This window comes from Planococcus citri, chromosome 1 (genome assembly GCF_950023065.1).
Source record: "Planococcus citri chromosome 1, ihPlaCitr1.1, whole genome shotgun sequence".
NCBI lineage: Eukaryota > Metazoa > Arthropoda > Insecta > Hemiptera > Pseudococcidae > Planococcus > Planococcus citri.
In genome coordinates, this window is record NC_088677.1 from 48,020,383 (window position 1) to 48,072,950 (window position 52,568).

A 52,568-nucleotide genomic window follows, 5' to 3' on the forward strand; every position below is an offset into this window, starting at 1 on the left:
TGAGCGACTAATACATTAAAAATGTTGATGAGCAAAAAAATGAAGTAAAATAAATAAAATGTACGCATTCGTTAAAAATTAAACTAAACGTTGAACGCTCGTGATTAAAAGTATACATACTCGTACCTATGTATCACTTTCATCAATTGAGAAACTACACGATTTAACTATTACAGTAGCCTACAATATTTCACTAGAAGATTTTTCTTGAGACAAATTATTGATCGAGTGGTCAAATTTTCAATTCTTAATTATTTTGAAAGAAACAATTGTCACAATTTTGTATCCGAAGGAAAATTTGACGTGAAAACAACACTAAGAATAGCGGTTTTAGAGCAACTTAAAGTTGTTATTCGGTTTTTATCGTGATTTCGTTATTTTGTGTTTCATTATGTATTTAGTATTTCAGTTGAATTGTAACGAAAAAAACATTTTACAACATTAAAAGTGAAAAAATTGTTGAAACTTGCTCTGGAGATTTCACATAACAGTTCTATAAAATTGATGAAGGTAAAGTAAAAAGATGTACTTAGCATCTAAGTATGTAGGTATTATGTGGAATTTCTCAGAATTAAAGTATTACACTGAATGTTTAAAAATGAAAATCAAACTGTTTTTAATACTAATTTTATTCCAAAATAATGGTATAAGTAATACATTGAGTGAATTTTGATATAATTTTATACTACTCAAGTATTCTATTATTATGTAATAGTGAATTTGTTTTTAAAAAATATCATTCTTAAAAAATAAATACGGAAACAAACAAGAAGAAAAACAAAATGACAAAAAACTCTTTTTAAGAAATAGTTTAGAATTATTTCTCGATTGATGTATCAAATTTCTTACTCACTATATGGTAAATAAGTGATATAAATACTTAGACTTTAAAATTCAAATGCGAAAATTATTACATTTATTCTCTATACAGTCTAGTCACACTTAAACATTATTAAATAATTGAAATCGACGAACGCTCATCGCTCTAAAAATCAAATAACGATTAAATATATTAATATAAATAATTAAATTAACATAATAGAAATGCTTTGTTAAAAAAGAACCAATATTTTCTTGTAATAAATTAGTTACTCAATAAGGTATAAAAAACAAAGTAAAAACATATATCACTTATCATATGGTAGATATAGGTACCTAATAATTTTATTTAATAAATGCATCAAAAAAAATTGAGTACCTATATTAAGTTGTGTTGAAAATAAATTGCACTTAAAAATTTGAAAAAGGTGATTAAACATCTAACTAAAAAGGTAAATAGGTGTTTTTATGTGATTAATTGAAATCGGAATAGAGCACACAGCAATAAAATTCTCTCCTTTTCTCCTTTTTGTTTTGTTTTTGGATTTAACTGAGTTGAATAAGCACCATGAAGTAAGTGACGACAGCTCCCAAGACCTTTAATAAAAATTATTATCAAATTTTCAATAAGTTTTAATAGTTTAATAATATTCCTGTAAAATGTAATGATGATCCAGAAAAATTCTTACCGAAGCGAATAAATCCAGCGATACAGTGAAAAATTTCGCTCCGGTCACCGATAAAGCTTTCTGACATTGCTGACAAACAATCTGCACAAAGGTTTTGGCTTCTTCAGATCCATCGTACCAAGAGCAACTATAAGCTGCTTCCATGACCGAGGAACTCTGTTTTTAAAAATGAAAATAATCGTTTAGTTTACAATTTTCTGCTCATGTTTTATTTTTATTTTATTGTTTTAGAAATGTAAATTTTTACCTCGTCAATGAGCTCGTTACCATAAATGCAGAATGTATAGATTTGTCCCAGAGTGTAAACCAAATATCCGATGGTACTAAAGGCGTAAACATTTACTCCATTTATCTGTGGAATAATTTTGTAGAAAAAAATGCATATTCAATCAAATGCCTAATTACCTATTTAAGGTGATGGTACACAAACTCAGGATGTTATAGAATAGAATACCTAATACAATAACAATAATAAATGTCTAAACTGACAATGAGAAAAATTGACCAGCCACTTATTTATACCTACACTGAAAGGGAACGTCATTAATATAAATTATTGTCAATCGGGGGTAAAATAAAAAAGCTAACAACAATGATAATATGTACATAGATTTTCAACTCCATTAGCAAGTTATAGTTTCAAAAATGGACTGCTAATGTTATGATTATGATAGACAGATATTTTTGTTTTTAATTGGTACTTACTTTCGTTGCCTGATAAGCCAAGAGGGTGAGGGTGAACGTGGTGACCAACATGTGGAATAGCAAAGCCATACCGTACATTTCACTGATAGAGGCCACGTATCTGAAAGTAATTATACTCGTAATTATGTATTACCTGAATCAGTGAATGCATTGCAACGAAATCACATTATATTCGTATCTAAATTTTATACCCTTAAGCCTGAGCTCGCTCATTGAAGACATCATTTTCATCAAAATCAAGAAGAAATCGCTGAGCAAGGAAAAATGGGATAAAATATATTTAAAAAAAAAAAATTTGATAATCTTTCGGATACATTCAAGATTATAAGACAGGCTCATGGCTCATGCTCATGCGATATATGTTCTGGTTTTGTTTTTGGCTGTCACACTGTTCGATTAGGTGTTTTTGTTTAGCACAAGTAGGTACTGCTGATTCGCATTAAGGCAAGATTGTTTTAATTAAAATTTGGTGTTTAGTTTAGGTATATAAAATTATGGTGGAAACTTTCGAACTGTAATTTAACATGGTGCTAAATGAAGACACTTAAAATAGCTAGAATAACAATAGTTGGTACATTATTTGGATTAGTCCTAATGTTATATTTCACTTTAACGTGTGAACAGTTGAAAGCGAAATTTGTCATTAATTTATCTTTAGAGAATATTTAATGTTTATTAAGGTATCTTTACATTTGTGTTACCTACGTTCGCGTTCATTGTTTTCGATGTTTAATCGAAACGATTTGATCTTTTTTTTCCTTATCTAAAGAAATGCGAATAAATGTTTCTGTGGATTTTTTTTCTTTTAAAAGTAGGTAGGTAGGTACAAAATTTGTAAATTCGAAAAATTATTTTTTTTGTGTCTCCTCTCGTGTCTCCTCTCTTGCTTCATCTCTATTCATTTGGAAATTTGATCACGGAAAGAAAATGCAATTTTAATGTTATTGTCGAGTTAAGTGTACGAAAGTGAATGTTTTTTATAGGTAGGTAGGTAGGTATGTAGGTACATACATGAATTATGTTTTTAGACTGAAGCATTTTTTAGTTTTTTGGTGAAAAGAGAGGAACAGGAGAAAAAGTCGAAGAGTCAGTAACTCGAGGAGGAAAAGTCGAATTGAATTAATGATGATGAATGATTCACATACCTACATATGAGGTACTTATGTATAGTTGTTTAGTAATTTATTTTATCGAAACGCCGATTTTTGAAAGACATAGCTTAGGTACGTATATGGGTTTCAGTTGTAATTTTATGAACAAGCTTTCGCCGAGTCATGTTAGGTAGGAGAATTTGACTTCTGCCAGTGGGATACTTCAGCAGCGTTTTTTTCCTTAGCAAATATTATCCGTACAGCTGACCTGGAATTGGTACTTTACCTTATGTCGCGGCACCTATTTTTCGGCCATTATTGAAAATTTCAAAAGATTTAGAAAAATAGTCAAAACCAAGAACTTAGGTACCTGCCTGTATCTACTAATCAAATTTTTTCAAGTTTGGTTCGACTGTATTCCAAAATATTCCACCAGTTTCAAAAATGATATCTTTCCATATATTGGGTGAATTAGTTAGTAAGTTAATGTTCGAGGAGAAAATATTTTCAAAACTCGAATTTATCCAAAAATAAGCGATTTGAAAGTTTTCAACCGCTGAAAACGCCTTCAAGTGGTCTTGCATTTTGATAGCAATGATCTATCTACAGGTAGGTACCTATTTGAACGCTAAATTTCAAATACTATCCTTTGGAACTGGGCCATTCTTTTCGAAACAGGTTTTGTAGGAGCTAAAGCGAATAACCACCATTTTTTCAAAAATATCTCCTTTTGGAGAATCGAATATATATTCTCCTTGAAAGCGCCTCCGGAGATGAAAATTTTTTCGAATGACTTTAAACTCAAAATGAAGGTCTTCACTGAATTTGGTTTCAATCTTTCAATATTCTTTTTTGCAATCCATCCTTATACTCGTGTAAATCTTTTTGCGGGGCATCTACTGACCAGGCTTTACTGTACTTGTGTGAAAATTAGTTAAATTTGCTTAACGTGTAAAATGTACCACATACATACCGTACAATGTGCTTATGACGTTCAACCCAGTACTTGATCGCCGAACGAACCAAAATCTCTTGCTTTTTCGATAGACCATTGGGACCTGTACCTCCACCTCCAGTAATGGTGTTTGAAATCATGTTGTTTCTGTAGTTGTTGTAGTTCGTGGAGTAGTCCTCGTTTTCCTCTGAAATCACGCATACAAAGGGTATAAAAAGAATATAACTTAGATACGAGTAGGTAAATATGCATTCACCGTGAAAGCTGGGCCAAATTTTTCTATGAATTCCAAAAAAAAGGAAGGATGGCAAAATAAATGAAAATTTCATGACGAAAAAAATGAAAACTTTTGATTTTACTGACATTCAAACTATTTCTCAGTAAATTATACCTATACTATATAAGGATTAACGGTAATAAAATTCTTGCAAAGTAGATGAAAAATAATCCCCAACGTTTTACCGATGAAGGAAAAATTGCTAAAAAATAATATTTATATTGTTACGTATTCAAAAGTTGAAGGAAACGGTTGACCTAGTTGTTGAAAAATCAAAAAGTTTCGCCCTACGTTGTAAATTAGATTTTTTCCTCTGGCGTTAAACACAACAGTGAACCGTTCAACTCGTATTTACATAATTTTACTCTTTTCTCGCCACATCAGATGCTGATGCGGAAAAAAAAATTCATAATACTGTGCGTATTACCGTTTTCCACTAACGGCGCTTTAGATCCGGACGAAGGTACTCGGAATAAAGCTTCGGCATTTGGTACTTGTGTATCCAACGCAGCGCTCAATTCGATTAACGGGCCCATAATTTCTTTCAGATGTTTCAACTGTTCGCAAGAATGTATCACCAACGAGCAGAACAACATGTCGCATAAGTTCGCGTGGGCCATTGTGTAGAAGATCCAGAAAAACTGTAATCAATAATTATACAAATTGCAAACACAGTAATGGACTTGCATCGAGTTATGAAGACTTTTTATTTTTCATCATACGCATGTGATCTCGGTAAGTTTAATCTCTTCAGGAGGTTTAATACATATTTAGATAGGTAGGTACATCTTTTAAACTTAATACCTGCATTAAAAATTTAACAACACCATCACACTTGTCAATATTTGACGAAGTCATCTGTGTTGATTAAATTCGTCCATGCAGGTGTGTTTTTATAAGACCATAGAATAAAGGAAAAACGAAGGAAAAGTAGAAAAAGAAAAAAAAACAAGGCGATACTCGTATCTCGCAACGACATATAAACGCGGCTTATTTTTAAAATGCCGAGAAAATGTTAGATGATAAATTTACATGATAGGCTTGTCGTAAATTTATGAAAAATGTCAACTAAATCACGTTTTACAAAAGATATATCGCGTGTACGGAATGCTTTTCATCGACCGTGGCAAGGCTTATAGTCGAAAGAAGTATTTCCACAAGCAGACCGATTCTACCTCCAAGTTTTCTTGGTAATCGTTTATTCTGAGCTTTTCTCCGACGCTAATGGATATGCTACCGTCGAACGAGATTATAAACAATTATTTCTTTCTCAAGTACAAAAATAATATGTAGATATGTAAGTGTTTACGCCGCGCCGGCGCGGTTGGGGGGAAAAATTGTCAAGAAGATTTTTTTCATTATCATGAATCAGCATTTTTTTCTTACCGAAAATTTCCTGACATTTCAACTGTAAATACTAATTAGATATTTAGGTACCAATTGAACAAATCGCATTTTTTGAACTTTTCAACTTACGTTGGGTGTTTCAGGGTAGAAGAAAGACTTTTCAACCAGAAACTGTATACCTACCTACCGCCTACGTACGAGTTCAGTTACCCAACCTGCATGAGGCTCTTTCAAATTTTTATTTTTGGTATCAGGAAAATTTTCAAGATTAGTCTCAATAGTTTTTTTTTTTTTTTTTTTTTTTTTTTTGAAAAAGAGAAAAAGACAATGATTAAAGTTTAGATTCTTTTCGAGCACCCGCTTTTCCAAAAAACAAAAAAACAAAAAAAAATGATTGATTTTTCCCTCGATGATCTGGATATGAAAAATCGAACATGCATTATGTTTGATATGTGTTGCCTGGTTTCTGATTATAAGTCTCGCTACCAACAAACTGTCGTCATAAGAATTTTTCAAATTTTTCAATTTTTTCAGGGTAAACACTATGGAGATGAGAAGGATTGGAGAAAAACTTCAATTCGGAATCGGAAATCAACTCTTCTGAAAATCAAACGCAATGTTGGTCAAATAACTTTATGATACATAGTTAATATTCAATTTTTTTTTCTCCAAAAGTTGGCCGAAATTGAAGAGTGGAGCATACCGCTTCAGAATCCGACATCCTGAAAATATAACGTCAATCCAACCCAATTTAACGTGAAATATGTAGTTTGCATCTCATACTGAATTTCTTCCAAACTTTCAAATTACAACCCTCGGATTTGATATACCTAGGTACCTACTTTTTAAAATTGAACTTTTCCAAAAAAATTTACTTTCAATTTTCAAAACTTTTAGAGAATGATTTTTTAATCGCCTTTGAATTCTTTTTAAAATAGCGCAAATTGATCTCCTCCAGCTTGAAGCGAATTATTTCATTTTATAGGAATAATTCGAAATTGAATACGGTACCTACTTATATACGTATATGTAAACAATTTGAAGCTGTAAATCAAAAATATTTAAGCTCCTTACCCCAATCCGTGAAAAGAGTTCGAGTATAAAATGATGAGGTTTTCTTTTCCTATCTAGCAGAACTGTAGATAACATAAAGAAAATGTGGAGCAAAATTGAATAACTCAAGACCAAAAACGGATTGTCTTGGAGTATGAAATGACCCCTCAATGATGTACGTCTATGTACCAACCTACTTATTTAAAATCAAAATTCCGTTGTTTTCAAGAGCCTTCCTTCTAACTTCGTAAGAGTCAGCGTAGAAACATGGGCCATATTACTATAATCAAATTGAATAACCGTGCTCTGTTTTTAGTTCAAGACACAAAATAAGTAAAAGTAACGATGTATTCTTTTGCTGTATTTACGGCGAACTGATTATGCAAATCTATTAACATAAGTACCTATTTTAACATGACTGGTGCAAAACCTGAATTGATCATTTAAAGAGGGCATTTGTCTGTTTGAAAAAAAGGTAATTCGCATTGATATTTTACGATAATGAATTGAGATAATTCTTCCCTTTCCCACCTCCAACGCATTTCTATCCCCATCACTTTAAATAAGAGTTTTTTTTTGACGAGTTGCTCGTCACAAAAGTATTCTCACGATACTCCTACTCTATCTTCTACTCGAGCTTTTCATTTAGAAAAAGCTGAACGATTGTTTTCTTCACCCTTTTTTTCATTCTTCATTTTTTCTCGAGTCAACTTTTCCATATTTTTCTCACTTCTGACGACGAAAAATTTAACGAAAAAACATCTGACCATGTTTGTCGTAAATCACATATAAATAAAATATAAAACGACGAGGGCATAAAGCGAGAAAAAATCATTCATGTAGAAGACGCACAAAAAGCCATGTAAGTTATTTTCATTTTAGTTCGCCAGCTCGCAAATGTTATAGGTTGAGTGGGGCCAAACGTTTTGTTTTTTTCGTCGATAGTCCCAAAATATTTTCGAGCGTTAGTTATCGCCTGAAACAATTTAATTTTGTCACTCTTGTTCCATGTGTACGAGCAACGAATACGACTTCGCACGTTCAGGTACCCAGATCATTTTTTATCCGAGGATGAAACAGCTCTGGTGAAATTTTTTGCCGGTGCTTCTACACTTTAGCCTTTCGAAAGCCTCAGGCTCGTAGTGTTTTGCGAAATGTGTATATTAAAGCAAATTCACGTGTATCTTTTTCACGTAGGTATTTAACGTGTCGTCAGAAAGATATTCTTTGTTTTATATGTAGTCGAGTATATTTTAGTCGCGTGTACCGTGTAGGTATGGTATATGTATGTGTAGCTTATAGGAAATTGAATTTCAAAAACCCTTCAAAAAATTAGTTCGGTAAACAAAACGTGACGTAATCGTTTCAAAATAACTAAATTGATAATTTAGTAGGTAGGTACCTATAAATAAATTCTAAAATCGCGATCATTATAATATGGCTCTATTCACAACAATGCTTATAACGCGCAAGAATATAGTGCTCGATGTAACCTATCATCTATTTAACATTCTCGCCGTCATAGAATATTAATCAGCCACGTTTTAAGGATTTATGATGCAGGAAAAATATGGCATGGCGTTTGGGTCTTCAAGGTCGTGAAGTTCACTTCGAGTAAAATCAATAAACAGGACATCACGATGACGAAAGCGTATAATTTTTGAATTCAAATGAAGAACTTTTATCTATTTGGGATAACAACGAAGTATTCGATTTTATTTTTGCCTTTTGTATATATACCTACCTCGAATATATAAAGGCACGCAGTGATCTCTCCTTTTGAAACTTGTGTTGGTGAAGAGCGCAGAAATTGTTACTTATCTAATGTTTAAACAAACTAAAAATCTGACCCTTCTCCAAAAAAATCAGACCTTTGATCGAAAATTGTGGAAAAATTGAAAAAAAAATAGTAGGTATGTAGTAGGTATTTACCAAGAATGGTTTTCGTGGAGATTTTCTCACATAAAAGTGGGTAATTTACCTATAAATTTTAGCATCATGCGCAGGACTTATTGGCGTCGAACCGTGATCCTTGCTCAAAAGACGTGTAAAAATTTTCATTTCTTCGTGATTTTTTGACTTTTTTGAAATATGTACCTACGTATTTACCCATTGATAGAAAAATTATTTTCATAAGCCCTAAAAATGGGAGTAGAGGTGAAGATCTTACATCCATGGTCTTGAGATCGGTAACAGTATTTATTCTACTGTCATTTCCAGACATCTTTTGTCAAAAGTAATCGAGTAAGTTAGTCTAGGGAAAGAAGCTGTTTTCATAGCTGTAGGCGCAGCTTTTGTGCTATTCTTTTTGTTTTACATGTTTCAAAAAAATAAAAAATAACTATACTCTTTACTGAAAAGGTATTCCATTCCGTGAGAAAATATTTTGATTGGACGAGGAAAAATTACCAGTGCATCCAAATCTACACTATCAAAAAAAAAAATCAGAAAATGAATTAAGGTAGGTAGGTAATATTAATTTTTGAAAATTTTCTGACACATTTTCTTTGAAAGAATCAAAAATTGATCAAGTTACAATGGGGCGAAGCTAAAATTTGATTTTTACTCTACTTTTGACCTCTCAAATCAATCCATGATCTTTAATTCCTTCTTAGAAATTCGGGTTTCCCACGGAACTAATTATAGTTCCATGGTTTTTCCCAGTTGAAGTTCATCTTGAAATCCGTCGTCTGAGGCTTCACGTGATAAATCGAGTTTGAAAGTACGTGAATTCCAGCTCTCTATCAACAAATTTTGATCCGTTCTTAAAAAATGAACTGAACATTTAATCCAGGTTTATTGGTGGTGCTGAATTTCATTTAGATACCTTTGAATTTTGATATGGAATTTTTCAAAAACTAAGGAATCTAAAATTCTTCTGGAAGCTTTACAAGGCCTTGACGTTTTCACACATCAACTTATGAAATCAAAAATAGGGTTTGGACCAAATTTTCATCCTTACATCTCAGTTACGAGTCGAATTCTGATTTTTCAATAAAAAATCAAGCCTTCAAATTTAAAAAAAAATTGTCTAAAAATTGAAAAATAATCAAATTCAGATTTTGTAAATTTTAATACATATATGTACCTAGGTAAGTAATGATATATTTTTTAACGCTTTTCGATTTGGTTCTTTTTTCACAGTGTTGGGAAACGTAAGTTTCAGGTTAGAACATTTATCTAAACCTACGCACTTGAGTGGTTTGTCATTATCATTATTCTTAGAAACGAAAGATTAATAGTCATAGGTATGAATTGGTAATTTTTCAAGATAATATAGGTGGGTAACTGGGTACACAAAATCATTGGTAGGTAAGAAACATGGAATAAGATTGGATTTCGAGATACCGCACGATAATACAGTAGGTAGTAGGTAGAGGTACCTGCGGAATTCTATTGTGGAAGACAACGACAATGACGTTTCACATTTTGTTAAGCTTTTACGTTTCTCATCGTTAAGGGTTAATTTCCATCAAATTGTAAGAAAACTCGTGTCGGATAAAGAGGAAAATGCGAATAAAATGAAATACGCTGAGGGATTCAAATACAATTAGATAAAATTGAGGAAACTGGGAAAAGTTTTAAGTAAATTAAAGAAACGTGAAAGAAATGGCGGAATAAAGCGAGAAAAATCGCGAATTTTTATTCGCTTGATTACTGAAATTGGTTTTAAATTCGCGTACCGCGACCGTCCGCCCCCCCCCCCATGTGATAATTCTAATAGACTCGCCGAGTAATTCGCCTTAAAATGATCAATGATCATTTTACCTGATAGACGAGCGTGCCAAGGTGTCCGATTCCGTGAGCTGCATCGTAAGGGTACCAAGCCGGCAACATGAGACGAGGGGCTTCGATAATCATGGTTCCATTTTCCGTCTCCGGATCGGGTACTTCGCGTACACTCTCTCCTATGAAAGTAATCACGGTCCAGGATACTGCGGCGAAAATCGTAATCGATCCGATCACCATCAAAAGTTTACGCATTCGTCCCAATGAAGCGGCTCGATGACGGGCGTTTGATTCGGCGAATAAAGGATGAGAGTTGGCATTATTCCAGGAGGCCAGAGCGCGATAGAATCTTTCGGTTTTGGTACTGAAGTAAATGAATTTAATCACGGCATGGGTGAAGAATAAAATGGTCACGGAATGCGTGGCTCTCTGATCAGCATCGTATGATTCGGTAAATGCCCACAGTAGCATGAAGACGTAATTCATCATAACCAACATGAATATGATCCACGAGTACAATTTTCGAATTAAACGCATCAAAGCGCTGTTGTCTTCGTAATATTCCGTGATGAACAGCCCGGAAAGCTGCATTAGCCGGATGTTTGGCCATAAGTCGGCCACCAATCCCTGTTTTCGTATTTTTTGCATCGTGATCTATGGTGATTTGCCTGTAACAAGAAAAAAAATTGTTAAATCATCCATGAATCATCAAATGCCTAGGTGTGGCAATTAATGAATAGGGAAAAAAGTACGTAGTTCGAAAGATTAAAAAATATGCACAGGTAGGTACAGTGGCGTAGCCAAGGGGGGGCGAAGGGGGCCATGTCCCCACTTGCGAGCGAAAATTTGAAAGAAAACATGCAAAAATGGACGTTTTTTCGTTGTTTGGACCCATTTTTTCTAAAAATTTTCGCTCTCGCTTCGCTCGAGCAGTAATTTTGCCTTCATTTTCACGAAATCACCACACATTACAATAGATTTCCAGAAAATTACCCCTCATTTCGATTTTTCATGCCTAAAAATCTGGTTTTGCCCCCTCCTTGAGAAAATCCTGGCTACGCCACTGGGTAGGTAGTCGAGAAATTGAATAATATAGGTACGTTTATTTATGATTTATCACTGAAGTGTATCGACTAGCAATTCCGATTGCTGTTTCCCCATTGAACAATTTGTTTGAGGGGTTTTAAAACGAAAAAATGAGGAATTCAAAATCAGTGATTAAAGTTTGAAAACCTCAAAAGCAACTATATACTATCTAAAGTCAAAGCTCAACTTCTCATGATGAGTGCAAAAGTTGAAAGCTGTCGATTGAAAATGTGAAAAAATTACAATCAAGACTCTTTTTATACTCTCTTTTCAACAAACTGCATGATTTTTGAAAGGTGTTTTTCAACGCCCTAAGAAGTAAGTACATATGTGACCCCGCCTGACAAAATCGACCATTTCGACAAACAAAGTGCCCAAAATAATGACGTTTAAAATGAATCTTATGGGTTGAAAGATCAGATTTTTGAAAAAAAAACAATGGTTGATTTTGTCAGGAGGGGTCACATATGTCTTACAATGTTCATAATTTTGGTCTAAATTTTTAAAAACAATCATTTTCATCAAATTTTTCGAATTTAATGTTTGTTTGTTTTTTTACCGATTTGAGTCGACAGTGCTGGAAAAAATTCAATCAAAAAAATTCAATTTAGACAGTTTGTTGTAAATGATCGTGAAAAGTACTTACGAGTATAACCAAATAATTTTTTGCATACAAGTAAACCTTTACAATCCATCCGCTCTGATTTAGCTGAAATTGGCTCACTGAAAGAAGTGATCCAAACTTCGAAATAAAATTTTGAGCCGCCTAGGTAGGTAGGTAAGTATATTGATTTTTCAATTTTTGGTAACTTTTTGAAAATGCGGCGGAAATATGCCATTGGAACCTTTATACATAAATTAGTTTTCTATAAAAATAGTAAAAACCTGAAAATCAGTTGACAATGTTGACATACTTACTATAAAATTGGCCTTTCTGAAACGATTGTCACAATTTTCAAGCCGGTCTGAAGGTCAACTTTAAGGAGTAGAATAAATTTTGAGTACCTAATTTGTTGCGTAAATTGCAGACGATTTTGAAATTTTTTTCGAGTTTAAAATTTTCAAGATGTAAACTTTTTAACCTGTCATCTCGGATTTGTAAATACGTAATTACCTGCTCTAACAGATTTAGAATGTTTTGCTTATGATGGGATTAAATTTTCCACAGCGAAAGTTATGTACTACGCCTTCTGGAACGATTGTTGCTGGAAAAAAGTCAACGTTTTCTAGAGGTTTCAGATCAGCTTGAAAATGATGGCAATCGATTAAAAGGATGCATTTCAGTTTAGAACATAATATAGGCCACCAATTGGTACCTAGTCTATTTTCGCAATTTTCAAAAATCCCCCCCCCCAGAAATGTAGTGACTCAAAATTTGGCTCTGAAGTCTGAGTTATCACTTACCTATCAGATCTTTCAATGAGCCGAATTTCAGTTCGATTTAGCACCTATGCAAAAGTGTGATGCAAAGCCTAGGTAACATGAAAAATTCAAATTTCACTATTGAGATTTCCCACGTTTATTGCCCCTTTGTCATATGAAATTTTCATAAGAAAATTGTTTTGTGGTATTTTATGAGCACTAGACACTTGTGAGCCACGCTCGCGTAGAAGTCACTGGCGGCTATTCTCGTTAAAACGTTGAAAAGGATGATAATTCAACCGTATGCGAAATAAGGGTGTTGACAGTTTTTAATCATTTGCCGTTGGCCTGCTGTGGTATTTTTTTCGAACGCCGAAATCGTGTCTGAGATGTCGTAAAATGAGCAAATAGCACGTTTCCTCGTTCCTGTGGGTAATTTTGTATACTCATATTCTTCGTGTTTACAACGAACGTGTCTCTTTACGGAACATGTCTAGAAGAAATAGCCATTTGGAACCTAATGAAAGGAAAAGAGATTTTCCAGCTTCGAAGAAACTATTCCTGCATCTTTTTCCTTCATAGCTTTGAAATATCTCTAATAGGTACCTAACTTACTAGTAAATACGCGCATACTCTTAGATGAAAAAATTAATCGCTAAAAACTAAGAAAATGTTCACTTTTAATTGGGTTAATCACCTTATACTCTCATTTTTGGGATTTTTTCGCTACATGGAATATTTAATACCTAGGTAACTATTATAAAGATGGTTCATGAAAAGGCAGAAAGATTTCTCGTCGGCAAGGATTAAAATGCAGTTTTTTTTTAGCATCTTTACAAAATCCTCGATTGTGGGTTTTCTGCTTCTTTTCGAGGAACATCGAGGTACATATATTATTCTGCAGTACATTAAGTATGGTATAGCTCGAAAGAAGTTTCATGTCAGTCAAGATAACGGGGAAAAAAAGTTAAAATCTATATATTTATGCTTCAAGTATTTTTTTCCTCTTATGTATAATATCGTATAGGTAGGTACTTAATAAACTACTTGGGAACTGCTTTGTAGCAAAAATAAAAATAGAAATAGGTAAGTACCTATGTGCAACAGGATGAATTCTCGCAGATTACGTTGCTTTTTTCGAAACGAAGGATTTTTCTGCGTTTCTTGTCTTTTTTCTTTCCATCCTTTCTTTATTTTTCATTTTTTTTTTTTTTTTTTTTTTTTTTTTGGTAACCGAATAAGAAATATACGACAACGACGAACGTGTACTTGAATATCATATGCTGACGTACAAAATAAATACTTATTTAAAACGTTTTTCAATAGGTAAGGTATGGTATGCGTAGATAGAGATACCTGAATTATGAATAGGTAACCTACAAAAGCTGGAACGTTTTCTGGACGTATTAATATTCAATCATTCGGTAATTATGTCAAGGGTAGAATTTTTGTTGAACTAATTTGTCGTCTTGTTTGAAATGTAAAACATAACTAGTCTGATATTGATTACGAGTTGAAATTAAACGTGTAAATGGTGCTTTTACTTTCCGTCATAGAGTATAATTTAATTTTCAACTATTTAAAGTATCTGTTGACAACATTTCGGCCTCACTAATTAGTAATGAAATTAAACACGCTTTGCCTCAGCTACGTAAAATGCCTCTGAAAAGGTACTCGTAGCAAATACGAAAACCAATTTAGTTTTATTTGTTTTGTAGGTAGCAAATAACGAAATTACGAGCAAAGTGCAACTAGATGCCGACCTACTACATTTTCTTTATGACTAGGTAAGTACACCAGCTAATTCTCTTCGTTGTCTGACTTGACCACAGATCATTTAGTATGAAAGGGTATTATGGAAGCAGGGAGCTTATTCGTCATTTGATGAAATATCTCCAGAAGCACCCCAGTCGAGTACTTCGTATTTTATCCCCCTTGCGAATGTTGATGTCAAATTGTTCGTAACTTTTCCCTCCATTTTCTGTCTCATTTCCTCTTCTAAAATACTCACGATATGTTCTATTAACTCAAAATTTTAGGAAAAAAATTCAAATCTTCAAAATGATGAACGCGTACGTTATGTACATATATCTATACTTCTGCCCTTCCATTCTATGTAGTTCCCTAACATGAACCGTAATTTTCGTTGTTGTAGGTTTAAAGGTTGTTAAAACTTGAAGCAGATTATATACCTTCTATGAATAATGCATTCTGCACCTAGAGGTACCCATCTGTGAGCTTTGAATTTTGGTTATTAAGTTTCTTTATGACTGAAATGAAATGAACAAGTTTAATCTTTCCTTCTTCCCTTCAAAGCAAGTCTACTAATTGCTAATCAAGATTTGGTTGGCCTAAGTTGGGTAGTTATCTACTTACTCGAAAGCAAGCTCACATGTACGAATTAGAAGCCTACATACATTTTGTGCGGTTAATTAAAACAAAAGAAATTTTTTTTCTCGAACGAAGTAGACACTCAATTCTAAAGTTTTTGAAAGCCGAAAAGTGTCTCATCGGGAAACTGAAAAAAAGATGGTACCTACTTCTCTAAAATATTATGAACAGGACATTTGTGGTGAGAATTTCAACATGGAATTTCTTGGACTTTCAATAGCTTAGTCAATTTTATGTTGAAATAAAAAAGAAAAGGGTCAATTAAAAATCGACAATAAATTTGCATCGATTCGACTGCATTTTTTGTCAAAACGTTGTCGAAGTGGTTTTTCAGTTGATAAGCACGCTTCAAGAACTACAATTAATTAATAATCAAAATTCTCTGTTTTTTTTAAATGCGAATTTGCCTTGTGCATTATTAGGTATCTATCTATACCTATAGTCCAGTCATTAAAGAAATTTTTACAGGAAAAATGAATATCAAACAGATCTTTCGCAGATATTGTTCACAGTGGTCCCCTCAACAACATACTAAAAGTCCTCGCCCCTACAGGGTCCGGAACCCCCTTAAAGGGGGGTGGGACCTCCCCCAATTTCAGTTTTTCGCCATTTTCTCCCCCGCATTGCATTTTAGCGAAAAATATGTAATACATAAAAGAATCTACGTCAAATTTCCGATCTAATGACATATCAACTTTCCTCGTAGGTTCAAGGGGGGTGGAACCACAACCATTTAAAAAAGGGGGGTTTCCTGAAAAATACATAAAGGATATAGGCGCCTATGGGGGGTGAAATGGCCCCCGAAAGCGTTCGAGTTGATATTAGCATGGAAGGTGGATACCATTGAGAAACTTCCGTGTGAAAAATTTCAGATTCACACCCCCTCCCCTTTTTGGGGGACTCCCCTTTTTTGACACTTCAATAACACTTTTCTCAGCCCCATTTTAACCGATTTTGAAAATTTTTCAGTATGTTATGTACATCCTTATTAGGTATCCCCACAAAAATTTTCAACCCCTTCCCCTCATATTTACCCCTCAAAATGGCGTTTTTTTCATTTTTTCATGCCTATTAAGAATCAAGATTGCAAGGTACAATTTTAGAAACACGTTTTTTGGATGTATTTTTGACCCCCAAACATCATGTACTTTTTTCAAAATTTTTGCTTTGGTGCGCCGCGCTGAAAAGTTGAAAAAATGTGTCTTAACTGGTTGGGGGGGGGGTGTGAAATGAGAATTTTGGGAAACATGAATATCAATGAGTAGGGTGTCGTTTTCTTATGATTCGATAGCGCTGATCACGAATATGACGTCAGATTTTGTTTAACACTCACACAGCCCCTCCGGAGCCCTCAGCCCCCACCTCAATTTTTGATATTTTAAAAATAAACTTACTTTGATGATTTTGGTGTCGTTTTCTTACGATTCGATACTGCTGAGTACGAATATGACGTCAGATTTTCTGCTACACCCACACAGCCCCTCCGAAGCCCTCAGCCCCCTCCTGAATTTCCACTATTTTTGAAGTTAAGCTATACTTTAACAACATATGGAATATGACGTACTGTCTAAAAAAAACTTGATGGAATTGGTTGTACCTATGTAGTTTATAAATAAATGGGTAATTCCCAAGAAAAGGTCAGTTTTGATATGCATAATTTTGAAAAACAAAAATCAATTTTTTCAAATGGGAATCATTTGCATAAGTGTCCCACATCCCTTTTCTAGTGTTGGCCTCAATTCAATCCCCCGCACTGTTGAAGCCGAAGGACAATCACGCTAGTCGACATATCACACAATAATACAAGCAAAATTTAACATTTTCCCCCTCCCCACGCCTCACCTTCCACCTCTACAGAAAAAATACCTCCGGATTCGAATAATGTACTACAACCTCGAAAACATATCAACCGACGTATTACACATCGATGAGGGTCGAATCCTAATTATTGCTATTTTGGGGGTGGGGTGTGGGGGGAGGGGGTCAGGGGCAACAGTGCGGGGGATTGAATTGAGGCCAACACTAGAAAAGGGATGTGGGACACTTATTCGTACTCAGCAGTATCGAATCGTAAGAAAACGACACCAAAATCATCAAAGTAAGTTTATTTTTAAAATATCAAAAATTGAGGTGGGGGCTGAGGGCTCCGGAGGGGCTGTGTGAGTGTTAAACAAAATCTGACGTCATATTCGTGATCAGCGCTATCGAATCATAAGAAAACGACCGACACCCTACTCATTGATATTCATGTTTCCCAAAATTCTCATTTCACACCCCCCCCCCCCAACCAGTTAAGACACATTTTTTCAACTTTTCAGCGCGGCGCACCAAAGCAAAAATTTTGAAAAAAGTACATGATGTTTGGGGGTCAAAAATACATCCAAAAAACGTGTTTCTAAAATTGTACCTTGCAATCTTGATTCTTAATAGGCATGAAAAAATGAAAAAAACGCCATTTTGAGGGGTAAATATGAGGGGAAGGGGTTGAAAATTTTTGTGGGGATACCTAATAAGGATATACATAACATACTGAAAAATTTTCAAAATCGGTTAAAATGGGGCTGAGAAAAGTGTTATTGAAGTGTCAAAAAAGGGGAGTCCCCCAAAAAGGGGAGGGGGTGTGAATCTGAAATTTTTCACACGGAAGTTTCTCAATGGTATCCACCTTCCATGCTAATATCAACTCGAACGCTTTCGGGGGCCATTTCACCCCCCATAGGCGCCTATATCCTTTATGTATTTTTCAGGAAACCCCCCTTTTTTAAATGGTTGTGGTTCCACCCCCCTTGAACCTACGAGGAAAGTTGATATGTCATTAGATCGGAAATTTGACGTAGATTCTTTTATGTATTACATATTTTTCGCTAAAATGCAATGCGGGGGAGAAAATGGCGAAAAACTGAAATTGGGGGAGGTCCCACCCCCCTTTAAGGGGGTTCCGGACCCTGTAGGGGCGAGGACTTTTAGTATGTTGTTGAGGGGACCACTGTGAACAATATCTGCGAAAGATCTGTTTGATATTCATTTTTCCCGTAGATGGGACAAAATTGGTCTTTAATGACTGGACTACTACAAATATGTAGATATCTAATTTTGCTTCTGAATGTTAGTAGAACCAAACTTTAATTTGTTTGTTTCAATATTGAGATACATAGGTATTAGGTAGGTGCCAGGTGAGTATACATTTTTGTTCATTATAGTTTTTTCGCGCTTTTTCATGCTAGTAGTTTCAACTTATAGCCAATCAGCGAGCAGTATTTCAATAAATAGCCAATCAGTGAATAGAATTTCAGCGAAGCCAATTGGAGATTAAGATTTTATTTAATGCTTAGCAATATTTTGGCGCCAAATTCGAAGAAGTAACCAGCAGTTGTTTGCATCAGTGATGATTAGAAATTTTAGCTCTGTATCTATCAGACATTTCTACGCAATTTTTAAATGACAATAAAATTTACGAATTTTCAGTTCATTACTTATAGCCAATCAACAAATGGTATTTCGACATAAAGGCAATCAGCAAATTACTGTTTATCAAAACCAAATTTGGGACTGATTTGGAATTTAATTTTTAATATTTTTAAATTCATGTACAATTGATTTTATTTACTTAGTTGAATGTTTTAATTTATGAGTTTATTTAACTTCATTTTTAACACCTAAAAGTAGTAGGTCTAAGTACACTGCTTCAAGTTGATATTTAAAAGCAAACTTCGCAACCAATGCAACCATCAACCAATATGGTGAGAGCAAATGCAAAAACTGTCTTGCAATCAGCGAGTAGCTTGTTGGCTTGTTTTCATAATATTCCTTTCAATTGAAGATGTTTACAAGAAAATTTGGTTTTTCTATCTCTGTGTATATCTAATATGATGAACTTGGTGATATTACTCAGGGGTTTGAGAACTGCTGACCTCCCTTATTTTAGTTTTCTTTGAACGATATTTGTCGTAATTATAGATAAATTAAGCGAGTTGTGAGAGGAAAATTTTAATTTTCAGTCTGAAATTAAAAGGTTAAAAGTGGGAATTAAAAATTATTCAAATGGAATAAATTGCGTCACTAGGTAAAAGTTATTGGCGCGTGAAAAATCCTTTTCCGTGTTATGACGTGAAAGAGAATATTTTTCGGCAACATTAGTTAGGTGAATGACTTCTTGTTTCGCCATCGATGCAAATTCAACTCCGAGTCGGTATAAAGCTTTGAAAACTTTTTTAATTTAACTTCGAACCAGAAGGATGCAAAAATGTTGAGTGCATAGGTAGGTACGTCAAATTGAAATTGAACCACATTAATACTCAGAAGTAGATAATCCTTTTAATCCTCTACTTCCGATTTCAACGAAAATTGAATTTCCAAAAGAAGTGCGCTAGAAAAATTCTAAAACTAGTTTTCAGCCGCGAAGCTGATTTTTTCAATGTGAATTTTTGAAGTACGATCTTTCCAACAAAAAGGGTTAAAAATTCTGTTCATTCTTCGCACATTGACTTCTTAAATTTACTTTTTGAATTTACCAACTTTCCTAGAGTCTCCTCCGAGGTAAAATTAATTTTCTCCGGCGTTTTCAAATATCCGTTAAATGAGTAAAATTAACTCGTGTCTAAGTTTTGGCTGAGACATTTACATTATTAAAAAAAAAAAAAAAAAATAGCTACCTATTCAGCTGGTCAAATAGGAAAAATACTTTAAGACCGGGAAAATTCGCTTCGAGGAGTTTTTTGCCATAAATGGAAGCTAGAGGATTGAATAAGTTCTCACGTTGGAGGAGAATAAATATATGGTACCTTATAAATAGGTAGCCAAATCTTTGTATGAATGATACAGAATAATGATTCACGTTTTCAGACTTTTAAACAGCAGGAAAGAAAATTTACTGGAAAAAAGAGTTCACGATTACCTTTGGCAGTTTTTTAAAAATTTTTTGTTGCTACGGTGGCTGCGACTGGTGTTATTGGTTGGAAACGGCGGAGGTGAAATTAAATTCCATCGTAAATTGGCGAACGTAATAAAATTTGCGCACTCGAAAGCAAAAATTATAAAAGTCGACGATTTATCAGTTTTCCCGTCGCGACGTCTACGGTATTTTTCGACAAAGGTAAATGAAATATTATTCTACTTACTTTCAACAGGTCATGGAATATTAGGTGTGGTGTAAAAATACATCAGCCGAAAAAACAGTTACATGATTACTGCGTTATAAAGAAGACCAATCGGTAAAAAACAAACGTATAAGGGACAATGAAGGACACGTTTTGTGAAAATAAGAAAATACCATTGCTACAGACACGTACGTCCCTTATTTTATGACGCAGTTTAACCCTGAATACCCGAAGCTCCGAAAAAATATTGAAATATTTATGAAGCATCATAACGTTGGATGGTCTGTTCGTGTATTTAATGATAGGGAATGTTATTCTTCTTATTAAACATTTACGACTTAGGTATATTTACTTTGAACCGTAATGAATATGGCTAAAAACTAATTTCATTCTTCGACGACAAACTGTTTTCAACTTTTGTCCAATGCTCAGTTTTTCTTCTAGCAAGAATATCGATCATAGCCCTAATTTCATAAGTCGATGAAATAATTGACCATTTTTTGACCATGTGGCTGCAGACCTGAAATGTTTACGCTTTGGCGTTTTGCTATGTACGTGATTCAGCGTGCATTGCAAATTGGCCAACTTCTTGATATTGAGAGGGTTTTGCGTAGAATTAACAACCTACGCGCAACTTGCTCTTTCCGGATTCGTTCACACAGCCCAATGATTTGTGTAAAGAACCAAAACTTTAAAACCCTCTCCAATGTACCTTATTATGGTTATTTGAATAGTTTTAAATCAGACTTAAGCTTGATTTTGTTTAAATAACGAGATGAATTTAATGTAAATAGAAATACCCACACGTTAAAAATACACTACGCCAAATCATCAGCTTATTAATTGCTGTGCCTTTGCCTACCTGCTGATGGGTAGGTATACGATTTCGTTTACGTTTGATTTTTTCCATCGTGTCTACCTCCTCTCTGCCCTTCCACAGCTTTCCTTTCATCGCGCGAATTGAGCTTTGTAAATACTCGATACCCACACGTATGTACATGTATTCGTGTCTTTTTATTTAATCATTTGACGTTGCCTTTTATTCTTGGAATGCGTGTAATAATCCTATACTGATGTTAGTTGTTGATAACTGCCAAATCATGTCGAAATTTTCTATTTTTCTCAGCTTATTTAGAACGATTAGCTTTGTATACGAATTCAGTACCTACCTAGCTGTTTCCTGAAATCGGAATAAGGCTACATATGTTTCGTTTGGAAATTTCGGTACCCTAAAGGAATATGCTCCCCTCAATTTCAGTCAGAAAGGAGAATACTCATTTACGAAGCAACGGCACACTGACTTACTCAGTTACCAACTCTGCAATTTTTTGTCAAGGGAAATGAGTTTTAAGGGTATAGGTACATACCCAGCTTTTCCAAAAGGTATGATGAAAATTGAATAGCCAATTGGTACCGTCAAAAACAGAATTTTAAGAAACATTTCAAAATGAGAATAGAATTTAGAGGCCTAATTTTGACATACCTGTGTGGAAAAAGTTTTTTTGTACCCTAATTTTTTTTACAAAACGTCGTTGTAAACTGTTGAAAAGTAGGCACCTAGGTATACGACGTAGATACTTTTTTGTTTTCTCTCACTCGTGTCAAAAGTTATTTTCTATAGTGCCATATTAACGAAATATAAGGTAGCCTATCTGAAATATTCACGAAGTGTTGGCGGCCCAAAATCGTACATTTGAAGATTTCAAGGTATATTTTTTGAAAAAAAATGGAGCCAAAAATACATTTTTTCTCGCTCATATCTAAAATGACCTACAAAACACGTTAGAAGTTAGATTTAAGTACTTTTTTTTTTTTTTGAGAAAAATCGAACCTTGAAAACGTTTTTTTCCCACTCATGTCAGCAATGGTCCTTGAAACGCATTGTTAGATAGATGAAATAAGACGCAGAAAAAATATTTTTGAAATTTAGCTGTTTAATCGCTCATTTCGGATTTCGAGATTTTTTTGATAAAATTGGATTCCCAAAAAATTCCAGATACTCGCCACGTATATGTAAGTACTATAAAAGTTCGTTGTCAAGTGTTATTCAAATTTTACCAGAAATGTGTTTTCCTGAATGATAATTATCTTATTGTAATATTTTTATTAATTTATGCAATTATTGGACAGTTTTGAGAAATTCAAATCTCGTAATTTTGTTTAACAGTTGCTTTGAAGATTTCCGTGTTGTAATAGGTATAAAAAATGACCTAAATCAAGTTCGAGTCACTGGATAGTTCCTTTGTTGGGCATATCTAAATTCAATTAAGCACAGCCTGCTGAGAAAAAAGGCTGAAAAAAAATTTCAGAAATTTTTTTGTTTTTATGAATGTAAAAAATAAAACTTTTGAAAAAAAAGTTGAGAAATTGATTTTTTTCTCAATTTTGAAGTGAACTTGTAATTTTGTACTAGGTAATTTTTGCTGATAAAATGTTCAATTTGTAGGGACCACAAAATGAAGTTTAGTAGGTAAATGTAAGAATTTTAATTTGAAAGCATACTTTTTTTATTAAGTAGGTACCTACTCGTATTAGGTATTACGTTTTAATCTACATATCACTGAAATACTGCTTTCTTTTTTCCTTTACGTGGGAAAAATTCAATATTTCTCCCAAACAGATTTATTAAAAACTATATAACCTTCTTGTAATACTCATCACGTTTATAAAAAGGCGTTCAGCTATCGTGTACCGACATTTTTTTTGCATCATCATACTATACACAGGCTATAAGAAGAACAAATTCTTTAGAAATACTAAAGCAGCGAGAACATTTCATATGTAGAAAAGCAGGAAAGTAGCTTTGTAAACGGAATTTATTCGATATTTTTTAAAGGAAGGAAATGTCAGATCTTTGTACCGGAAAACGTTGTTTAGCGCTTTTTTTTACTTATATTTTTACGGTTAAATTGTTGAATAGGTATATTATATAGTTTAAAATGATACACATTTTAGTATAAAGTAGATATTATTTCAAATAAACTCGGTGAAAACAGATGGGTTATAAAACGTGCAATTAAATTCGACCGAAAGAAAACTCAATTTTTCTTTTGTGTACAAGCGAGCTGAATTTTAGAATAAAGGATGCCTCCGGTACTCTTCGGGTTCTTTTTCGCAATTACAATTCGGTTGAGAGATTTAATTTCAAACTCAAAGATAACGAATAAATTTTCTTCGGTAAATCAGCGCACGTTTACAAGCCAAGATTTCACCCGCTTTTGATGTTTTCATAACAAAAATGACGCTTTTGGTTTAATAAATTCGAGAGTCGATGGTAAAATATTATCGCGTATTATTTCGAAACCTATTTAAATACGTATAGGTAGAATTTATGAAAGAGTTTGTACTCACGTGAGTTCCAATTCCAACGTATAAATACAACGCTCATTTTATCAAATAAACACGGCCACCTTTCGAATCCGAAAACTCACAAGAGTAATAATTTTGGAGGAAATCGCCGGTATTTATAGATTTTTACGTAAATTTTACTTCCCATTCGAGTAAAAAAATTGTTAATAACCTTGAATGTTTTGGTAATGAAATTTTTACCAGGAAAATGGTAGATTTTCCCAAATGATGCTAAGTATAATTTGTATGCCGAGGTGACGTAGTTTAGTCTTCGACAATATGGCTATTTAAAATACGTTTTACTTACGTATTTACTGAAATTATGTGTCATGTCTGGCGATGCGATATGAAAAAGTAATTTTTCTCGATGCATATTTTATGCAGGTAAAAAGAATGTGGAACGAATAGTAGTATGTACATCGAATATTAACGATTGAAAAACTTATTTCACGGTAGCGGTAAATGAGATAATTAGGTTAGGTGTGTTGTCAAAAGATAAGTACTCACAGGGTGATATGGCAACCGGTAGAGAAATTTTCTCAAAACAAAAAAATTAAAAAAGCATAATTCCTCCTTTATAAGTATACCTATGCAAAATTTCAGATGAAGAATTTCATTAGATAGTTGGCGAATTTTCCAAAATTCAAATTAGGTTTGTAAATAATTTTCCCTAAATTAAGATGGAAAGCCGAAATTTGGTAATAATATTCTGAAGCTTCCTGTGAATTTTCATCTTCAGCATGGTTACAATCTATTCGAAAATTATCTACGAATAAATGTGAACCAAGCTGGAAAATGTTGAGAAATAGGTACCTACTTTAGGTATTCGATTTCATAGCTACTCAAAATTACTGGAAGTACCTATTCACGTATCGCTTGGAGTGATTTAGATTTGACTTTTGAACAAGAGCTCATCTGTTTCTGTCTCATAAAGTAAACTTGATGTTTATTGATATTTATGCGGCGTAGTTTCATAGGCACCCACTCGAGTGCTCCTGATTTATGTAATACATAGTACGTACGTACCTATACCTAAGCTCTATAAGTAAGAAAAAGTTGAAAACGAATTTATTTTATGGTGCATAAAGTGCAAATAGAAAAACTCTACTGAAATAAAGGGACGATGTTGACAATTTTGTAAAGGTAAATGTGCAGAAATTGGAGTACACGTGTAGCCACAAGCACACCACATTCAGTGTCACAGCAGGAACTGCGAGCAATCTTCCCTACCATCTCATAAGGATAGAAAATAGAAAATTCTATACTTTTTGTAATATCCTCTGTAACCTGTAATAAGAAACACAAGTCATTTTTTATTAATCAAATGAAAAAACGGAATGAGAAAGTTTTTTAGCGATAGGTCTAGGAGCGCAGCGTTTAAATTTTTTGCTCAACGTTTTACTTGAATTAACTTAACTTGGCCACAATGTAGTATGAAAACTAGGCTACTTCTGGATTGAAAATTCCGGATAACCTTACCACGTAATTTATCCTCCATTGTATACCTCGTAAACTCTTCGTTACGCTTCTGTGAATTTAGTGTACACTTATCTTGAAACCTCCTGGTCCTGGTACTAAATAAAGGTAAGATTTATTCGGTAAATTTGTAACATTCGTTGCACATTTTAATACGTGTACGATTAAGTGAGAAATCTTGAATGTTTTAGTGGGTATTTTTAATCAACATTTTTAACTTTTTTGTTCAGATGATATGAACTTGCAGATTTGAAAATTTTAAAATGATTTGCCGTGTGTAACGAAACGTTTTCCTTCATGAATTAAAGCACCTGTATTCAAAACCAAAAGATTGCTAAAAGCGAAAATTTTCTTATTCAACAGACCTCCGTTTTGGTTGTTTTATGCATTTGATATGAATACCTATTACCTACCTACTCGTATTTACTTGCGGTAGGTACTCGTATCACGTTAAATATATGGTTATGTTAATAAATTTGCATCACCAGTTTGCCGTAACAAAAAATGAAGCAGGTATATGGGCTTATTTTATGCAATTTCATTTCTATCGAGATCAACAAAATCAATTATATTTTTCTTGTTCATGTCGCAAGTAGACCTAAAAACTCGATGATAGTTACGTAGTAGTTGGATTTTTCTGTCTCTCTCTGATGAATTTCGATTTTTGGAGTTGAAATTATGATTTTTCTCAAGATGCAAACAAAAACATCGTTTCCGGTATGTAATTACGAGTAGGTACTTGGCCATTTAATATTTTCATCTATTGATGCAATTTTTGGGTTATTTTGGAAACACGTGAAAACTGACATCTCTTGTGCCTCAAGAGGGGTTGGGATCTCATTTTAAAAATTATTTCATTTGAAAAAGGTGAAAAAGAATCTTCAAAATGGTAACTTTTAACTTTTAATTGTTTTACTGATCGTGAAAAGTCGAGCTTTGACTGTTTTAAGAAATTACAAATGCTGAAAAATGTCGAGCCTCCTTCCCCCACTCCCGAAAGTTAATTCAGAAACAGTGGTCATTTTATCGGATCATCGAGAAAAACTCGTGAAAAATTGAGCTGAATCAGAACACTCCACCACTTCATTTTTGGTTCTTTTTAATGAAAGTAGGTCTCATCGTGAATCTTACTCTGTATTAACGGCGAACTGGTTATGCAAATTTATCAACTTCCCCGTATGTTTAACGCGGCTTGTGTAAGTGCCTATGTACCTATAGGTAACTCCTGACAATATTATTTGAAGGGGTGTAGGATCGGATTTTTGAAGTCAGTTTGTGTTAGTGCTTTACGAATGAATTGTAATAATAATCTTCACCCCTCCTTTCCGCAGTATTTTTCTCAATTCTCCCCGCGCGTCGAAAGATTTTCTGACGAGTTTCTCATTGTATACGAGTAGAAGTACTTTTACAGGCGCGGTATTTCTGCTGTCGCATAGATCCTCGTGCTGCTCTCGTGCTGCAGTAAAAGTATGCGTGAAATCGATGATTTAATGATTATTCTTGACGAGAGCGGTTTTTAAAACTGCTCGAATTTTTTATTGATTTGAAAACTTGAGTAATTCAGGATCTTCGGGAGTAGTGTTATGATGATTGGAATATTCGGGTTGGTGTATTTTTTTTCTTTTTTCCTTTTTTTCGAGTCTCCTTATTATAGCATTTAAACGTTCTGTGAATTCGTATCCTTTTCATTATTATTTCTTATATTTAAATTTAATATAGAGGTAATTATTTAAAATGAAATTGTTTTCAGCGAAGACGAGCTGTATGATGAAATTGACGCCGTTTTGCTGGACGCAGCCTTTTCATTTTGTCGTAATTTCAGAATTTATGATTTTCATTCGTAATTGGGTACAAAATAATAATAAGAATACGAATCAGAATTTCATTATTTTGTTGAAACAAACGCGAGTAATTTTTACGGCCACCTTGAGAATGATGAAAAAAATTATAGCGGCAAAGTTATTAAAAAATATTCAAGGGGTATATTAATAGATGAAAGAAACAAAATTTAAAAAATAGTTAACAATGGTATTCTAAAACCGAATTAGAGAAATAGGTACTAGGTATCAGTGTACGTTTTCACCATTTTGGCGAAGCATACTTACTTACATTCGTCTTGAATTAAGAATTCATTAAAATTTTAATATAGGCGCAGCAGTTACTTTAAAAAAAAAACCTGCCCATTCGAAGATGAAATATTTAACGCACAAAATGCAACCTTGACAAAACGCCTTGTCAGAAAGGAACCTACCTCTGCGAAACGTTGAAAAGGGAATATTTTAAAAATTTAAACGGTTTTCGAGTAGTATTATTAGACAATGTGAAATGAAAGCATCCTAGTAAGTATGATTTTTGATTGTTAATAAATTCTCGAATGGTCGAATTTTATTTCGTAAAATGCTATCGAAATCATAAAAAGTATAAAGAAACTCCTAAACGATTCGCGCGACCAAACCAAAGAATAAGAGATCGTTAAAAATTTAAGCTTTTAAAAGCTTTTTATAACGCAAATAAAATTTCTAATGTTGAACTTTTAGAGGTCTGTTCATTTTTTTGTGAGGAAAAAAAAGTAAAAAGTGAAAAGTGAAAAAAAACTTCAAATAAACGCGTTTGAATATAAAACATGAGGAAATTCGAATCGATATAAGTATGAAACAATGATCATTTCGTATGTAAACTTTCATTTTATTTAAAACAAAAGGCTACGAAAATATACGGTATAAAAATTTTCGTTGAGTTACGTTTTTACAAAAAATATAACACTATCGATTGGTAGTTAAGCTGGGAATCTTGAGAATGATAGTCAAATAACGGGTGGTTACCAAGGGATTTGGAGATGGTGTGTATGTGACTATGTGTGTGCATCCGGGAAACTGTGACTGAGACTCGCAGACACCACCCCCTTCGTACGGACTTTCTATCTGTTTGACCTAGTTTTTATCTGGCCGTAACCTACAATTTTTTCAATAATGCCAGAACCAGCACGCAGCTCGACAGCCCTTTAAAATTCTCAACCTGAAAACTTTCTTCCAAGATTATTACGAAATCCCTTATAGCGAATGCCCCGCGACTAAAACTACATTATTTTCCCAGCTACCTATATTGTATACGTATGCTGTGCCGTGTGTCTTATTTCCCCTTTATTTCTTTATTTTTCCTTCACTCGAACTTACGCTTCATCCGGTAAGTATTCGTAGCGGCATTTTTATGAGTTACTATGTGGGTAGGTACCACGTTAATGTACACGGTTAATTGTGTAAAAAGCTTTTAAAACGTGTTTCATCTTGACGACGAAAAAAATCTTGCAAGTGAAAAGAACGAGAGATCGAATTTACGAGTATCACACCTGTTGTTTTTTCGCACCTGAAATTTCATAATGGAAGATTTTTAAACTTCGGTGTGTAATTACAATATTTCAATGTGTAAGTGAAGTATAGTATACTTACGCTATTCGAGGCAAAAATATGATTAATGATTATCGGTAAGGTAGCATGTTCTAGATTACTCTATCAATTCGCAATGAAATATAAGTTTTGGCGGTGTAAAAAAAGGGGAAAGAATATCAAACGGTAAAAAATGGTTACTTTTTTAACGCGGTTTTCTTGTCAATTTTGATCAACGCTGACGCTGTTCAGCTCCTGGAACGTGAAAAAAAAGTAAGAAAGCTGAATAGAACGAAAGAGAAAAGGTACAAGGTATAGCTGGTATATGGTTGTTAAATAACCCGATGTTCGTATATACGAGTAGGTACATAAGCACGAGTATTAACACGAAGAAGGCCAAAATCTTGTAACATTTAAAATACTCGTAGCTCTATAGCAGTGTGAGCCAAAGCAGATTGAATGCTGAATGGGAAGGAGTATTGGCAGAATGCCATCCTTTGATGAAGGAGTTTTACTTGTTGGTAAAAGGACGAGGCCAGGAGAAAAGTCGACGTTAGGTGCCAATTTAACGAATGCAATAAATACTTGAAGTGTTGTCGTTTATAGTTTTATCGAGAAAACGCCTCTATAAATATCGAATGATTAATTAGAAACAATTTCCTGAAAAAGAACAAAACTTCAACAATGGATGAAGCTCGCGTAACGATGTACTCGTATTCCATTACCTACCTATCGAATGTTTTCAATTTTCACGTGAATATTGGAAAATCACGCGTGGCTCGATTGTTCGCTGAATTATTGTTAACCGAGTCAAACGAAGCAGAAAATTTCTACTTTTACATCGACATTAAAAAATAAATTTTCTAACCGCGTTTAACAATTGATATTTGAAATGACATTTCCCAAAGTCACATATATTGGTTTCCTTTTGAAAGTTTTCTATTTTCTATATTTTTTTATTGGGCGTTTGTGCATAAATAACGTGGGGAGCCCTGCAATTGCGCCAAATGGTTAAAATCATGTACCCGGAATTGCGCCGGGTTTTAAAAAAGGTATACTGGCAATTGCGCCGAGTTGAGAAAAATGTGATATGAACAAAATATGAACGAATCGTTCATCGTTCAGTCGCAGTTATCTGAATTGATAATGAATCACCAACGTATAGAGGTGCATTTTACTATATTCATACATAAAGTACCTACGTATGCACATATTATTTTGTAATTATCTGGTAGAGTACATAAGTACTATGTATGTACATATCCGAAGACTCAGATTTTCCTCTTCACCTATGAGCGTCAATAGACATACGGGAAGGACAAGGAATGTGTGTGAGGCTTTTCATTCGACCTTAAAAACTTACTTCTCACATGCTCATCCAGATATATGTGAGGGGTGAGGGCGCATACAAAAAGGTACCTTATGGCCAAAAAAATTTTTGCCTATGGAGGGTTCTACTTGATTTTTGAAGAATCCCTAGGAAAATTGGGCGAAGAAGAAAAAAATTAATTTTGTGGCCATAAGGTACCTTTTCGTATGCGCCCTCGGTGTATTAGAAATGTGGATTATTTTTTTTTGACAATCTGTATCTATTGCTGGAGCTGGACTGAATACTTAAAAGTTAGGTACCTAATCATAAGAACGAATTTTTTAACCACACCAGAAAAATTATAAATCTGACAATCCGAAGTCTGAGTATAAGTGTGATGGGAGGATTCGTTCTTTTGACTGGCGCAATTCCCCATACACATATTTTTTTATGTGGCGCAATTCCGGGTATGCCTAATTTATTTACTCGGCGCAATTCCGGGTACTTTTGGCGCAATTGCATGGCAGCCATAACGTGTACGAAAAGTAGACCAATCGATAAGCTTTTCCTTCCACAAATTATTGAAACTTTGAATTTTGCTCGTCACCATGTCTTATTATTGTTGTTAGTGTTGTTGGTGTATATTTTCAAACGATAATAGACGGTTTTTAGAGTCAGAAATAAAAATTTCATTTAGGTAGGTACTGAAGAAAAAGGAAGGCGAGTTTTTTGATGTTTTGTTAGTGTTATTGAAATTCGCTCCGAAGAACGAACAAAAGGTATTTCATTACATACTCATTTGATATGGGAACTTTCACAATAAAAAATAATATTCAATTTTTAGAATATTTAGTGATTGTTTTATAGTGAAAAAGAAGTTTTGAGCATTTAGTTTCAGAAACTGTATTAGAAGTTTTGATTCAAATTTCTCGAACTTTTAAATCTTAAGAGAAAAATCGTATTGGAAAAATTATCTTCAAACCTCCATTTTCAAAGTTTCACCCAAGTTATTTGTATTTATCATTGCTTTAAAACTTATTAAATGAAGCCAATAGGGCTGAAATTCTTGGAAAGGAGGTAATTTTAAAACACTTAGGTACTCTATAGGTGGGTACCTGAGTAAGATTTTAAAATTTTCATTCGATGACCGTTTTTCATTTTTTTTTTCTCTAAATTGTGAGTTTGGTAGTTTAAATAAATATAAGTAGGTCTTGAATGGTGGAAGTGAAAGAAATCTACAGAAAATAAAAATACGAATTTCTGGGTTCAGCTGATGAATAATTGAATAGGTAGGTAATATTGTAAATATCAGCAGAAAAAAGTTCAAATTTCTGCTGCTGGCATTTTTTTTTTTTTTAAATGATTCCTAACCAATTAATCCCAAATTTTCAACACGTCGATACTTATATTTGTAAGAATCAAAACCTAACTATTTTGGTCGATAGCGTTCTTTTTTCTCAAAATATGGATGTATCAACATTTATAATGAAATCCGTCCAAAAGTTCTTATTTTTCCGTGTAGTTTTCGAAGCGATGATAATTTTCAGCTCGTCTCCCTCTTACCCCTCCTCTCACCCTTTTTAAGGCACGTGAAGAAGATTACCTTTGTAATTTTCATGCTCAGCACCTGGATATTAGGGTGAACGGGGAAGAGCGAAACTGTTGTCTTTATTCTAACATGATTGTAGGTACAAGAACAAATCTCTTCAATCCCTATTTTGAAAAGTAATTTTTAAAAAAATTTCCAGTTAGAACTTTGTTTTCTTAGAGATCAGTTAGGTGAACATTTGAAATGTGAGATGCGCTGCCTCTTCCTTCTGCGTAGTCTGATTTTGAGTATTTGTAGGTTGGATACATTTTCCAAAGACTCTCTCTTTTTTCTGTACATATTTTTTTGTTTTGCATACCTAGGCCTAAATTGAACGGAAGTATATTTTTCAAGATGCCTCGCGTATTTTCTGGGGGGGGGCGACATCCATCCACGATGAATTTTTTAGGTGTAAGTACCTACATAATATTCTTTACGTAATACGAGCATGTTGAAATGGTAATCGAGAAGGAAAAATCGAAGAAAAAATTAACAGAAATTGAAAAACTCGGCAGAAGTTTCGGGGGTACCTAAGTAAGTGAAAACTGAAAAGGAGGAACTAGCCGAGTAAAAGTTTTTCCAAATGGTCATCATTTTATCGACTGATTTAGCAAATACCGAATTTCATGGTGGATTTTTCTATAAGTAAGGCCGAATAGGTTATACATTTTTCAGGCACTTATTATTTTTCCAAATCACCCCTTTTCTGCCGTATAAGTTCACAAACGTGGGTAACATTTTTAAATACGGGTACCGGCATAGTAAGCCTACAGTTCTCTCAAAAATTTATGTCGGTTGTTCCAAAAAATAACTTTCCAACTAACTTTTTTTTTTTTATCAAATACTAAAATCGATGTACATACGAACCTCGTATAGTACGTTACGTATATTGTCAACTTTTAGGGCGTATTTTTCATAACATGTTACAAAGCAGTAAAATTTATCTCGACCATGAACAAATTTATGCGATAATTATGACCGAAAAAATTTTCAAAAACTTATAAATTTGTATTTATATTGAATTTTTTTCTCATTCTATAAATAGTTTACGAGTATACCATGACGACCGAGCTAAATATATGAAACAAAACAAACGACAGAGTTATTAAAGTTTGAAAAAATTATTTAGTCAACATCGTCATGGCAGGACCTTATATGAAAAATGATTACGATGAGAAAAAAGGCAAAACGTTTTAAAAATAACTCTCATGTAATTGAAAATTCACGATTGCGATAGAATTGGATGGAGTGTAGCGGTACTGCTCCATTTACCTACGAATTTATCTACGTTTACCACCCTTTTCCCCCTGTCCATATGTATTGCACTGTACTCGATGTAATGATACATTGTTGCTTAGTTCATGTATGTTCGTTATGTAATAAACGTCTTATCATTGTGCGTACTCTCGTGTATACATTATTTATCACAAGTGGCAACCGTGACAGTGATTTTTTTTTTTTTTCGTGTAATTTTCGAGAATATTTTTTTCCAAAATGACTGGTGAAGCTCAAGCGATCGTAGTTCCGAAAGTGGTTCGATTTACCTTGCCTAGTTTTACCCCCAGTGACCCTAAAACGTGGTTCGCAGCGGTTGAGCATATTTTCACCGCAAACGAGATCGAAGATGAAGCAGCAAAATTTTCGAACCTGCTCCAGCACCTCGAGTCAGACCAACTTTCCTACATCTGCGATGTGATCAGCAGTAAAACTGATAAAAAAAAGTTCTCTTCAGCTCGTGATAAGTTAACTTCCGTCTATGGTCAATCCAGGTCTCAAGAAATCTCGAAACTTTTACAAGATACACACGTCGAAGAAGGTCTAAAACCGAGTATCGTCCTTGGCAAGCTTCGTACCTTGGCAGGTGAGAATTTCGATAAAGACTTATTGAAGAGTATTTGGTTAAAAAAGTTGCCAAAACGTACTCGCGAGTTTTTGGCTGTAAGTGAGGCAGGTATTGACGAGCAAGCCAAGCTCGCCGATCGTTTATTCGAGACATACGAATCCAACGGGTTTTCCACTGCCTCGGTTCAATCTGCGAACGTACTTGCTACGCAACAAGCATCGAGTGCCGCCCCTCCCCCCGCCAATACGACAGCTTCTAATGCTACGAACGAGTTGCTGTTATCTATGCTACAAAACTTGCAGGCGCAAGTGAATGAAATTGCAAAAGAAACGCGTGATAGCCGCTCGCGTCATCGTGAACGTAATCGTTCTCACAGCCGCAGCCCCACACCTCATCGTCCGCGTGCCCGTTCGTATGATAGGGGCAGGTCAGCATCGCGAAATCGCTCTTCTGGTCCAGAGATGATTGATGGAATTTGTTGGTATCATACCACGTTTGGTGAAGGGGCGCGAAAGTGCGCACCTCGTTGTAAATACCAGTATGAAAAAAACGAATAGACCCTGCTGCCGGGGTGACGAGCCGGACAGCGAAGGTGCCTCGATCGTCGCGACTATTTATATACGATCGTAATACTCACCTGTATTTTTTAGTCGATTCAGGCTCCGATGTCACCGTGATACCAAAAAAATACGCAAAAACAGTGGTACCTGCCGATTATACCCTACGAGCCGCCAACAACACTCCCATCCAAACCTATGGGTTATCGGCACTGCAAATCGACATAGGTTTGCCAAAAAAATTTCTCTGGAATGCGGTGGTTGCCGACGTGGATGTACCTATACTCGGTGCCGATTTTTTGGACCACTATCACCTTCTTATCGATCTCAACAAGCAACGCATTTATGATGGTTCGACGCTGTGTAGTGCAATTTGTGCAAAACGATTTTCTACTTCCTCTTCAATCAATCTTGTACACACAGCAGATGACGATCCGCGTGTCCAGGAGCTACTCAACGAATTCCCAGCACTCCTGAGACCACCTACATATCACGAGAAACCCAGTCACGATGTTGTCCATTACATTTATACCAATGGTCCTCCAGTGCATGACAAAGTGCGGCGTCTGCGGCCTGACATCGAGGCCGAGGTCCGGCAAGAATTTGATAAAATGGTGGAGAATGGCACTTGCTCTCCGTCCTCAAGTGATTGGGCCTCACCCCTTGTGGTTATCAAAAAGAAGGCAATTCGTATTGCTGGTGACTATCGCCGATTAAATGAGAGAACAGTTCCAGATAGGTACCCACTGCCTGACTTACGTGATGTTACGAATCGGTTGTCCGGAAAAACTGTCTTTTCATGTGTTGATTTGGTCCGAGCATTCTACAATATACCCATTTACCACAAGCACGTGAAAAAGACAGCTGTCATCACACCCTTCGGCCTGTTCGAGTATAAACAAATGCCATTCGGCTTGAAAAACGCTCCAGCTACATTTCAGCGTTTCATTAATTCTGTTCTCTCTGGTCTCGATTTCGTCTTCTGCTATATGGACGATATCCTTATTTTTTCTTCTTCCGAGGCCGAACACCAACAACATTTGCGCATCCTTTTCGAGCGCCTGAATAAGTTTGGCTTGACCATCAACCACAAAAAGTGCAAGTTTTTTTGCGAACAGGTCAACTTCTTGGGTCACCTGATTGGAAATGGTGTTTTTCAACCTACCGAAGAGCGAGTCCAGTTCATTAAACAGTTGAAAAAGCCCCGAACAATTACTGGGCTGAGGCGCGTCATTGGCATATTGGGCTTTTACCGGCGATTTTGCAAAAATGCTGCTCAGCATTTAGCTCCGTTCAACGACATACTGAAGGGCCACACCAAAAAGAACGACCAAACACCTGTGAAATGGTCCCCTCAGCTAGAAGCAGATTTCGAGCGACTCAAGGAAATTTTCGTTAATTTTACCTTACTGCATTTTCCCTGCAATGATGCAGAACTTTCGTTGAGCACTGACGCTTCTGGCATTGCAGTAGGTGGAGTCCTTGAGCAAATTTTGAAGGGCGAACGACAGCCTCTTGGTTATTTTTCGGCGAAACTAGATGAGAGTCAGCAGCGTTGGAGCACTTATGATAGAGAAATGTATGCAATTTATGCAGCAGTTGACCATTTCTCCAATTTGATCGAAGGTCGTCATTTCACCATTGTAACAGACCATAGACCTCTATGCCATCTCTTCACTACAAAAAAACCTATCAAAATCGAACGTAGGTCACGTTGGGCTGAATTTATTTCGCAATATAGCACGGATATTATTCATACCAGTGGCATTGATAACGTCGTCGCTGATGCGCTCAGTAGGCCTGAACCTGAGCTCTGCGAACTCTCAGCCATCTCCCTGCCAGCCAAATTGGCCAATTTCCAGCAGGCAGATGACGAGGTGAAAAATATGCGCCAAAAGGGTTACCGGCAACACGTTTTGAAGGAAATTTTTGTCGAAGACTCGAGTTCAACCCTTTTATGTAGCGAATACCTCGGACACTGCAGGCCTATTGTTCCAAAAAAGATGCGTCGCGAAATTTTTGCCAAATTGCACGATCTGGACCATTCTGGTAGGAGAGCCACCCTTCGAAAAATTTCTATTCGTTACTATTGGCCTGGCATGAATCGTGATGTCAAGTTATGGGTGAAAACTTGCCACCAGTGCCAAAGGGTAAAAACTCATCGCCACACAGTCTCCGAATTTGGCAAATTTCCCCCGAGCAGTCGATTTGAACACGTTCACCTAGATATTGTTGTGCTCTCAGAATGGCGTTATCATCGATACTTACTTACTTTGATCGACCGTAGTACCAAATGGATTGAGGTAATACCTATCCAAAGTATGGACGCCATTACTGTTGCTACTGCGTTTGTTGAAAATTGGATCTCGAGGTATGGTGTGCCATTGCGGATCACTACTGATCGAGGCAGGCAGTTTCTTTCTGATCTGATGAGCGAATTATGTAAATTTTTGGGGTCCGATCAAATTTCGACCACAGCCTATAACCCCAAGGCTAATGGCATGGTGGAACGAATCCACCGGAGGCTGAAGGAGGCACTTCGAGCTCTAGGCAGTAAAAACTGGCTAACTGGACTGCCTATGGTCCTACTCGGTCTCCGAGCAGCCCCTAGGGACGATACAGGCGTGAGCTGCGCGGAGATGGCATTTGGTAGGCCTTTGGTACTCCCAGGCGAATTTATTTCCCCAGGTCCGGTGGCGATTAGCAACAATTACGAATATGTACAAAAGTTGAGAGATTCCATTCGCAAAATCAGCCCTGCAGCCTCGAAGCAGTTTCAAAATCGCAAAATATTCGTAAGTGAGGACCTGGGGAAGTGCAAAAAGGTCTACGTTAGAGTGGACCGCGTCCGAGCTCCTCTGGAGGCTCCATATGATGGACCTTTCACAGTCCTCCGTCGAAAAAAGAAATATTTTCTTATTGACATCAACGGAAAGGAGGATGCTGTTTCTATTGACAGACTGAAGCCTGCTTATGTCCTATCAGATGAAGAGGCAGAAAATGAAAAAAAAATTACGCCAATTCTCAAGAAAAAATCCCATCATTATGCAACCATTTTGCCTCAAGAGCCTGATATCGTCCCTCCACCACCGCCTGCCCAAACACCTTCATCCTCTACCCAAAGAAGAGTCTCATTTGATCTTCCGAGCACCGTTACTTCAAGGGGCAGAGTGATAAAAAAACCAGCCCGATTCGCGGACTATGTTCTGTAGTATACCTTTTTTAATTTTTAATTTACGTGTATATTGGTCCTAATTTTGAAAAATGTGGAAAAAAAAAAAAACGAAAAAATTTTGAAAAAAAAAATTGTATTTTTTTAATGTGTGATAAGTTACCATTAGTTTAAGATTTTAACTTTTAAATATTATTATGTAATTTATACTTTTTTAGTTGAAAAGCGATAAAAAAATTTTAAAATGTTTTAGAAAAAAAAAAAAAAAATCCTATTTTTCAATCTACTGGCAATTTTACTTATATTTTTAATTATCGATCTCATGTTTTTGTCTATTTTTAATTCGGTGATGATTTTTTTTTCAAAGGGGGGGAAGATTTGTAGCGGTACTGCTCCATTTACCTACGAATTTATCTACGTTTACCACCCTTTTCCCCCTGTCCATATGTATTGCACTGTACTCGATGTAATGATACATTGTTGCTTAGTTCATGTATGTTCGTTATGTAATAAACGTCTTATCATTGTGCGTACTCTCGTGTATACATTATTTATCACAGGAGAAAGAGGCAAGCTGCTAAAAAAAGATTTCCTCTCATTGCTGTTTTTTTTTGCGAAAGATTAATGATGTTTTAATCAGCTGTTGAGATTTTTTTTCTAGTTCATTTGGTAAATATGGTATTCGAGTAATTTTTTTTTTCGCAAACTAGAAGGGTATACTGTACATTTTTTATGGTCGTTTTCAACTGTGTCGACTGAATTCTTATTAGTTTAATGTTTCGATAATTAAACGGTTGATTGAGTAACTGAACATTGACTCAGTTCGAAATTAAACGTCGAAATTCTCGCGGAGCTAATTTATTTTTATAATTAAGATTGCCGCTTTTTTGCAAGCTTTAAAAAAATCATCTCAACATTGTGTTGCGAAATAATGTGCGATTTTCTGCAGTTGAATGAGCGTTGCTTCTGCTGATGAGCTCATTTTCAAGAACTGTGGTAAAGGTGAAATGATAAGGCACGATTCGAGTGTATAGTTAAGATATTATAGCGAAATAATGCTCGTGTAAATTATGTGAAGTATACCTACGGTTTTGAAAAAAATGCCTAGCTTTTATTAGCGTTTGTGAGATATCCATTATAAAAAGAGACATTTGGCTTTGAAAATACTAAAGAAAAGGAATCTCGGGATGTTAATAGGTAGTGCGCGCGGATATAAGAACGTCGAGCACTAAAACAAATTGAAAGCTTGGGGGATTTTTGTTAACATGGGCTTCAAATCATCTTACTACACGAAACCTAATAACTATCCGTCTATTTCTTAAAAGACATTGCTTATCACGTTCCTTAAACGCGATATTTTTCGTCAACGCCACACCGAGCTGAGCCGAGCCGAGTTCTCGCATCTAAAATGCATGCCTCTTTTAATCGAATTTTCTCGCCACAAAAACATTTTATAATTGAGTTTAAGTCAGCCTCGATGTATAAACGTATAATCGTAATTTATCTATATTATTTTTTTATCCGTTCGTCGCGCACCAGATACCTTCTCTTCTATCGATAGCTTTCATTTTGCCAAACGTTGTGTCTGTGTGTGAAATTCTCGTACCCTATTAATGGGGCTTTCCCGCCGCCGAACTGACTAAAACTAGGTCAAACTTTGCCAATATCATTTTCACGGGTTAATTAGAAATTTTCACGTTTTTTGACCCACTTTTGTTTGCACGAATATTGTCGAAATTCCGATTTTTTGGAGCTGAAAAACTGAAAAAGTTTTGAAGAAAAAATTCGACGAATCAGCTTTTAGCTCAGATTCTAAAACCAAGTGCATACTATAAGCTGGTTGAAAGAAATATCGTTTCTGAAAATTGAATGTAAATTTGAACTCAACATTGTCGGTGGTATGAAACACATACCTACCTATCTGAGAATACATCACATAATTTTTTTGAATTTTTTTAATGTTCATCAAATTTGGAAGGGAGGTATGGGCTTACCAATGAGCTCTCTGGGGTACTAGAGATTTTTTTAATAAAAAATAAGTTAATATTTTGAAGCCGGTACCATCTTTAAAAACATTAAAAATGATACGTTTTAAAAATTGTTGAATTTTCATGGTACATAGTTCATGGAATCATAAGGAAACTTGCAGGAGTTGTATCTCAAAAATTAGTCGATATTCAAAATTTGCTTTGACGAGTACATTCCAAACAATGAATCTATTCTTCGAGTCATTTGTTTTTCTTCAAAGCTCAATTCTAAACTTTTGAACATTTTCAAAAAAATATTTTGAATGTCTGTTGAATTTTCTTTCTAATAGTAAAAACCAATTTAAGCCAATTGTACATAGTACCGTTCAGGAACTACAGGCTCTCAAAGTTCGATGTTTTCTCTAAAAATTGGCGATGTGAAAAAACAAACCTCTCCCCGTACTCTCTTTATGAATGCAAAATCCTTTTTAATAAAATGATGTTGAATAAGTTGCCTACCCAGTTTGCCGTAAATAATTACCTATAGGCTATACTATTTTAACAGAGAATAATCTTGAAAGGAAAAGAAAATGTACTTGCACAGCAACATTTTGAGTCTGTGATACATTTTTGTTCTCTCGCCATTCTTGCCTCCCTCCGTTTCATACAACCCTCCTTCCTCTTCTTTCTTTTGTTCTTTTCCTCAGAAAAAATTAATGAAAATAATTTTTAAAAAATGTTTTTAAACTCTCTCAATTAGATATATGTAAATAAATAATCAAAATTGGAATAATATCCTCTAAGGTTTATTAACACCTCAGGAACACACGAGTAAAATGTTTAAAAGTATAATCTATCAATCTATCTATCTATCTATATTCTATACATATTTGAAAGAATCCTGATAACAGCGAGTATAGTTGGTACATATGAAAAGAGAAAACTCTGTCTCGCCAGCTCTGGATTTTCTAACAATTCACTCGGGCGCGAGCTGCGATGGCTTGTAAACGTGTCATGTTGACCAAGGCGAGCAGCCCAAGAAACGGTGCTCCCTAGTTTTTTATGAAATGAAACAAATTAATGGATAGAATGTTATAAGCTCAGCTTCTAGCAAAAATTCCAAAATAAATATTCGATTGTGAAGTTATTTTTTTTGGAGAATTTTCAGTTGTATGAGTAATAATCCAAAACTATACATCAATTATCTATTACCCTTCCTGGATCCTAAATACCTACAAAATCAATCCATCGGGCGTGCCATTTAAATAATTCGATACGACATACCGATCAATTCAGCCAAAAGAGAAGAGGAGGAAGAAGAAAAAAAGGAACTTCATCGCACACAAAAATACCCAAAACTTCACAAGCGTAAAAGATCAAAAGGTAGCCCGCTGAAACTTTCAATGAACTGGAAATGAAAATGAAAAGAGTGTTATATGGTATGTTTAAATATTAAAGCACTCTTTTTCATTTGAGTTCTTTCAGTATCGAGCATTCTATCATATATGGGTTGTAAAATATTTAGGTATGTGTGAATAAAACCAACCGTACCTACCCCGACGAACGAGCAGCGCAAAAATATGATATAAAATCCGTAGCTTTTCGTTTTCCAGTTGATTTTTAAATAATAATCTAAGTACATAGATGGAAAAAATAGTCAAGGTAACAATTTCATCATAACTATAGCGGTGATTTACAGTTCACAGATAGTTCTTGCGCTTCTATACTTTCTACCGAAGGAAAACTAATTTCAAAAATGTCATATTTCTGCAACAGTTATACCAAATCAGCTTTTGATTTTATGACTTACACACGCGAGCTAGAAAATGTTGACGGAGTATATCGTCATTCAAGTTGATTCTCTCTTTTTTTTTTTAGCGTTTCCTAGCTCTAATACTAGAAGATACCATACCTTCACTACTTTTTTCCTATGATGTACCTATTTGTACCTACCTAGTACCTACCTATATATGTTAGTTATTCACTTACCTAATATTTGAAAGTTAAATTATTAAATTACCTCTTAAGTTACCTACGAGTTGTTTTTTTTTTTCATTTACCTAATTTGTATGGAAAGTTGAATGTGGATGTCCGTCATTTCTCTTTACTCTTGAAAAAAATATTTTAAATTTTACACTCAAGATAAATTTTGTTGACTAAATGTAGTGTTGTGATTTGGAACAACTCTAGAGCCCTAAACAGTTTTTTTAATCAAGTGTTCATTTTTCGAAAAATTATAATTTTAAAATTTCCGAATTTTCAAAAATTGCAATAAAAACAGTTCAAACGAGGTGGTTCTGAACCGACTGAAACCAATTTTCGAAGAACTGTACATAATTAGTCGAGCGACTGACTAACAAGCACCAATTGCGTGTATGCGAGCTTAAGTGCATTCGAACTGCATTTAGTTTTTGAAAATCTGTATATTTTAAGAAGTTTCTGGAGAGTCTAGAACGGTTTGAAACCACCTCTTATCGACTCAGTATGGTAAAATTAGACATAACTGCTGGAGGCTCCAGTACAGCTTAAAACGTCTGGAACCCATTTTCAATCAATTTGAGTGGTCAAAAATATTGCGTATACCATATTTTATCATTCTAGGTCACTAGGGTAAAATTTTGACTTTTTTTTTGTTTTTTCGTCCAAATTTCAAAAATTTACCAAAAATTGAATTTTAAGATTTGGAATTTTGACTGGTAATGTACTTTACTTACATATTTGCATGGTCTTTCGATTGCGATTTGTCTGGTTCAAAAATTTTCTGCCAATTGCGGTCCCTTCCTTGTACATAATATAGAGTTACTCGTACATTCCAAGATTCTAGATTTTTTTTACTAATCACCCACCTAAGTTACTTTTTATGAATTTGTTTCAAATCATTATTTTTCTTTAAAATGAAAACTCCGAAAAACTGCATTCTCAAACATTTTGCTGTATTTGGATAATCGTGCAGTTTTTCCCCGAGTTTTCGTACTTTGAAGAGTGCACTTTATTCATTTTCAACTCAAATATAATTTTATAAACAAACGAAAAAAATAAAATATAATAGGTGCTTATCAAAAATGACAAATTTTTCGAACTTTTTAAGCCGCTAATATGGAAATTTTCTGATCGTTTATTCAGTTCATTTGACTAACACTTTTTAAATTTAAAAAAAATGCAGAAAAACAAATTCATCCAATTTTTTAAATTTAAATGTGCACATAGCACAATGTTGTAAAAAATTTATGCAACCTTTATACAAAACAAACGTACAATTTTCAATTAGATATCTATCGTATAGGTAGTTACTCTACCGATTTATTCCCCAGAGACGAGCTTTCAAAACGATGTAACGTATTTTTTATTCGAAAATTAAGCTCGAATGATAAATAAATTAAAAAAACAGTTGTAGATATACGCTTTTGCGTTGAATTACATCGCAAAAGTAGGTGTGTTCGCTGGTCGATTTTACCGCAGAACGAGGCTGAAAAAAGTGATAACTGCGAGGAATTAGGTATACTAGAGTGCAGGTGCAAATGCTAAGCTTGATAAAAATTAAAGAATGTTTTTGAAAAATGATTGCGTAGGTTAAGTTGTACAAAAGGCGCGGGTGGCCAAAAGTTTAACTATTAAAAATTAAATATCGTCGGAGAAGCAGCAGGCTACACTCCTCCGTGTACTCTCTCCTTATGGTATACCTACGAGCATTTTCCGTTCCTGTTGTGCGATGCGATGGTAAAAACTTGATGGCACGCCACTAATTCCTGCGTAGAGTAAAGAGTAGATTCTGGGAGACATACTATACCTACATTTGAAATCATTATCCGCTTTTGCATTTACCATTCTGTGTAACGCTTTGATTTTCTAACTTCTCTCAGCGTTCTGCAGTGTAGTTAACCCTTTTCACAAAGATGTCCCAATTTTATAGCAAAATTAACATTACAAACAAACAAAGGTTAAATTGTAAAAAATTATAGTGTTTTCGGGGTTCAAAACACGAGCCAGTGATTAAAAAGTAAAAAAAAAAAAAATGGGAGGAAAGAAAAAGCACACAATCACTACTTTGAAGTAGGGTATTTTTCCCCATCGAAAAAAAAATTAGAAACAGGGAACGAAGATGGGTAGGTCAGGTAGATGGGTTGGTTGGTACGTACGTATTAAAGAGTTTAATCATCGAGAATTATTGTCGTTGAGCTACGAGTACCAGTACCTAGCTTCGAATAGTAGGTACGTACACGTAGGTACGAGGCCTAGGTAGTTAAAAGGGCGGTTTACATTACGTGTATAAGAATATTATTTTGCAGAGTGTACCTACTACCTACTACCTACACCATACACCTTTTGTGAAGAGATATTTTGATTAATATTAACACAATATTGTATAATGTTTGTCGCGCTTACATAAAAGCTACGGAATAAATCTCTTTGCATATGTCATTTACAGACACCGGGTAAAATGTACCAGTGATTCCCCAATACACTATTGAAATATTAATTTATCACTTATCCGAGTAATAATTGTTTAGGAACTGTGTGGTTGGAAATTGTGCCCCAATTACCAAGCGAGAAGGGAAAAGGAAGAGTGTACGAGAGAGCGAAGGCGTTATGCATGCGTAGTGAAAGCCGTAGCTTCGGGCTAAAATAAGGCGCCAAAACAGGGGCAGCGAATCAGTGCTAACGACATTACGGAGCTGTACCCCAGCATCTTTAGATGCTGATGTACCATTTCGAACGACGACGAATTTATCGCGATACTTATGGCCTTCCTTTCGTATCGTCTCGTGTATTTTTATTTTGAAAAAATTTCTCAAAATGTGAACGCAACCGTTTTAAATTTTATTTCATAGGTAGAAGTGCTCGCGTGTGTCTGTGTGTGTTTGTGTGTGGTTTTGTTTTTTTGAAATAATAAAACACGGCCTCGATAAAGGAGTATCGATTGTTTTGTTCATGTTCTGTTGATATTGCCATGAGATCAGCTTATCATGAATTTATAACGCCTATACAAGTTGGTAAGTATTTTTTATTATCGATTAATCATTATCACTTACTGTTAGACGGTTCCATGTTGCATGATACGTATAAATTTTTTTTCAGTGAGCGAAAAAAAATTTAACTTTTCGTAAAAAATCGAGAGAACCTTGAATTCAATTTTTAAGGTTAAAATGGAAAGTAAAGTTGTACTTTTCAATTTCAGAATATGACATCAGTCTATCGGAAGAATCGTCTTATCTAAAAGAAAGCTATTCTGACATCGAGTTTTGTTCAGATCCCATGGATGTTGTTAAAATAATATTTCTCGGGGCGCAAGGAGTAGGAAAGACATCGATTATTCAGGTAGAGTACTACCTTGGAATTTTTCACACATGGATACTTACGTGTAAACTATGAGAGTTATGAAAAAAAAAAACTCTCTGCTGTCATTTTTCAACTTGAAAATGATCAATAGCTAATGTAAAAACTTTCAAAACTTGACTTATCCTTTATGTACAAATAATGAATGGTTTTAAAAAAACGTGTCGTGAAACAATGACGCGTCTCTCTATACGCCACACAATAACAGACTTCAACATTGAAATATTTCCAGATTGATAAGTACACGTTGATAAGCTATATTTATAATATGACTTTTTTTTCTCTGTTCGATGACATTTCCTCGTTTATGGTAACTTTAAAAGCAATTCAATTTTGTGAAAAGCTGTCTTGAGTAAAAATTTATTGACTTTTCCTCAGCAGTTGAGCGTATTAATTTTCCCAAACAATTAAATTGTTTAGGATTTAGTAACTGAATTACCATTTATCAATTGAGGTAGGAGAGGAAAAAGGGGAGAACATGATTAATCTGAAATTTGATCGATTTGTGAAGGTACCTACTTAGGTTACCAAGTAAACTTTTGAAGGAGTTGGTTTGACTAAATTTTTAAATTTTTTGTCGATCAATAGACGTAATGTGGATACCGTTGCTCATTAATTATGTTATAATTTTTTTGGTCGTTTTTGAAAAATACATACGTACCTACATCAAGGTTAAACAGGTTGACCTTCATCATCTTGGAAGAAAAACATAGCTCATGAGATTCGAGGCTGAATTATTTTAGAAGTGGGAAGAAACAATAAGTTTGTAAGAAATTTAAACGACCATTTCATCCTGGTTTATAAATTTACTAAGAGAAGAAAATCTCACTTTGTGGTATCATTTAGGTTAGTAGTTTGGCAGGCAGTGTTTTGAGGATAACAACGGTTTGATTATTCGAGTACCTACTAAATCATTTAATCGGCTGAAAAATGTCGACTGGAATTTGCTTATTTTGAACGGTTATTTCGAAAAATTAACAAAAGAATTGAAGTAGAAAATTGTTTCAAGTTATATGTATTCGTATTCGTTTACTTATTAGCAGGTACCTATAATTTAGTGAGCAGTGTTGCAAAAAAAGCGTTTTTTGTTCAAAACTCAGGTTTAAACGTAAAAATTTCCATTCTTTCAAGTGAGTTTAAAACACCTTTTAATGTGTTTAAAACGTGTTTTAAATACGTATTAAGAATGAAACAAGTCACAAAAATTCATGATTTTACAACAGTTTTTTTGCATTGAATTATTTGATTTGAAATTAAGCTCGTAGTAACGCCACAAATTATATTCTTTCCTCTCCTTAAAGTTGAAAAGTAGGTACTAACCAAAATGTTCAAAATTTACCTATCTTTAAAAAATACAAAGAAAATACAATTGGTTCGATTTTGAAAAATTAATTTTGTTTTTTTTTTCAAAAAAGATAAAAAACGAGTTTTTTAAAAGAAAATTTGGGTTGAAAAAAAAACAAGCTTTAAACAAAAAACGAAAACGTTTACGTTTTTTTTGTGTGCGTGCGTTTTAAATATGTTTAAAACATTTTGAAAGCCGAAAGGACGAAACTTTTTAAGCATCGCAACACTGTTAGTGAGTAAAATAATCCATATAGGTATCCCTGTTTAATAGGCTATAAAATATAGGTGCCTTTATTGCTATTGAGGACCGAATTATTGCATTAAACGATCGATAGATATAATATAAGAAAATTTATATATCAGTGATACGTGTGAGGAGTAGGTATTCTTAAAATTTTCTCAATTTTGTTAAGAATTCTCGTGTCTTAGGATTTGAATGTTAAAAACAAAAATAAAGTTATGAAACATATCTACGTACCTACCTACTTATTTTAAAACGTTCAATATCAAGAATGGTATCTACCCTGTTCTTATTAGCACACTATTTTGAATTTACCTAAACGTAAAACTACTACTTCTAGAATTTTTTGTAAAGTATAGGGTGCCCAGTGAGTGGATGTCAATACTTCAGATTTAGATTCAACCTAAGAAAAAAGGTTATGTGAAAATGTGGTCTATCTTGAAAATTGATGGGGCAAAATACGTTTTCAAAATCCAAGAACCAAAATCTAATTTTGACCATGGGGGTCGGTAATGCTTTGAAAAATGAACAAAATTACCTATTATGACTTTTTGCCTAACTTACAAGTTGAGGGGGCTAAAAAATTTAAACAGTTTTTGAATCTCGAAAATTGTAAATTTAAATCTAAAATCCCAAAAAAGTGAATTACAAGTGAAGAATTATGTTCTTATACAGAGTGGCCGGATCTAGGTAGGGACTTTACCAGGCTGAAAATCGGCTTACGTTTGGAGCTGTGGGAGGGCGGAGGGGGGGGGCAACGCTACCGCCGTAGCCTGATAACAAAATAAGTATCTATAGGTAGGTATGTAGGTGCGACGGTGCGTATTTAAAAAAAATCAGCTTTATATTACTCGTTTTGAAAATTAAAGAGGCCAAAAGTACCTACATACCTAAGTGATGTTAAATTGAAATTTTTGGTCATTGAAGAGGAAGGGATCGAAAGTATTTTGATTGAAAAACTGGATGGTACCTGCTTCAAAAAAATGAATAAATAAGCAGTCAAGCCGAATAAGAGGTGAAATGGGGCCACCTCTCAGATTTTCTTCCTAATAATTTTAGGTAATATCATTGATGAAAATTAATACACCCAAAAATTTTTGATTCCCTCGTCCCCTTTTCCCAGAGTTGTAGTTTCCTTATCACGTAATTTTTTTTTCGATTTCATTTTTATAAAAATTATGGGAAATTTTCGTACTTTTGTACAGTTTTGCCTAATTTTCGTTTTAAAAGAGCTGTGGGTACAATTGAAGAATTGTCGCTAGAAAATTTAAACAATTTGTGGCATCGAGGTCTTTTGATTCTGCTCTTTGAAAAATAGAAGCATGCACCTATGTAGGCAAAATATCAAGCTTTTTGGCCTATTTACAGCACTTCTATAATATAGTCCAGAGTTTTGTAAAGCAAGTTTATTCTCCTGATGCCTTCTATTTTACATATCTGTATGCAACTTTGATATATTAACTTTTTAAAATCTATCTTTAGCACCCGAATCTAAAGGAAATAGCGCTCAGGAATCAGTTCCTAGGACATTTTTTTGAAACTGTCGTATTTTCGAATACTAAGAAGGGTATTTCGATTCATATGAAATATTTTATTTCTTGTATCTATCTAATGATTCTCAAACTCAAATCCGAAATAAAGCGGATGTTTTGATAGGACACCCTGTATGATACATATAAGACTAGCGAAGCAACATTTGAGCCCACTTGACAAGCCTTATCGTCCATTCAAATGCAGATAGGTCTTACGTATCTTATTCATCGTCGAGATTTATGGGTTTCTGGTATTTTCGAAAATAAATATGTATCAAAAGTAGTACGTTATTTTAGCAAGCTAGGTAGGTAGTCATCAAATGGTGAAAAATTTTCACGAATTTTCAAGAATAGAAAATTCTAAACGTGACTGAAAGTTATACTTACCGAATGTTAAATGGCCCAAACATGCAACACCTTAGAAGAATTTCTAGATATTTTAGCTGTATTTCCAAAGGCCAATCTAAAAGCTAGGAACACGTTCAAAGTTGGAAAATAGTCTCTTGAGAGCGATATGAAAAACGTGTTCTAATAATATGCGATCGGGGAACGCGCGTTTGGCGTTTCAAGTTTACGTGAAAAAATTTCTTTCGATCATGCATCGTATGATTTTTTGGTTTTTTTCCCTTAGATTTTTAGTGGCATATATTTACTATAATCTGTGTCCCTGCTTACAAATCAAAACAACTTACTTACCTAACTACATACATATACCTAAGTATTGTACTTATCGATCTACTCACATTTATTTGTAGATGTTCTTCAATCGCTGAAATTAGTACTTAGGTAAATAATAATAAATTCTTCATCGAGTCTTTTTCGAAGTTCATTTCTTTCATACTCGTAGGTATCGATTATTCAAGTTCGTGAGTGAATTACTTTTCATGAAAAAACATTCAGGTATAGGTACCTATTTCGCATCAGGAATTATTCATTTTCAATGCCAAGGCAAGAAGGAATGGTAATTTATAGGACGAAGATCAATTTTCATTTTTGTTTCAAAATCTGCTAAAATCTTGCAAAATTGTTATCAGATACATATGATATGACTTCAAAAATTTTGGCGTTCTACAATGATATCTTTTATCCAGCCTCATTTCTGCAAAACGTCATATGCAGTGAAAAAACGTTGATAAAACAAAAGAATGAAATTTCAATTTTTTCTCGATAATACATTTTTATTTCCTCCTTTTTCACGTGGTGGGTGGGGGGGGGCGGTGAGGGTGTAGAGTAGGTTAATAAAAAATTTAATTTGCCCTAGAAATATATGATGTAAAAGTGGTTTAGAAATATTTCGGGGGAAAATTTTTTTGACCGCACCGCTGAGACCGTTCTTGATTCATTCTCCAATTCCGCATTTAGCTTCCTTTTTAAAGGATGGGTTTGTGAAAACTATCATTTTATTTTACTTTTGTGAACCGACGAAAAAATAAAATAATGAAATATAAAATTTGTCGAAAATTGACTTGCTCCGTGAGAACAACTTCACTACAATAATTACATTTATATCGATCGGAATTTTTCTACAAATTTTTTCTCTTTGTTTCTATAACCTGAAAAAATACTTGAAAAGTCATATTTTTCATGCACTTCTCTCCAGCACTTCCAGGAAAAAAAAGTACGAGTACCTATGTACTACCTAACCCTGCATCAAGCCATTATTTTTTAGCGTAAAATTTTTCAAATTCAACTTATGAATGCTTCTTTAAAAAAAGATAATGTTTCAATATGAAAATTTTGAATGTTGAAATTTTGAAATATTTCTGAATGAGAGAAAGGAAAGTTGAAATTTTCTCTTGTCTTAAAGAACTGAAATTCTTGTTGAAGTCTTTTGGTAATAATTTCGTAACAATTTATTATTCGGCTGCTTCATTCTTCCACTGAGAAGAATATCTTGAGGTAGGTATTTCATTCGTTATGCACGTGTACGTACGTACTTCTTAGGCGATAGATGTAGGTAGGTAAGATAGGTATCTACTAAACTAAAATTGTGGTAAGAATTGATGTTACTCTCTCGATATTAACAAATTTATATAAATTTTTGTTTACAGCAATTCGTATGGAACCATTTCAACGAAGAATATGTTCCCTCCAATACAAAACGCGTATATTACTCGTCTGTGATTTTTAACGAACATGTATATCAACTTAAAATAACAGATGTGCCAACAATATCGTACTTTCCTGCGAATAGTTTCGTCGAATGGACAGATTTTCGATTTTATGGTTTAAGAAATGCAAACGCTTATATATTCGTATTCGATTTATCGAATCTGGATACATTTCAGTATATCAGAATCATAAGAGATCAGATTGCTGAAAGTCGCGACATAAAAAACGTTCCTATTTTGATAATTGGCAATAAACAAGATTTAATTACCAATCTTCACCGCACACATTTCAGCTATCTTTCAGGGTAAGTTGGCAAATTTTTATCAAGTAGCACAAACCTTACGAAATATTTTAAATTTTTAAATAGAGTGAAAGTTTTGTCAAAGGTTACAACAACATTCCTTTTGAAATAAAAACTTTCTTGTAATTATAACGTCATCGAGTTATATTAATCAAAAATTCAAGCTAATGGAAATATTCTCAAGTTTTATAAAACTTATAATCCTATTAATTATGTGTACTTAAGTAGGTTCTTAATTTGCGAAATGTTGACAGTGTACCTGTGTGTGTTTTTTTTTAACAGAAATAATCATTCGAAAAGTACAGAAGTTCAGAAAGAAAAACTCAAAGAAATAGTCAGTTTGATACGTAAACAGTGGAAATGTTCTTATATAGACTGTAGCGCCAAATATAACTGGAAAGTTGTAGCTGTATTTAAAGAAATAATCAAAATCATCGAAAGTATTCAACCTACCAAATCTGCGACATTTGGACATAGAGAAGTTACTTCTTTGGTAATTGAGAATATGCATGGTAATATGGAAAGAACGAAATGCATAATATTATGAACAACATTTTAGTCGGATATTATTTAAGCGCTTTAATTGACTTCCTATGTAGAAGAATACAAAGTCTGTACGACTGATGTAGAAGTATTTAGGTAGTGAAGTTAGACGAAAATTGTTGCGGATATTTAAATAATATTCTTTTAATATTTCAAGAAGATAGAATGATTCGAGAGATGAACTTTTTTTCGTTTCTATTAAAAGAAAAAAAAAATCAAATACGCGAATACTGCCATTCAACGATACCGTTGGAATGATATTCTACTATACGTAAGTTTTTATCATGGACTTCTCTCGTAGATATTTTAATTACCTATGTGAATACTTTAAACCCCAAAATATTTTCAAGTATTGATAATTTGAATTAAAATAAGCTAGGATGACAGGGAATGAAACTCTCCAAAATATACCTACATCTTTAGCCCCTAAAATGTTTACCAGAATTTGTGACAGGACTGCATGCCAATGAGTCATTTTTTTATGACTAGTTAACGTACGTATGTATAAGTAGGTAAGTACCATGAAAGGAATGAACAATACATAAGTACGTACGTATAATGCTTATTTTTCGAGTTACAAGTTTGGTTAAATTCAAAAATATCAAGTCAGGATTTGAAATCTATTTGTATATGTGTTAGCCAAATGAAGGGACTGTGCTAATTTCTGACTGGCAGAATGTTTTACACTAATTAGCAATATTTTATATTTTTTATTTATTTGTCATTTTTTTTATTGTTGTTTTGTATTATTTTTTCACATCAATCAATTTATGTTTTAAAAAATCTTAAAGTATAACGCATGTATTTTGCAGTTTTGTAAAAATTAACTGCTAAAAATAAAATAATAATAAACGTCTCAGATATTGTTTTTTTAAAATAAATTATCAAGGTTGTTACGAAGTAATGACTGTAATTCAAATAAGTACCTTTATCCTTGTTAAATCAATGGAATTGGAAATTAAAGAAAAAAATTCGTGTGTAAGATTTAATTTCATCTAGGATAGATGTAACCATTTTCATTATATTCTAATTCCTTAATAGTTAATTATGTTTATGAATGCATTCGTATAATTCGTGCGACCGACGTCGGGTGAAGAAAATTGAAATTTTTGCATTCCTTTATTGATGATTGATGAATAATCACTGCCATACAATGGACGAACTATGTATTTAAAAAATTCGAATTTTGTTCTAATTACTGAATTTATCCATAATGGCAATTGGAATGTTAATATATCTCTAGATGTGAAATGATTTTTTTTTCAATTAACTACCTAGTACCTACTCGTTTGCAAGAAAATACGATTGTAGTGAATGTTGCGTTGTTGCTCTCTCAAAAATTGTATAGATTTATGTTAGTATTGTTGTTTTTATTATTGTTGTTACTACCAAAAATATTGTTGTTATACTTCAGTTATTACGTATTAGACATTTTTAGTACCTAATTTTTTCAACGTTTTTTGTTCTTTTTTGAAATTAATTTAATTATTGTAATTACGTTTTATAGCATCGTAATGTTTATCCTTAGTGATTCAATAATTATTGAACCATTTTGTAGAATCAATAAAAATTTAATAAAATCAAATATTATTTTATGCTCTGTTAAAAGCACGAACTTCGTGAAAATAGTAAAATGGAAATGGGATTTATGCTTGCATAGTGAATGCGTTTGAAAATGAGGTTAATTGTAATTAACGCATGTACTCTGTAGAATATAATTATTCAATCGATTTCTTATTTGATAACGAAACAAATAGGGTAGATAGTAGGTACCTATTTATTGATGGTGTTTTTGGTGTTCCTTTGCATGACGCTGACTGGCGAGTTATAGAGTTATGTAATATACTATCTGGATTGGACTCTGATATTTTCTTTTGAAAAATTTCGAAAGTTGAAACCAAAAAGTGAATAGATC

The 52,568-nt window shown here is 34.1% G+C and overlaps 3 protein-coding genes across 5 annotated transcripts; 2 read left to right on the forward strand and 1 right to left on the reverse strand.

The window, feature by feature from the left end:
- Nucleotides 1-610: 610 nt before the first annotated feature.
- Orco (odorant receptor co-receptor) lies at nucleotides 611-24,029 on the reverse strand. Of its 3 annotated transcripts, none has more exons than XM_065345611.1 (8): nucleotides 23,952-24,029; nucleotides 10,705-11,333; nucleotides 4,964-5,177; nucleotides 4,278-4,446; nucleotides 2,214-2,313; nucleotides 1,756-1,860; nucleotides 1,509-1,664; nucleotides 611-1,416 (listed from the first exon to the last, which is right to left on the reverse strand). In XM_065345611.1, exons 2-8 carry the CDS (start codon nucleotides 11,311-11,313, stop codon nucleotides 1,366-1,368), a joined length of 1,404 nt encoding a protein of 467 aa, XP_065201683.1. In that variant the 5' UTR covers nucleotides 11,314-11,333; nucleotides 23,952-24,029; the 3' UTR covers nucleotides 611-1,365. The 3 variants fall into 3 exon arrangements, with proteins under 3 accessions (XP_065201683.1, XP_065201681.1, XP_065201682.1); XM_065345609.1 differs by lacking the exon at nucleotides 23,952-24,029 and adding an exon at nucleotides 20,622-20,776; XM_065345610.1 differs by lacking the exon at nucleotides 23,952-24,029 and adding an exon at nucleotides 20,399-20,520.
- Nucleotides 24,030-33,198: 9,169 nt separating this feature from the next.
- LOC135835213 (uncharacterized) lies at nucleotides 33,199-33,965 on the forward strand. The gene is made up of 2 exons (XM_065349385.1): nucleotides 33,199-33,855; nucleotides 33,924-33,965. Exons 1-2 carry the CDS (start codon nucleotides 33,199-33,201, stop codon nucleotides 33,963-33,965), a joined length of 699 nt encoding a protein of 232 aa, XP_065205457.1.
- Nucleotides 33,966-43,876: 9,911 nt separating this feature from the next.
- On the forward strand, nucleotides 43,877-52,238 carry LOC135832395 (ras-like protein family member 10B). Its single transcript, XM_065345625.1, has 4 exons — nucleotides 43,877-44,234; nucleotides 44,420-44,559; nucleotides 49,749-50,113; nucleotides 50,393-52,238. The coding sequence occupies exons 1-4, from the start codon at nucleotides 44,192-44,194 to the stop codon at nucleotides 50,655-50,657; spliced, it is 813 nt and encodes a 270-aa protein (XP_065201697.1). The 5' UTR covers nucleotides 43,877-44,191; the 3' UTR covers nucleotides 50,658-52,238.
- The last annotated feature ends 330 nt before the right edge of the window (nucleotides 52,239-52,568 follow it).

Bases quoted from the DNA above. Each gene is read 5' to 3' on its own strand.
- Orco (XM_065345611.1), bottom strand. From the start codon at position 11,313: ATGCAAAAAATACGAAAACAGGGATTGGTGGCCGACTTATGGCCAAAC. The intron at 4,447-4,963 runs GTAATACGCACA...GCGTGATTTCAG, and splicing joins AGCGCCGTTAGTGGAAAACG to AGGAAAACGAGGACTACTCC. The intron at 1,665-1,755 runs GTAAAAATTTAC...TTTTAAAAACAG, and splicing joins GTAACGAGCTCATTGACGAG to AGTTCCTCGGTCATGGAAGC.
- LOC135832395 (XM_065345625.1), top strand. From the start codon at position 44,192: ATGAGATCAGCTTATCATGAATTTATAACGCCTATACAAGTTG. The intron at 44,560-49,748 runs GTAGAGTACTAC...TTTTGTTTACAG, and splicing joins GAAAGACATCGATTATTCAG to CAATTCGTATGGAACCATTT. The intron at 50,114-50,392 runs GTAAGTTGGCAA...TTTTTTTAACAG, and splicing joins CATTTCAGCTATCTTTCAGG to AAATAATCATTCGAAAAGTA.
- LOC135835213 (XM_065349385.1), top strand. From the start codon at position 33,199: ATGACTGGTGAAGCTCAAGCGATCGTAGTTCCGAAAGTGGTTCGATTT. The intron at 33,856-33,923 runs GTGAATGAAATT...TCGTTCTCACAG, and splicing joins TACAAAACTTGCAGGCGCAA to CCGCAGCCCCACACCTCATC.